We start from the raw sequence: 71,709 nt of genomic DNA, 5'->3' as shown, positions 1-71,709 counted from the left end.
TGCTTGCCTCCCAGCTGTCTTATCTAAAGAGAACCCCTCCTTCCAATGCAGTGAGCTCTTACACAGAACCACTCCAGGGTTTGTTAAAGACAAAGTACAGCACCCCATAGGGGGCACTGAGGTAACATTTTTCGGTTATAGAAATTATGGCAGAGATCCCAAAATCCTTGCTCTTATCCCCACTGGCCCTAAAACTCTAATGATCCAAGGGCCCCAAGCCCTCTGCTGTCACATGGCAAACACCCCAAGCGGTTCAAGAGAACTGCAAATTTGTCAAAGAGAGCTTCCAAACTGAGAGAGACCGTCATACAGGTGACGTGGTAGCCCAGATAGTTCAACCAGAGAACTTCCAGAGACAAAGCCAACTATCAAATGACAACTGCCAACAAAGGTTCAGATGAATTCCAAGCTGCTTACAAAACACGTTTAAGCTTGTGCTGTCTTACACCTGTCCCCAAAAAAGCAAACAAACATAAACAAATAAGACCAGGAAATCAGAAGTTGGGGTGCACAGACCAGGGAGAAACTTTCTCCAAGGACTAGCTCTAAATACTCCAAATGCTCACTTTTCTGCACCTTATTCACCAATATTAGAAGTAAGTTTGGAGTTACAAAGAGGCCACCGCTCTGCCTGCAGTGTCTGGACAAGGGAAACTTCTCTCTTGATCAAGAAGATGTGACCAGAAGACCTCACACTGCCCTTGTTCTAGCTTAGGTGGTCACGGTGTCTTTAGCTCATTGGCTGGGTCCGTTTTATTCCATTGGACAGTCTTTTAAGAATGGACACCCAGGAAATGAAGGAAGGGGGAAGGGTCTCACTCCCCCAGGCCACCAGCTTCCTGGAATGCCATGAGGGAGGGGGTGCTTTGCATAAATTGGATATGGAGGAAGAGGATTAAAATGTTTCCTTGTCCCAAACTCAAGTTTTATAGTATTCGATAAAAGACTCATTTAATATTTCTTATACTAAATAGCGGTAAAGAATGTCTGCTGGTGGCCGGAGTGAAGAGGAAGGAAACTGTCTTCAGGATAAGATGACTTAGTAGCTCCTGGGCCTTCCACACCTTCATCTTTGTTCAGATCAACTTGCTGTGCATGGCAGATGCCCCTGAAAGTTCCTTCTGTCTCTCGTATTCACCGCATTGTTACTTGATCTGGAGTGACAGCCTGTGCTCCAGCAACCCAAGTTTGCCCACCTATCTTCCGTAAACCAATCCAAACAGCTGATTTAATAGAAGTTTAATAGAAATTAGAAAAAGGAGATTTATTCTGTGCGAATACATTGAGGAGAGGGACAAAGACACCCAGCCATTTCCCCCAGTCCGTATCCAGGGTTCTGTAGTGAGGTTAAGATGTAAGGAGAGGCCTAGCATTGTGCCTGTGTGAAGATCTTCCCCGCCTCCTATCAAAGATAGTTCAAGGGTACAGGTCATCATATCAGGGAGGTCAAGGTTTTGGGAGCCCGAGGCAGCTGGTAAGATCACTCCTCAGTCAAGAAGCAGAGACATGATGGGGGCTGGAGAGATGGCTCAGAGGTCAAGAACACTCACTGGCTGCTCTTCCAGAGGACCTGGGTTCAATTCCCATCATCCGAGTGGTGGTTCACAACCATCTGTCACTCCAGGGAATCCAACACTGTTTTCTGGCTTCTGCAGGTGCCGCACGCATGTGATGGGTACCCATACATGCAGACAACGCACCACCACACCTAGAGTAGTAAAACAAACCTGTAAAAACCAGAGAAGGATCAACGCAAGTTAATGCTCAGCTCACGCTTTGCTTAAAAATGTATCCATTATTATTATAGTGTGGGATTCGTGTGTGGAAGTTAAACATGCTTTCTGGAGTTGCTCCCTCTTATGTGCACTGTAGGGATTGAACTCAGGTTTTCAGGCTTGCAGGTGAGAATTATGGGGGGAAAACGAGCATTACCATCGAAAGGACAATCAATCCTCCTGTCTCTAGAGGGACTTAAGGTGGACTGGCCTTCATGTGTTGCAGGTCCCTCAGCCAATGAAACTGAATGTCTCTCCCTGGCCCAAAGAGCCCATTCTCTTGACTAGGAGGTAATTGTTAAGTTTCAGACCAGGGACAATGGCTGAGGTGCCTGTTTAACATATCAGAGCAGACCTGACCGCCAGGTTCTCCCAGAATCCTTTAGTCTCTACCTGTTACGGAGTATGGCTGGAGTACTACCCACTCCCCGTCCTAACTCTCCAGCCCAGTAGGCTGGGCTACCCTTCCCTGATAAACTCTTATAAAATACAGATATTTTAGATTTTGGTTACCTGTCCTTTTGTACTTTTGTACCTGGTTCCCCTTTCTTCATTCTCCCTTCCCTTCCCCCCTCCCATGTGGCTCAGTTCAGTCTGGTCACGTCCATCCTGGGTTCTCTCAGATGTCTGCCTCTGGCTGTGCTTTCCCACATGTCTATAGTAAACCTTCTCCACCATCCAGAATCATCATCATCTTCTTCTTCTTCTTCTTCTTCTTCTTCTTCTTCTTCTTCTTCTTCTTCTTCTTCTTCTTCTTCTTCTTCTTCTTCTTCTTCTTCTTCTTCTTCTTCTTCCTCTTCTTCTTCTTCTTCTCCTCCTCCTTCTCCTCCTCCTCCTCCTCCTCCTCCTCCTCCTCCCCTCCTCCTCCTCCTCCTCCTCCTCCTTCTTCTCCTTCTCCTTCTCCTTCTCCTTCTCCTTCTCCTTCTCCTTCTTCTTCTTCTTCTTCTTCTTCTTCTTCTTCTTCTTCTTCTTCTTCTTCTTCTTCTTCTCCTCCTCCTCCTCCTCCTCCTCCTCCTCCTCCTTCTTTTCTTCTTCATCTTCTTCTTCTTCTTCTTCTTCTTCTTCTTCTTCTTCTTCTTCTTCTTCTTCTTCTTCTTCTTCTTCTTCTTCTTCTTCCCTTCTTCCCTTCCTTTTCTCCTTCTCCCCCTCCCCCCTCCTCCTTTCCCACTCTTCCTTCTTCCATTCAGTAATAGCTTCTCCTTAAAGGGCCTTCAGTGCTGCTGTAACAACATTGACTCCAATAGTATTTTAAAGCTGTTCAAAATGCCCAGGTGCCTGCCACCATTGGCATTGCTTAACAGGTTAAAGTACTTGCTGCTAAGCCTGACACCAGATTTCTGTCTGGCTTGTATGATATCGGGATTGAGGAAAACAGGGAAACTAAGGCCAGTCTCTATACCAAAGAGAGAAAGAAACTACAAAAGACATCATAGAATAACAGAAGAGTTCGGAGAAACAGAAAAAGTAATGAGCTGAAACATGGAAACTGTGTGCTCTGCTCCCCGCTGAGGGTGGGAAAGCCAAAGGCTCTTCCTCCATGCTCCTGTAACCGAGGAGGCTGTTAGCCTGGAGCAGAGGGACAGGCTTCCTCAGATTCCACAGCTTCCTCTCTGCCATGCAGTTTTGTATCTGCAGGTCGAGGGTGCTAAGGTTCAGGTCCAGTGGCTTCTCCTTTCAGGGCTTCCCTTCCGCAGGGGCTTAACTGCCCAGCATGGTTAGAGTTTTAGGTGTGTGGGTTGTCCAATGGTTGCTTTCAGTGCTGCTGCACCTGTTTCAGCAAACCACAACACACGCAGGAAACCATCTTGGCGCAGATGTTAGCCGCCCCACAGCTAAGGTCAGAGTCTCTGAAGTGGGAGTTAAGAAGTAACTCCTGGGGTTGCTAGAAGGGAAGCCTCAAAAGCAATTGTAACGCTGTTCTTAGCACTAGATAGTTCCAGGCTCAGCGCCTACTGGGACAGAATGAGATAGAAGAGCCTCCAACCTCAAGTGAGCATGCTTATACCTGTCAGGATCTAACATTAGAGAAGCCAGAAAGAACGGTGTCTATGTGCCTGTGTTGGTTTGGATGGCTCTGTCCACTGTTTTCCTTTCATCAGACCTGTATGTAACGTTCATTTTAAATACCAGCTTATACGTTTGATTTTTATCTTACATTTATTTAGCTACTCTTGTGTATTTTTTCACTGTGCATTTGTTCCTTTGTTTCTGAGATAGGGGCTCACCATGTAACTCTGGCTGGACCTCAAGAATCACAGAGATCCACTTGTCTCTGCCTCCTGAGTGCTGGAATTAAAGGCATTGTGAATTAACAACAACAACAACAACAACAATACTCTTCTTCTTTTCTTGCCTGCTTCCTATAATTTTTATACCTTTTCTGCCTGTTTTCCTGTTCAATCTAAGTTCTAGGTCCTTTCTCCTTTCCCTGTCTGCCTTTTATTTATTAGAATTAAAACTTTTATTACATTAAGCATTTGGTACATATGTGTGTACATTCATGGCAGAGTATGTTCTCTCCTTCCACAGTGTGGGTCCTGGAGCCTGAGCTCATGTCTTCAGTACTGGAGACAGGCACCTTTGCCCAACGAGTCAGCTTGCTGGCCCTTTATTCTAATTTGGGCCAAGCCTCTCTTTTTATCCTACCTTTCCCCACACGACCATTTACCATTGTGCTCCACAATGGCTCCAACACGAAATTTCCTGATGCCCCTTTTCTCTTTAATTTGTATATATATTTTGCCCCCTTGCTCTTCTTCATTGTAGTTCTGCGTGAGAGTGATTACCAAGAACCATGCAGCAGAGTCAGTATGAGGCTATCTTGAAATCTCCTTCACCCAGGAAGCTAGTCCATTGCCTTTTACCTCAGTCTCAGACAGATTCTTAGCACAAGGGTAGAAAGCAGCCACATACTTTGCCAAAATACCACAAGAATGGTCTCTACCTTAGTTGCTAATACTGTTTCCTTCTGAAACCTCTTGAGCTGGGCCCCTATAATCCTCATTTCTGTAAGCACTAATATCTTCCAGCTCCTACTAGAATGGCCCATTAATCCTCACTTACAGCATTCAACTGCCTTCCTAATCCATGATCTTAAAGTCTTCCACATTCCTCCAAAACCAGCCTGATCATGCCTGTCACAGTAATATCTCGGCCTTTTGTACCAACTTCTGTCTTGATCTACAGCCATACAGCTTTGGGAGTTGAGGCATCAAGACAGCACTGAGAACTGAGTGAGTCTTTCAGAAATTCTATGCTGCCCCCAGTGATACATCTTCTCTAACAAAGCCACACCTCCCAATCTTCCCAAGCAGTTCCACCAACTGGGCACCAAGTAGGGGAACATTCTCATCCAAACAGTCATAGATAGCCAATAGGAATGATGTTTCGAGGTTAATAAGAACTTGATTTCTCTATTTCTTATGGTTCAGGTATGTGGCATCTTCAGCAATAGGGTCTTACCATCACGCTCTGGAGCAATGGCAATGACATATAATATTTGGAGAACTATGGAACTCTCTGCACAGCAACTTGAAAAGAGCGGACAAATACAAGACAGTGGGGTTTTTATCTAGTAGCCTCTGGTATCTGGGAGGCATCTTCCTCTTTACAGGGTAGCTCCATATAACCCTCCACTATATATGTGTAAGTAAATATTTTAGAGAGTCTACAGTAGTAAGCTTCCACATGGTGCTTTTTAAAATAGTGTTACTTAGTCTTTCCTAATTCTCCTTTCTCTACCCTGCCCTCCCATCCCCACCCCATTTAACGCTCTGTTCTCTTATTCAACTTTTCTCCTTCAAACCACTTCAGACCACTCTCTCCTTTCCATTGAGTTTGCCCACCCATTGGCCGTTTACTGGCTTCCTGCCTTTTATGGGTACTCCACTTTAGACACATATCTAAAGATTCAAAGACAGCATCTACCTGTGAGAGAGGTGTGGCATTTGTCTTTCTGGGTCTAGGTTTCCTCTGTCAGAATGGTCATTTTCAGATTTATCCATTTCCCTGCAAATTTCGTTTTTCTTGATGGCTGTGTAATATTTCATTTTATATCGGCAACTACATTTGCATTATCCATCCATTGATGAACATGGAGGTTGTTTCAGTTCCTTGGCTAATATATATATACACACACACACACAATATATATATGTATTATATGTATATATATATACTATATAGAATATATATGTATTATATGTATATAATATATGTGTATTATATGAATATATACTATATATTATATGCATGTGTATATATACATATACATACATACATACATACATACATACATACATACATACATACATACATACATAAATATATATATATATATATATATATATATATATAAATCAGTAATGAACACGAATAGACAAGTATCTCCTCAGTAGGTTATGGGATATATTCCTTTGGAACTCTGCTCAGGAGTGGTGTGCCTGGGTTATGTAGATTTATTTCTAGCTTTTCCAGGAACCCCACAGTGGTCTCATCGGTTTGAACTCCCACCGGCAATGGATACATGTTTCCCTTTCCCTATATCCATGATCCACATTAGCGGTCTTGTTTGGTTGTGTTTTTGGTTTCTTTTTGGATTTTTGAGACAGGGTTTCTCTGTATAACAACCTTGGTTGTCCTGGAACTCACTCTGTAGGCCATGCTGGCCTCAAATTCACAGAGACTCACCTGCCTCTGCCTCCTGAGTGCTGGGATTAAAGACATGTACCACCACTCCCAGCTTTTTTTGTCTTAGCCATTATGATTATCTCAAAGTAGTTTTAATGTGCAATTTCCTGATAACTATGAAGATTGAAAATTAGATTTTTTTGGCCATATTTATTTCCATTTTTTTTTCTTTTGAGACTCTCCTTAGTTCCAATGTCCCAATTTGTAATTAGGTTATCTGTCTCCTTGGTGATTAGGTATTTTTGGGTTCTTTGCATATTCTTAGACAGTAATCCTCTGTCAGATGCACAGATGGTAAAATTGTTTTTCCCATTCTGTGGGCTGTCTATTCACTTGAACGACAGTGTCCATGGCTAATCAGAAACCCTTTAACTTCATGAGCTTCCCTTTGTAAATTGTCAGTCTTCATGTCTGCGTTACCAGCATCTGGCTCAGAAAGTGCTTCCCTGTGTCTGTAAATTGAAGCATAGAATCAGGGCACCAAGGTTTATGCAGGGGGAGACACGTAGATCTGGTTAAATGTTTCCATGAGTAGTTACATTGGAGCAGCATTGTTGAATGTGCTGTTTTCTTTCTCCAATATTTATGTTTTGTCTTTTTGTCAAAATTCGGGTGGTTGTGGGAAAATGGGATAGTATCTGTGTTCTCAATTTAGTTTTATTATGGATGAATGCTGGAGGTTTTCAAAGGCTCTTTCTGCATCGAATGAGATAATTATGTGATCTCTGTCCTTGAGTCTATGTGGTAGATTACATTTATTGATTTATATGTATTGGACTACTCTGCATCCCTGAGAAGCTGTCTTGGTCATGGTGGACGCTCTTTCTGATGTGTTGTGGAATTTGGCATACAAGAATTTGGTGGAGAATTTTAATGTCAATGTGTACCAAGGAGGTTGGCCTGCAGTTTTGCTGTTGAGTCTTTTTTTGCTTTTGGCATCAGAACAATGTTATTTTCTAAAGATGATTTGGAAATATTCCTTCCTTTTCTATTTTATGAAATAATTTGAGGAGTATTAGTGTTAGTTCTTCTTTGAAAGAATTCTGTGCTGAATCTATCTGGCCCTGGACTTCAACTAGTTGGAGGATTTTTAATTAGTGCCTATATCTCAGTGGTTTTTAATGTGTGTTTTAAAATTATTTTCTCCATTTTGGTTTAAGTATTATATATTATTTGTGTTTATACTTCATTATTTCTTATAGATTTTTAAAGTTTAGGGAATATAAAATTTTCAAATATGTCCTTATGATTCTCTGAATAACCAACCCCCAGTGTATGTTGTAATGTATCCATCTTGATTTCCAAATTTCATGAATCTAGATCCTCTTTTTTGTTGGTTAATTTAGTTATGGGTTTGTTAATTCTATTAATTTTTAAGATTATTAATCTTTAAAAGAGCCAATTCTTTGTCTCATTGTTGTTTCTTATATTTTTATTTTTAGTTTATTAATTCCAGCCCTGGTTTTGATTATATTTTCCACCTGTTGTTTTGGGGTGTTGTTCTTGTTTGTCCAAACCATTCAGGTATACCATCAAGTTATTAATTTGAGGTCCAATCAAACCAATTAGAAATTGAGCATGGAACTAAGCAGAAAGTTCTCTCTCTCTCTCTCTCTCTCTCTCTCTCTCTCTCTCTCTCTCTCTCAGAGAAATATTTAGTGGTCAACCTTCTTAGCTATCAGGAAATTGCACATTAAAACTACTTTGAGATTTCATCTTATGATAGTCATAATGGCTAAGACAAAAAAAAAAAAAAAAAAAAAAAAAAAACTGGGCATGGTGGCACATGCCTAAAAATTAATTAATTAATTTTGGATGCAGGCACTTAGCTCTGTAAATTTTTCTCTTAGGCCGGCCTTCATTTTGCTTCATAGATTTTGGTACAGTGTGTTTTTATTTTTGTTCAACTCTAGAAATGTTAAATTTTTTTCTTGTTTTTTTTTTCTTGATCCAATTTCCATTCTGTCACATGCTGTTTTGTCTCTATGAGCTTTGTACTTTCTGTGGTAGTAGGAAAACATAAGGGATGTAGCTAGTAGTCAGTTGACTTTAGGGAGGCACTGACTGCCTATCTCTCTTTAGGTGAGGATAACTGGAGTTAGAGTACAGCTTGCTTTCCATAATGACTATTTAAGGCCATACTAGTATTAGGGGTTAGGGGACTAGGAGGGTCAAGCCAGACTTGTCCCTTTTGAAAGTCTGTAGACTACAGCTGTTTGTACTTACTTGAACCAAGAAAAAAAAAAAAACCTCTCAAAAGAGAACCTCATTTTTAGGGGCAGATCACCCCAGCTTACATAACAGGTTGTCATCAGGTTAAAAAAAGCAGAATAGATAATTGTAGAAGCTATATCTCTACTACCTACCTACTTACCTACTTATCTATTTATCTATCTATCTATCTATCTATCTATCTATCTATCTATCTATCTATCTATCTATCCTACCTATCTATCTACCTATCTATCTATCTATCTATCTATCTATCTATCTATCTATCTATCTATCTATCTATCTATCCTACCTACCTATCTATCTATCTATCTATCTATCTATCTATCTATCTATCTATCATCTATCATCTCTATCATCTATTTATGTATCTATCTACCTATCTGTTTATCTATCATCTACATATGCATGTATGTATGTATGTACGTACCTACTCACCTACCTACCTGTCTAGGGAATCATTTTTTTTTTAGGTTGTAAAGTCTATCTGTATTTTAGAGAAGTCACATGGACCCAGGTGTGTTGAGGGAGCAGGGATGATGGCTAGTGAGAACACCCTGCTGTGCCCCAGTGATGTACACCTTTGAGGGGCAAACTTCATTCATGAATATTCCAGGCTCCACCAGGCTTCAGGCACTGCCATGAGCAAGACTGGAAAATACTGGCTTTTGCCTTGCTGTTCTCAACTAGATGCACATGTTTCCAACATGGCAGCTTCTATACATGTCCGCCGAAGGCACTGTTGGATAACTCCATGGTCTTATCAGAGGATGTGGGCTGTAGATCCTCTATGTGAAGCGGTTTTAGTAAATCTATTTTTTAAAAAGGGGAAATTTTTGTTTTTAATTTTTTCTGAAGATGCATCTGACTACTGGCTGTCTTATAGATTATTTTCCCCATATATGTATTATATGTGTATATAAGAGAGAGAATTTCATCATCACCAAAGATCCATTTGGAATTTTGCTTTTTCTGCTTTTCGGTAAACAAATCCCATTGCTTCCTTGTACGCCAAGAAGTTACAACTCCCTTTCTATCATTATCTGAACATATTTTTTTTTCACATACACAATATGTTTCCTCTGTGTGTTGGGGCTTGTTGGACAACTTGGTCCTACTCTACAGCGCTGGCCGCTTTCCATATTTGAGGACACGGTCCTGGGTCGTGTTCCCTCCCTGCCCCCAACCCCATCCAGTTCTGTTCTGCTTTGGTTGTTGTGAGATGGCTGCAAGAGTTGCTATTACTAGGAAGGGGGCCCTTCATCTTCTGCTCAGTGCCTCATACTTAGTTTTTAAAAAGTGCAGTTGGATTTGAACTCAGCAGTTGTCTTCTTAAAGGGAGGCATTGAGTAGAACTAGAAAATATCTGTAGTTTCTGCCTCCCCCTTTGTCCACTCTTTTAAGGAAGTGTTTTCCAGGAACAAGAAGTGAGAGATACTGTCCACCTTCAGATGGGGTGGGCGTGAAGTTTAACTTGAAATGTATCTTAAGAAAAAAGGGAAAAAAAGGACTTTATAAAAATAAAATCTCAGTTTCTTCTACAATACTTCCCCTGTGGCTCACACTGCCTGCTTTTGCTTCCTTCCTTATACTAGGGAAGGTTTTGAGTGTTTCCACTTTGGGGGTGGTTTGAAAGTGTTGCTGTGCTTGTGTGTCTTGAGTTTTCATCTCAGTGAATACATGGCTTAGGGTCAATGAACAAATGACTTAAGATCAATGAGCGAATGGGTTAGGGCCAACGAATGAATGACTTATGAATGAGAGAATGGCTTAGGGTTTTTGTAGAAATTGTGATGTCATGAACTATTCAATTTAATAGGGTTTCATTTTGCTAAACTATATGGAAGTGTCACTTTATAAAGAACTTCATCCAGTTACTATTACAGAAGAAAAATATATAATATATATACCTTTTGCTCTTTGTAAAATTATTTAACTGCTTGTGAGTTAAGAACTGAAGAAAATTCAACCCTTTTAAAAATCATCTCTTTTATTTTTGAGATTATAATGTAATCATATAATTTCTCACTTCTCTTTCCTTTTCTCCAAACCCTCCCATACATTACTCCTTATTCTCTTTCAAATTCATGGCCTCTTTATTTCCCACTATTGCTGCACACATATATGTCTAGAAAAATTATCTACAGGACAGCTGGTAGTCAGTTACATCTTTGGAAAAGAAGTGAGAACATGTATTTCCTTCATTTTTTAAAAAAACATATTTACTAAAACAGTTTCATACCCAGAGGACCTACAGCCCCATACCTTCTGATGAACTCATTCAACAGCACCTGCCCGGGGCATGTCTAGAAGTCGCCATTCTGGAAATCACACAGCTCCAAGGTAAAAGCTGAAGAGAAAAATATTCATTCATAAATACATAGCGTCAACCTGCGCCAGTGTTTTCAAGGCTGACCATTTGGTATTGGATGACCAGTTGGTGTGCTCTTCCCTGTGGAAGATGGTTTCTCCCATTCTATGTATTCCTCAGTTGCCCATAGTTCTCTGTGTATGGTGAAGACTGTGGGACTCCGCTCTCTCCCCACATCTACATTAGCTTAGGTACTGTTGTACATGTTCAACACATGCTAAGGCTGCCATCTTGATGGGATTTTAGGCTGTCATGGATCTAACATCTCAGTCTCACTGCCCTCTCTCCTGCAATATTCCCTGAGACTTAGCTGCAGAGCTGTTTGCTTTGTAGATAGATCCTTTGAGGCTCTACAACTCTGCCTTTCCATTGGTTGTGGTTATCTCTAATGGTCTCTGTTGCACAAAGAAGTTTCGCTGATGAAGGGGGGGGACTAACTTATCTGTGGGTATAAGGACAAATATTTAGGATGCAGCTTAGGAATTATGATGGTTTGGTAACATGGCAGTTGTAAACTCACTTCCAAGAGCCATGATTTCGCCAGCCCTGGGGAGTTGGCTAGGTTTCCAACCAGGCATAATTTCTCCCTTGTTGAGTGGCTCAACCTTTTAAAATTCAAAATGTAGGCAATAGATGCCCAGAATCCATTTAAAACGCCTCTTTCCTTCCCATTTTTTGTTTATGAACCACTTTTATTGGAGGTAGGGAGTTAGGAGGAGGTTAAGAAAGGTGGCTGCTTGGGTGTGTGGCTTTTGGATCTCAGTGACTACCTGAGGGAGAATTCGTGTTCTTTGTAGCACATTTGTCTGTTGGAGACCAGGGACACGCAGAATTGCTGCCTGTCATCTTTTGACATTTTAAAGTTTAAATGTGCCATTTTGATGATTCAGTTGACTTTTCGATACTTATTTAGAGAATTTGATTTGTCTTCACCACAGATTCGCATGTCTGATAAGAATGTGAGAGAAATTAGTACCCTCTTCCTGGATTTAAAAGTATGCACACTGAAAAGCCCGCATTGAAACTGGATTTAGGTTTCTTGCCTTTCCCGTCTTTACAGAGTTACCGTCCTTCTCCTCCATTAGAGCTTAGCTTGTGTCCTCTCTGCTTTCACCGCAGAGACTTCAATGCAGGTAACAGAAGGGAGAAAAAGAAGTTGAATCTGCAAGCTGTGATGGTGTACTCATTTAGTCCCAGCATTTGGAAGGCAGAGGCAGGAGGATTTCTGTGAGTTCAAGGCTAGCTTAGTCCATAGAAAGTTCCAGGCCAGCCTGGGTTATACAGTGAGTCACACACACACACAAAAGTTAAGTCTTTGATAGAGGGAAGGTCATTAGCACTGTACGGTCCCCACATTCAGAAGTACAAGGTAGCAGTAGTCACTGGTCCCTGGCTGGGGGAGAAGAGGCGTCACCATCCTCTCCCAGATGTTTGTTTCACCTCCTGCTGTTCCTGCAAAAGCCATGAGCAGTAGCTGCTGTGAGCCGGCTCTGTCTGTCTGACTCTGACTGAGCCACAGTGAGGTTATGAATTGCTGTGTGTCATACATGGAAGAGCTGGGAGGCAGACATTCCGTCTGTGATTGCCCATAACCCGAGAGGAACGTGGCAGACACTGCCGGCTCTTTAAGATCAGCCTGATGTCACAAGTGCTTTCCTTCCCTTCCAGCTCTGCTTTGTGTCCTCAACAGGGCCTGAGAAATGTCCATTTGTTCTTAGTTTGCTGGATACAGTTCAGTGCACATAAAGAAACTCCTTTAATTCTGTAGTACATTTGCATGTCAACCAGTAAGGTGGGAGGAAGGGAAAGATTAGGGAATCCCGACTTTCAAAAGGCAAGACAGCTGCCTCTTTTTTTTTTAATTATAATTTTTTACTGGATAGTCTCTGTATTTACACTTTAAATGTTATCCCTCTTTCCCCCACTCCTATCCTCCCTCTCTCTCCCCTTGATTTCATAAAGGTGCTCCCTCTCCCAACCACCCACTCCCACCCCAGCACCTTGGCATTCCCCTACACTGGGAAAATGAGCCTTCACTGGACCAAAGGCCTCTCTTTCCATTGATGCCAGACAATGCTCTCCTCTGCTACATATGCACCTGGAGCCATGGGTCTCTCCATGTGTGCTCATTGGTTGGTGTTTTAGTCTCTGGGAGCTCTGGAGGGTTTGGTTGGTTGATATTGTTGTTCTTCCTATGGGCTTACAAACCCTGTCAGCTCCTTCAGTCCTTTCTCTAGCTCCTCCATCGGGGTCCTTGTGCTCAGTCTGATGGTTAGCTGCAAGCTTCCTCCTCTGTATCAGTGTGACCCTGGCAGAGCCTGTAAGGAGACATCCATATCAGGTTCCTGTCAGTAAGCACTTCTTGGCATCAGCAATAGTGCCTGGGTTTGATGGACAGCCCGCCTCTTAAAGGAGCAAACAATGGTTTGTAGTGGAGTTTGGAAATTGGAAATAGTGTAAAATTTGAAGCCCCATATAACCCTAAAACCATGTCCAGTGAAGTTTCACATGCTGAACTAGCTTCATATATGCAGAAAGAAGCTCTGTTTATTTTTAAAAATTTAATTATGTGTGTTTGTGTGTGTGTGTGTGTGTGTGTGCATATGAACATGCTATTATAGTCCAGGTAAGAAAGGTACAGTCTACCATGCATATAAGGGCCATCAGAGTCCTTTATTTAAGCCAGAGCAAGTGCAGGCTCTTCCTTCAAAGAAACTCTCAGCATGATGCTCAGGGACAGTGTTTCTAGCAGCAATGAGAACAATGACATCACTGTTGGGTGTAGCTCAGGAGACCTGCTAACACGTGTCTGGCTATACTTTCAGCAAATGTTGTATCTGAACCTTAGCCAGGGTCACAGAAGGTCCTGAATGTGCTGCCAAGGCAGGCAAGGCTGTCCAGGGAGGTCAGAGCTGAAAACTGTCTGAGCTGACACAAAGTGGAGTTAGGGGGAAGATCTGGACAAGATGGGATCACCTCAGTCTCTTCGGCAAAGGTATCAGATCTCCTGGAGCTGGGCTTGTTGGTCGGGGATAACATCCAATGGGGGTGCTGGGACTTGAACTTGAGTCCTCTTAACTGCTGAGCCCTCTCTCTGGCCCTGAAAGTTGCTTATGAAGTTGGTCCTTAAGCACAGCGTTTTTCAGACCTCCTGTCCCTTCAGATCAAGCCATATCATTACTTTGAATATGGATTTGCTATATGGTACTTATGGCATTAGAAGGAGGGAATGAGTGTTAGTGTGTCTTTGAAATTGGGGTTTTCTCTAGGCCAGGATCCGCTCACCACTGTGTGGCATAGGAGGAATGCTGGGAAAAGACTGAGTAGCTTGTGAAGGATGTGTGCTGGCTGGTTTTATGTCAGCCTCACACAAGCTAGAGTCATTCTGGAAGAAGGAGCCTCAGTGAGAAAAAGCCCCACTGGGAAGAGTATCTCTCTCGCTGTGATGAGGTGTGAGCAGCCCAGTACACTGTCTGACAGTAGTGTTTCTGGAAAAGGTGAACTGGAAGGGGCAAGGGTTCTTTCCTTTCTTTCCATCTTTCTCTCTTTCCGTCCTTGGATTAGTTTAGTCCAATGTAGTAGGGTATTAAAAAGAAGAAAACAAAGCTTATGCAGGGAGAGGGACAGATGTAGAGGGTGCCAGAGGAATAAAGGGGCAAATGGCTGGTGGTTGTGACTGCATATGTGTATGAAATTCTCAAAGAATAAAAAAAAATAGAAAAAGTAACTTAATCAAATGAAGTCTTACTTTATAAACATTGCATGGTCCTCCAATTCAGATCAAGTATGTCTCGTAAAATACATTATTATATGTAATTAAGTAACTAATTGTTGTGTGTGTGTGTGTGTGTGTGTGTGTGAGAGAGAGAGAGAGAGAGAGAGAGAGAGAGCCCGTGTGTAATGTATGTGGACATGCACATGTGGTTCCCAGGAATTAAACCTTGTGAATCTTACTTTGTGGTTGAAAGCAAAAAAAACCTGGGAAACCTGAAAGTCTTTCATGGAAAACTTAACCACAGATTGAAAGATTATATGTGATAAAAGAGAATAGTGCGCGCGCGCACATGCTCACACACACACACACACACACACACACACACACACACACACAGAGCCAAACTTGTTAGAACCTCTCCTTCATCCTGGCCTCTGGATATTGAATCTTACTGTGTTTCCATGACAAGTTGTGTTTTCGTGACAAGTGCCTATATTTGCTGGGTTGTCTGGGTGACCCTGTTTCTTCTTTAAGTTGTATTTCTTCAAAAGAAATAGTATTAATTATAGGTAGGAAGAAAGTATTTTTTTAAAGACTTATTTATTTATTATACATAAGTACACTGTAGCTGTCTTCAGATACACCAGAAGAGGGCATCAGATCTCATTACAGATGGTTGTGAGCCACCATATGGTTGCTGGGATTTGAACTCAGGACCTCTGGAAGTGCAGTCAGTGCTCTTAACCACTGAGCCATCTCTCCAGCCCAGAAAGAATTTAGTCAACATTTTATATGGTGAAGATTCACTAATTAGGTATGAGATTAATTAGGTATGAGTTTTCTGCACCTTTACTTTTGGATCTTAAGTTGCAGTGGACAAAAAACACACCTGGAAGCCCTAGAAACATTAGGGTGGCTCTATGCAGAGCATTTGTATTGGGGATCCTGCTTGAGATGAAGAATGTTCTATAAATTAAAATGTTTAGTAATCTAGATGCGAACCCTAGAATCACTTAAAGTAAATGGGATAGAATTTAGGGGTCAGGTAACCTGGGGTTTAGCTTTAGGTGTGACCTCATATTAGATCTTTGGAGCATGTTTTCCTACTATTTTCGGTAGCATGTAAATCATTATGGAAAGTTGTTTCGGATAACTGAATTGGGGGGCGGGTCTCAGTCCCAATGGCAGTAGAATCACCTGGAGAGCTTTAAAAACCTACAACCACTTTTCTTCAGCTGCTGCCAAGGTGCCCGGTCCTTCCGAGGAAGCTAAGGCCGCATTGGCAGTCTACAACGTGGCTTCCGGCTTCTGTCTCTGAGCTCGCCTGCATCTGCTCCACCTCATCCTGCACGATGATGATGATGATGACGAGGTGACTGTCACGCAGGATAAGATCAATGCCCTCATTAAAGCAGCTGGTGGCAATGTTGAACCTTTCTGGCCTGGTTTGTTTGCAAAGGCTCTGGCCAACGTCAACATTGGGAGCCTCATCTGCAGTGTAGGGGCTGGTGGGCAGGGCAGGAGCTGCGCCTGCTGCCTGCCGGTGGTTCTGCTCCATCCACCGCTGCTGCCCAAGCTGAGGAGAAAGTGGAAGCAAAGAAGAAAGAATCCGAGGAGTGGGAAGATGACATGGGCTTTGGTCTTTTTGACTAAACTGCTTTTGTTAACATGTCCAATAAAGAGCTGAACCTGTAAAACAACAACAACAACAACAACAACAACAACAACAACAACAACAAAACCCCCACAACCAAACCTGCCGAAGCCGCCGAAGAATGCAAGCATCAGTGAGGTTCGTCTGGATAGCTTAGCGGAAGTGTAATTTATATTCTGCAAATCTTTCTTTAGAGGCTTGCAGAATTGTGCAGCCATCACCCCACACGAACTATAGAGTGTTTACGTAAACCCCTTTTGCAGTTGCTCCCTCTGTCTACTTCCAGCCCCAGGCAGCCAGTAAGCAATGTACAGATTTGCCTTTTCTAGGATCGCGAATTGGGATTTCTTTTGAAGCTCTCAGCTTATTTAAATAGGCAGCGGCGGTGCAGGACCACGGCGTGAAATTCATTGAGCAGTCCTAGTGGATACTAAGAACTGTATGTAATAAGGATACTGCACATGGTTTTATGTTTGGGGCCCCACCCTTCTGGATTCCTCATCAGTATGACTGAGATCATTAATTTGATAGTGATTAATTTGATAGAGCCAAAGATAGTTCTAGTTTGCCCTTATACATCTTAGTATCCTATTTAAAGTCACCTCCATTCTCTTTCAAGTGCCTCCAAAACATCTCAAGAATGTTTCCCTGGAGGCTGGAGAGAGAGTTGGCTCAGCGGTAAAGAGCACTTGCTGCTCTACCAGAAGGTAGGTCCCCAGGACCCATGTCACGTGGCTTTCAACTGCCTGCAATTCTAGCTTCATGGGTCTAACACTATCTCTAGGCTCTGAAGGCCCCAGCACACTCGTGCAAGCACACACACACACACACACACACACACACACACACACACACACTGTGATTTTGCACCTTGCTTCTCCTGGGTGTCCAAGTGCAGGTACACACTGGGCTGGATGGATGAAGTGGAGCCCAGTACAGGTGAGATCTGCAGGATCTCCATCCGGCTGAGAGCTCTCTTTCAAGGGCCATAAAGAATTGCATTGGGAGGTGGTGCTGGAGAGATGGTTGCTCTTCCAGAGGACCTGGGTTCAATTCCTAACACCCACTTGGCAGCTCACAACTGTCTGTAGCTCCAGTTGCAGGGAATCTGACATCCTTACACAGACAAACAAAGCAACACACCAAAGCACATGAAAACACAAAGGATTATTGAAAAAAAAATTAAATCTTAAAAAAAAAAGGATTGTTTTGGAATCTTGAAGTGAATTAGATTGGATCTATAGATTGCTTTTTTTACTATGGCCATTTTTACTATGTTAATCTTACCAATCTATGAGCATGGTTGTTGGACTTAGGTGTCAGTTTTCAACTGGAAAACAGCCAGAGGCCACCTCTGGTTCCTTGGCTTCTGTGCTATCTACAACATGGCTGCTAGAATCTTCAGGCCAGCAAGAAGGAGCCAATGTCTCAAAACCAATGTTTCATTCTTACATGGCATGGTTGCGCACATGTAGTCACACGTTCATGCACCTTTTGTCGTATTCTTCATTTAGTTAGAGGCTGTTCACAGCTCCTGCTCACACCTAAGAGGAGGTCATAAAAGGATGGAAAGAGCCAGAGGCCTGGATCACAAGAAACCACTTTATCCTTCAATCGTTCCCATTGCAAATGCACTGCCGTTGGAAGTCAAGAGGAGCTGCTAATTTCCTTAGGCTTATAACCCATTCTATCAACATTTCCCTACTCAAGACCAAGAAGACAAATGCTTTATCTTTGCTTTCTAGCATTCATAAGAGCAAACGCAGTCAATTTCAGTTGGGCTAAAATGTTATAAGCTAGCTGCAGTTTGGTTTATAACTTCCCTTCGGCTCATCTCCTGCATTTAATGAAGCTGGTAGTTTCTATTTAAATAAATAAATAAATAAATAAATAAATAAATAAATAAATAAATCTCTACATCTCATTAAATCTGCTGCTGTGAGTTCTAAATTCCATAATGCTTTTGCATGCTCTTTGGTCCACAAAAAAAACTATTCGCAACATTTTTTAAAAACAACTTTGTAAAGCAAAATTATAACACTAGACAAAGGAATCAGATTTTTTGTCCTTCCTTCCTTCTTTTCTTCCTTCCTTCCTTCTTTCCTTCCTTCCTTCCTTCCTTCCTTCCTTCCTTCCTTCCTTCTTGCCTGCCTGCCTTGCTGCCTTCTTTTCATTCTTCCTGTGTATGACAAAGTTCTCACTCCAACTCCAGGTGTTTGGAACTCACCATGTAGAGCAGGCTGGATCTGTACTTGAAATGATGTCAACCCTTCTTTGCTTTTAAAAGTCCTGATGTTGACAGTGTGTACAGTTATGAATCTTCCAGCGTGCTTGCTCTCCATACCATGGCTCTTTTCTTCTGCAGCCTTCTGCTTTCTGAGCTGTGGACAGAGGTTGCTATGTTTTCCCTTCCTGGCTGCCATTCCCAAACACAGACATGTGAGGATTCCCTCATGATTGAAGTTATTCATTCTTCCTGTGCTTCATGAGTTTAGTAGATTGGTTTCTTGGGACTATGGTGTGAATCTATAGGAGGCAGAGAAGAAAGTGAAAGCTGAATTCACAGTTTTAAAATGCTTTGTCTCACATTCATGAACAGGTCCCCACCTGAGGCTAAGGTTCTAGACTGCTGATAGGCAGTTCTTGTCATAGTCACTTGCCTAAAGACCCATTTACATTTGGTTAAATTCTCTCTCTCTCTCTCTCTCTCTCTCTCTCTCTCTCTCTCTCTCTCTCTCTCTCTCCTCCCTCCTTCCCTCCAAGGATCATGTTTAATACTTTACCTTCTCTAAATTTGCAAATTGATATCTATCTCCTAAATCGTGCCTTAGATCTTATTCCTAAGATTTTAGGTTTCCCAAACACACTATTTTTGCCATGTTTCTGTTACTCACAGGAAAGCATCCTACCCATTCACAGGAAGATACCCAGTACCTGGATGAAAAGCATGTCTGGGAAATTGTATCTATAAGTCACCCACTTTCATCTTGTTTGTTTCCAATATGACTAATTAAGCCACCATTGCATGGTAAATATTTGTTTGCCGAGTACTATGCTTCTCGCCCGCAAGTGAGGGGTCCCAAAGCTTAATCTTTGTTTTAGTCCATTTTGCCTCTGCTGATGTGTATATAAAAAAGAAAAAGATGATGTCCTGGGGAAATAAGATGAAGAGAGAAATGAAGAGAGTATGTATGTGGGGGTATGGCCCATGGAGGTGTGGCGAGGCATTGGGGAAAGGGAGACCTGTGTTGGGAATCCCCTCTCCCTGAGGGACCAAGCACACGACGATATAGTATAGAATAGAGTTTATTCATGGGGAGGGTTAAGAGGGTGGGAGAGAGAGAGAGAGAGAGAGAGAGAGAGAGAGAGAGAGAGAGAGAGAGAGAAGAGGAGTAGAGAAGTAGAGGCCGGCCATAAGCACATGGAGAGAGAGGGGTAAGGGAGGGGCAAGGGAGAAAGAGCAAGAGACCAAGAGGCCAAGAGAGCAAGAGAGATAGAGGAGAGGGCAAGCAGTCCCTTTTATAGTGCCCGGTAACTGGGGCAGAGCATATCTAGCTATTGCTAGGCAACTGTGGAGTGGGGTTTACAGAATTCCAACATCTGCTGTTTGAGCAGGCAACCTGCTGAATCTGGATCTTCAGTTGGTTCCCAGGCAGCTTCTTGGTCCTCTCCCAAGCTCAGTCTCTCACTGTAGAATAGGATGGGTAGTGCCAGTCTCTCTGGGTTGTTACTGAAGACTAAAGCAATGCATATGTGAATGGATGCAATGCCAATCAATTCTGATGATGTTCCATAGTCCTGAATCTGGGTAGGGGTGGTCCTTGTATTTAGAATTCCAGGAAGATGTCTTTAACTTATTTAAAACCCCTGGTTATCTGCTGAGTGAAGGGCATCCTCCTAGACTTTTATCTCAGCTCTCATGACACCGATTTTTCTGTCTTCAAGAAGCTTTGCTGATGTCTAGACAGTAACTACTGATGTTTGTAATGAGGCGAATAATGCTTCTGGGGATGGCTGGGGCCACTGGGAGAAAAGGAATGTGGAATGTGTAAGGAGAAGGAATGTCTACACCAGCTGACCCTGCTCTGTCTGAGTTTGGGTTGAGATGTGTGTGGAAGACTCAGAGCCGAAGTATACCCTAGAGGGGACCCAGCCTTGCAATCTCCCTAACAGGGGAGAGACAGGCTCAGGAGGACAAGAGGCCACTCAAGGCTACACCTGGGGTTACACCCAGGACAATATGTTGTACACTTTTGCCTCCCAGGTTAGCCTCTTGTTCTTTTAATTTTATTTCATCCACCTGTGCCTTGTCTCTTCTCTCCCTCTTCCTCCCTCCTTTTCCCTTTCCCTCTCTCTCTCTTCCTCTCTCTCCCTCCCTCTCCCTCTCCCTCTCCCTCTCCCTCTCCCTCCCCCTTTCTTGGCACTGGCAATCCTATTCTAACTGTCAGGCCATTGGGCTATCCTAGGCTCCTTTTAGTCTGCTACTATGTAGGCAGAATTCTCTTGTTTGATGTGTCCGTTCCTTTTCCCTTTCTTTGTTATTGCTTTTTGTTTTTTGAGACAGATTAAAGATAAATTGCTAAGGCTGGCCAGGGACTCATGATACCTCCTGTCTTAGCTTCCTCATAGCTGGGATTACAGGCATGTACCACTACACTGGGTTCCTTGCTGAATTTCTTGATTGACAGAGACTATGAATTTAGCTGCCTCCAACCCAGCAATGGGAATGGGGCATGAAACAGCTGAAAGGAAGTTTTAGAGGCCAGAGGTGGACGGGGAAGTTCAGAACCCGGAGAGCACCCAGAGACAATCAGCAGAAATGGCGGTGATGGGGAGAAAGAGTGCAGAAGGAAGAAGAAAGGAGGTGGGGTGTTTATCTTGAAGAAGAAATGGCTGAGGTGGCTTTGAAAGAGAAGCCAACCATAGAGCATCCTCCAGTGGACAGAATGAAAAATTAGTTAACAGCAAGATCTGGGCTGCAGAGGTTTTTAAACTGAGTTGTCCATTAGCAATAGCTGGCTGGCTTGCTTGCTTTTGCTTTTTAAAAAATCAGGTTGCAGTATACAGTTCCATCGGATTCTTTGGGAGTGCACACATCAGCAGTGCATTTAGCCTTTCTCAGGAGATTCTGATGAATGGAAGGACAACGGGTGATAATCAGACAGTTTTGAGTTGCTGAGGATTATGTTGCTTAGAGAATGGTCCACTAGCCTTCTAATAACTGTAGTGAAATACCCGAGACAAACAACTGGAAAGGCAGAAAACGTTAATATGACTCACAGTTTCAGGGACTCCAGTGCATGGTCCTCTAGCCCTGTTGCTTTGAGCCTGTGTTGAAGCAGCCGCAAAGTAGAATAATTTGCTTTGTGGTGCAACTTGCTTGCCTCTGTCAGCCAGAAAGCAAAGAGAAAGGAACAGAGGACCATAAAAGCTCCTTCATTGGGCCTCTAGTGACCCAACTCCTTTGGACTGGGCCTAATTACCTCTAAATAATGCCAGAGTGGCAACCAAGCTGTTAACACATGGGGTTTGGAGGACACCCAAGATCCAAACTGTAGCAGTCACCAAGTAGCTTGTGGTGTTAGTGCACGGTTGAGTCTTGGGGTCCTTCAGAGGCAGGTTTTGAGGTGCTGACAGTCTTTGGGGCCAGTGGTTTTCAGCCTGGGTTGTGTACTGAGAGAATTTATGCGGCCTTAAAAGGGTATTGTCCTGAGTGTCACCTTGGAGATGCTGAATAAAATCCTTGAGTTGTGGTCCGAACTGAAAAGTCATATACTGATTGCATATAATGTGTATAGATGGACACAATATTTTTCAGGCTCTCTGGGTGAGTCTGATGCTCCATTACACGGCATACCACCCCAAGGAAAAGCCACAGTCTGATGTTTTCCTGCGTGACCTAGCCTTTGGTGTCCTCTGAAAGGGACCACAAGTGACAACACTAGCACATTGGTCTCTACTTTACTGGTGTGGTAGAAATGCATGTTTGCCTTCATCCTCCATTCCCAGAACAAACATGAACATGTTAACTCAAGGGCAAAGCCTTATGCCCATCTACTAGTAGGCATGTATTGAGCATCTACTGTGTGTTTAGTTTCTATTGTGTCCTTTAGGGATACAGAGCAAGATTTTTTTTTTTTAAAGAGTTCACAAGCCAAGCTCACCACAGGTATTTACAGCTGCTAGGGGAAGGAGAATCATCTCTAGGAATGAGCTTCCTGATAGGTTATTGTGGTGGTTTGAATATTCTTGGCTCACAGAAAGTGATACTATTAAGAGTCATGTCCTTGTTGAAATGGCCTTTGTTATGGTAAGTGTGTCACTGTGGGAGTGGGCTGTGTCAGTCTTCTGTTTACCTTCAGAACAAGATGTAGAACTCCCAGGTCCTACAGTGCTATGCCTGCCTGGATGTTCCCATGCTTCCCACCATGATGGTAATGGATTGAACCTCAAACTGTAAACCAGCCCCAGTTAAATGTTGTCCTCTATAAGAGTTGCCTTGATCATGGCATCTCTTTACAGCATATGTAAACCCTAAGCAAAATAGAAGTTGGTACCAAGGGCTAGGCTATTGTTGTGATAGGCCTGACCATGCTTTTGTTTGGAAGAATGTGGATTTTGGGACTTTGGACTTAGAAAGTAGTGGAATGCTTTAAGTGGATTTAATGAATAATAGTAGAAATATGGAAGACATTGGTGCTGAGGGTGACTTGAACGGTGCAGACCTGCCCCAAGATGTTTCAGTGGAGAAGAATTTTAGTATGTGGCTTAGAGACTGTTCTTGTGATACTTTGATGAAGAATGTGGTTACCTTTTGCCCTTGTCTACCTGACAGTAAGGTAAAGAGATTTTGATTAATTGCTTTGACACAGGAAGTCTCAAAATGGCCTGGTATAAATTCTGTTGTGTGGTTACTAAAGTTCACTCTCATGAAGGGTATTCTCATGAAAAGGAGCGAGCTTAGAAAGGAAAAACACAAAATGTATGATTCAAGTAATAAAGGGTACCTGGAAGTGACATGGAGTTGAATCCTGTGTTCAAAAAGATAAACAGATTAGGTGAGCAGTGATCTCTAGGCAAGATCCCACCCAGCTAAACTTATTGTTTATGCTTTTGCAGTTGAACAAGAAATATTTTTGTTATGATAGGTTAATAGGTGTTATTACCTAGTCACTGTTTTCATTTGGACTTTTAATCTGAAATCAACTACAATCCAGAAATGGAGGACAAAGACTTTTGATCCAGAGGAATAGTGGCCATGGAAAGTTTAGGTCCAGGCATGATAACACACACCTTTAATTCCAGGAGACAAAGGCAAGCAGATCTCCGAGTTCAAGGCCATCTAGGGATAGATCATGTTCTAGGTGAAGAAAAGTTTAAATCCAGGTGTGGTGGTACACACCTTTAATCCCAGCATTCCAGAGATGCAGACATGCAGACCTCAGGAGTTCAAGGTCAATCTACAGAGCAAGTTCAGGGACAGCCAAGCTTAGGCAGTGAAGGAGTTGGAAAACAGAAAGCAGGTGATAATGTAAAAGGACAAGGGGGGCATGTTCCAGCCCCAGCAAGCAGCAGAACTTGGCAGCTTGAGCCATATGGCTCTGGCTTTAGAGTCAAGAATAAGAAGGCTACTGGGACAATTGATGCTGGTCAGCTGGAGCTAAGACATTAGCAGTGATTAAGAAGAGACCAGCATCATTGAGCTGACATCTTCTGGGAAGTGTTTTCTGAGAGCAGAAAGAAGCAGAAGAGACAGACTTTTGTCTTAGTTAAGGTTTCCATTGCTGTAAAGAGACACTATGACCAAGGCAACTCTGATAAAGGACAATATTTAATTTAGGCCGGCTTATTGGTTCTGAGGTTCAGTTTGTTATCATCATGATGGGAAGCATGGCAGCATCCAGGAAGGCATGGTACTGGAGGAGCTGAGAGTTCTATGTCTTGTTCCAAAGTCTGCTGCCACACTTCATACCATGTTGGTGTCTCTGTCTCTTTACAGCAGTGGAAACCTTAACTAAGACAGAAGTCCAGCTTCTTTCTGCACTCAGGAAACACATCTCCAAAATTTCTCCTTAATGATTCTGGTTTCTTCCTAATTACTGCTAATTTCTTAGCTCTAGCTAACCACCATCAATTGCCCTAGATTCTAGTCCAGCCTAAATTATTGGACCATTTTTTCTCACAATTCTTCCATAAAACCAAGTGGCTAGAAACCAAAATTTGCCACAAGGCAGGCAAAGTAAAGGGACAGGCAAAGCCACGTGATAGGGTCAGCATCACTAGATAGGGTGGAGTTTGTAGGATCTAGGGAGGCTTTCCAGAAAACAGAAACAGGGCTTCTTCCAGACTTCTAGTGAACACTTTGTGATGTGATTCTGAAAACTAAAATCACTTGGTTTTGTGAAAGAATTATGAGGAAATGGTCTGGTAATGTTAGGCTGGACTAGAATGTTGTTGTTTCAATGAAGGAGTAAGGGCCGAAGGTGAGCTTAGCCTGAGCAGAGAGAGGAGCAGGAGGGGAGCACCTGCATCCACAGCCTCTGAAATCATAGGTTCTTTCTCCCCCCAGAGGTCATGAGGGCTTTTCTGAGGGTGTCATGACATGAGAGAATGGAAGCTCCCAGCAGCTGGGCACTAGACTAACTCGGTTAAGGCAAGTTCCAAAAGTTGGCCAGACATACCTGTGTCTGGTGTTCTACTGAACACAAGTCATTTTACATTTGGGATCAAGATACAAACAAGGTCATTCTATGACCACGAGTGAACAGTAACAAAATATGAATATCGTCTTAAACATTGCCTGTGTATGTCTGTACACAGACACAGACATGTGCAGACACACTAATACAGACTCTCACACACACAGATATCCACACACAGACATACACAGACACACAGAGGCAGACATACACAGACACACATATAGACATGCACACAGACACTGACATGTACACACACAGAAACACATATACAGAAATACACATAGACATGCACACAGACACTGATATGTCCACACACAGACAGACACACACATATAGACACACACCCACATACACATATAAGCACACACACAGAGACACAGACACACAGACATACACACACAGACACCACAGACACAAACATACACAGACACACATGCACACAGACATGCATAGATACACACATACACAAAGATGTGGACACACACACACACACACACACACACACACACAGACATGATGATGGTTACTTCTTCCTAATCACGTTTTCGTTTTTCTTCATTCTTCCTCCCATAAGATCCATTAAGAAACCCCAGTTACAACCACCCCTGCTTCTCAACAGCGTTCACTAGAGTAAAGCCCTCATCTCCTCAAACACAACAAGGTGCATTCAGACTGGGTTGTGTGCAGACACATGTTCATGTGCCAGAGACCAGCAGTGAGACCTGTAGGTGAACAGGCTGTGTGCTTCAGTCATTTGCACCACGAAGGATGAACAGACCAAGGCATCAGTATCTGAATGGTCGCTGCGGTGGTGTTTTAAAGTGCGAGGATAAAAGGCTGTTCAGTGGTTGGTGCTGCCTTTTAAATATTGTCACTCTGTCCTGGTTCCTATTTAATGCTCATGAGTGCCAGGGGACAGGGGCTATGCAACGGCCTCACTAACTTTAACCAGCTCCCAGTTTCCTCCTGCGGGTGGCTGTGAAACTTTGCAAGCCGTCAAGTGCTCCGAGAGCCAGGTAAAAATCAGAAACCAGGTACTACCGGAAAATCAGAAAATACTCTTCTGGAGGCAAGAGGAAATGTACGCTTTCCTCTTCCACTAGGAAAGGTGGGATGCTAGGAGGAGATTGCAGAAGACATGGTCAGCAAAGGTATTTCTAATGAGATCTAAACTTTTAAATTTCATTCATTCATTCATTCATTCATTCATTCATTCATTCATTCATCCATCCATTCATTCATTGTCTCTGTCTCTGATCTCTCTGTGCATGTGTCTGTGTGTGTGTGTGTGTGTGTGTGTGTGTGTGCATATGCGTGTCTATGTGTGTGTGCATGTGCATGCATGCACCAGAATAGAGGTGTGGAGGTCAGAGAGCAGCTCATGGGAGTCATTTCTCCCCTTCCACCATGTGTCTTCCTGGGACTGAATTGGGGTAGTTAAGCTTGGCAGCAAGTTCCTTTACTCTAAGCCATCTCGCCCTCCAATGGGGATTTTAAACTGTTCTTTAAGTCCTAGTGAAATTATCAGCAAAGGAAACATTTTAATTTCCTCCTCCTCTCCTCCTCCTCTTTCTCCTTCTTCTTCTTTAAAAACAACTTACTTTTTGTTTACATGAATGTATATGTACATGTGATGAAGGAAGTCCTGAGGAGGCCAGAAGAAGGTATCCCTTGAACGGAAGTACCCTTGAACTGGGTACTCAACCTCAGACTCTGGAACCCTGGAAGAGCAATGAGTGTTCTTAACCATCAAACCTTCTCTCCAGGGCCAGGGGCATATTTTCTTGGCATTTTATGTACTCCTCTCTTCCTCAAAGTAAACACAAGGCTTAAAATTTGTCCCCCCTTTCCCTTCGAGTTTTAAAGAGTAGGGTAGTTATAAACAATGTTCATTAAACCCACAGACCCAAGTTCACCTGGCTGTCGCCACTCATTAGTTAAGTGACCTTGAGTGTGTGACTCAATTCCTTGCCTCAGTAAATCATTGTCTAGCTTGGTCCTGACAGTAATTGCTGTGTAAAGGGATAAAGTGGGATGCTCATGTCATGTGACACAGATCATGTCACTTGACACAGTGCCCTGCACATCAGATGCATTCTGTGAACAGTTAGTAGCGACAATTCATGGTAGTACTATATTTTTCATAAATTTTGATTCTTTGAGACCTTGTGTTGATAGAATGTAAGCTAACCCTATCTGTAAGCAGACATAGAAGAATCATGAAAAACTTCAGTGGTACCTGTGAGTTCTGTGGCTAATATCCCAGAATTTTTTCACTCCGGTCACACACTGGGACTGCTATAGCCAAGGAATGAAACTATCTTAACTCACATCCTTTAAATTTTAAACTAACCTGAGATTTAAAAGATATATATATATATATATATATATATATATATATATATATGCACGTCTGATATAAGTATCTTATATAATCATCATACAACTATCAAATATTGGTAAAGTGTTATTAAGCTAATGACCTAATGCAAATTCACTGTTTTTTATGTTGAGGAACCTTTCTAGTCCCAGGTCCTAGCTACACTCCAATTCAAGCTCCCAGGATGCATTTAGCTTTTGTTTTTCTCCAGTCTCCTCTATATTCTAAACTTGCCATGTATCTTTTCATGTCTGCCATGATCTGAACATTGTATTAGTTACTTGGCTACGCGCTGCAGCAAAATACAAAAGTAACCTAAGGGAAGGTTTATTTTTGACCCAGTTTGAGGAGACAGCCCGTCATGCGGGAAGGTCAAGGTGGCAGGAGCTGGGGGGCAGCTGATCTTGTTGGTTCCCCGCCCCCCATCCCCCAGTGAGCCCAGGCAGTTTCTCACAGGGATACTCCTGTAGTCGAGAGTCAATGACATCGATCACCACAGACATGATGGAATAAAGAACAGTTGTTTGCTGAGCGTCCTTTGCTGGGGGCTGTGTTCTGCTCTCTCAGGATCAAATAGGATTATCGGCAAAAGTGGCTGTGTATTCTGCCTGCATGAGTGGCTCCTCATACACGTTTCAGGGTGTGAATGGCGCCGGTACGTCCTATGACTAGGCGCTGCACTTGGCCTCTAAGCTATTCTTCCTCTCCTTTCTACCATGACATTGACATCTTCCCTTTGTAGTGAATAAATATTTGGGGGGAAGATGCTTAGAAACCATGAAAATTCTGGTCTTCTGCCACCTTTTATTCAAAGATTTAACTGGTACAGTGGTTATTAAAGTTGTCTGTCCAGTGGTGGTTTCCTATTGCTGTCTTTCCTTCGACATTTGCTAACTGGAATTCTGCTTTAGGGAAAAGGTGTCTTTTGTCTCCCATTCACCTTACATTACCACAAACATGAGTGAATTTTACTCTATGGTCACAATCTGCCTTTACCAGTATTTATTTTGTTTCTCAGATTGTTACCTTCCCTGCGAGCTGTCACCAGGTATTGCTCAAGCAAATGGACTTGTTCCTTCCTTCCCATTAGTGTCGTATTTAAAAAGGGCTCATGAGGAAAGCATTTTTGGCACCTCTGAACAGTTGATGGTGGAGTAATATTCATATTAATATTATCCCAGGACACCAAGGGTATGGCCAAGGCAGGAATCTGGCTTCTGTGCTACGCCCTGTAAGGACTGGTATCAACACATTGTCATCTGTAGTTCTAGGCAGGCTCTCAAGAATAAGGCTATAAGGAAGTACATCCATATCTTAAGTTCGGGGCAGGGCCTTTTAGAATGCGATATAGGGAAGTACATTTATATTTGATGCTCCAGGCAGTATCCTTAGGACTACAGCTCAGGGCAGGGTGGATTTCAGAATGTAGGCACAACAGTATCCATTTTTGTCTCTGACCTTTTCACCTGACCTCCAGTAAGATGTTTACAGGATCCTTGAGTGTTCACTTGTTTGATCTCTGTCTCAGAACTGATGTTACCTTTTTGCATGTAATTAAAGTGATTTTAAAAGAGACAAATTAAACCAAGTTTTGCTTCGGCCATGAGGCTTAGGCCTCAAGTCCGGCCGAAGTCATGCTGCAACTTTAACTAACTTGTCTTTTTTCTTTCAATCCTCACTCTGGCTCCGGGAGGACCTGTGGGTGTCCAAGCTGGTCTCAGACAGGCTCAGGTTGCCCATTTGTGAGCAGGAAAGGGTCTGATGCTCCCTCTGTGCACTTTCCTGATGAATGGCTGTCATTCAGAGGTGGAAACAGGCAATGCTTCTCTGAAGTTTCTTCTGTTCCTGTTCTGTTCCTAGTGGGGACAAAAAACACCTCGTAGCATGCTTCACGACACACTGACATTTAAATATGTCCAGAATCAACTTGGTGCCAGCCACAACCCACGCTTTTTCATGAGCTCATTTTGCTTTGTCCAATTCTGCTTACTGTTCCATTATTCTTGCTCGCAGTCCCTAGAGATGCCTCTAATCCTCCTGCTGAGTGAGAACTTGTAAACAGTCACTCTCACCGTGCTCGATTCGTGGTCTTGTCCCCGGATACCCAAGGGTTGGGAAAGCCAGGGCTGTCCCCTATGAGTGCTGTGACACTCCAGAACAGGCCATCTGAAGACTGTCACCGGTAGTTCTACCAATGGCTCTCAAACTACCTCTCCATCACTTGGCAGAGCAGGGAAAAATAACACAGCCTGGAAATGAAGGGCCCTGGGCGATCACACGAGTTTGGGAAGGAATAAAAGAGCAACCAGAAAGGCAGGGTAGCAGCAGCTATGGGAAAACCGAAGAATCAACATTCCCTTATGTCACAGCAGTTCCAGAGCAACAGAAGATGACGCTGAGACTGCTCTGATCTCCGGGAGTGTTTACTGCAGACAAAATCGCATTGTCGCATGTGTGAGGTCTTAGAGACACAGGCGACACTGAGGAAGGCTATGTGGTACCCAGACTTTTTAGGGGATTGATTTGGGTCTCAAATAAATCTCCAGCTACCTGTTAATTTGAGAGCACTAATTTCAGCATTCATACTTAGTAGGTCGCTTAGTAGGCTGCTAGTAGGTACCACTTGGCATAAGGCTAGGAAGTCAATCACATTGCTTTGTGCTTTTAGCAGGATTTTGCAGCCTCTCTTTGAGAACCCTTTTAGTCTTTTTCTTTATACCATGAGACAGATGGATGGCTAGGAAGGAATATGAAAAGGGGCCACTGAAGCACAAGAATAATTTCTAGGGGCTGGAGAGATGGCTCAGTGGTTAAGAACTCTAGTTGCCCTTCCAGAGGGCCTGGGTTCGAGTTCTAGCATTCTCACTAGTGGGCCCACATCTGCTTGGAAGTCCAGCTTCAGGGGATCTGACACCTTCTCCTGCTCTCCAAGGGCACCCACATGGATGTACACATACACAAACAGTTATACATAAATAAAAGTAGAAAATACAATCTGTTATTAAAAAAACAGTCTCCATGAAGCTTATTGTGAATAATTCTTTAACAGCATTGCTTTCATTGGTGAAGTTGCTACATCATCAGACCCATTCTCTCCTGAAATCTCACACCGTTTCCCAAGGTATGCAACATTGTCTCCATTTTATAGTTATGAGAATGAAAATCCCAGAAACTGAATGCTTCGCTCAAAACTCCAGGCTCTAAAGAGACAGATGCAGTGCTTGGCCCCTGTGCTGCCTGGCACTAAAGCTTATGCAGTTTCTCCTGCACTGCCCAGCAGCAGGTGGTGGGCCCAAGACTGCACTCTAGTCTTGGGACTCACAGCTGAAGGAACAGCCGGCTACCTCTGTGGGCCATCCCTGCCTGGAAAGAAAGTCCTGTGACTAGCCGTCTGCCTCGAATTGCCAAATCTTCCCTGATGACTTCGTTTTAAACTTTGGCATTTCATTGATTGCAGCTTAAAAAAAAGAGTTCTTGCACATTGTCAAAGAACACTGGAGTTTCAAAAAGAAGAGATAATTCTTCTTTACTACTGTTTCCTAACCCAGTTCTGAGTGCAACCGCTATTAACTCAGAAACCTTTTTTTTTCAGATGTTTCAACATTGTGTGTGCACATACATGCGTGTGTGTATGTGTGCACGTTGGACATTTTACTGACTTTTCACAGTTCAGTAGTTTTGATGTGTTACTGTTTTCCTAAATTATTGTTCCTTCCAGAATGCCGTTTGGAACCTGATAAGGTTGGTATACTTTTAAATTAATTCAAATAGCACCTCAGCAAATAAGCACTTACTAGAAGCTGATTCCCAGGAGCCCTGGGGTTGTGGGAAGACAGAGTAACTGGCTGATCCTTTTACAGAGATCCCAGAGTGTCAGAGGGAAGGGCAGACAAGCTACGGCAAGACAACATACTGTAGTAAGATCACAACTGCCAGGGCGTACACAGTCCCCAAGCCAGGGAATCACTCATGTGTAGATTGTCTGATGGCGGAGGGGAGGGAAGAACGTGGGAGGGGGAAGTCAGGAGGCGGAATGTGGGCCGGGTCAAGTTTAGGATTACAAGCACCACAGGGCGGTCCCCAGCCATGCTTTAAATAACCAGCCCCTTCCCTGGCCCCTTGGAGAATTCTGACAGGACCTCAGGCAGAAACTTCACCAAGGTTTGGACTATTCTCTGCTCTCTCTCTCTCTCTCTCTCTCTCTTTTTCCTATTTCTGGGCCTCAGAATGTAGGCTGGTGGGATCCATGTATTTACAACCATAGGGGTTTTGATGACCCCTGGACAGTGCTCTTGGTTGGCTCTTTGGGTGTACAGGTGCAAGCACTTTGTGCTGTCCTCCTGACATTCTGAAAGGGGCGGCTCATGACTTAAAGGCGACGGGAGGAGGGGTCCAGAATCCCAATTGGGGAGGAGAATCGTTGAGTTTCAGCATGAATGTAGAATTCATCTCCGCTCAAGCCTCACAGCTGAGGCGACGCCAGTGTTCCCACTGTCACAGACCAGCAAACTAAGGCTGCGTTACTCATTAACCTCAGGGGTCAGACATGGGTGCTAGGACCAGCTGTGGTCTGAACCCGGCTTGCCTGAACCCATTCTCTTTCCACTTCATGGGACTGAGGGGCAGAGGGCTACGGTTGAGCTGGGCGGGGGATGAGACCAAGTGGGATGGCTTTGCCTCCCAGGAAGATATCTCTGTAATAGTAAGGGAGGCCAGGATCAGCACGAAGCCAGGAAGACCAGTTTAATCAGGTGAGAAACAACGAAGTCCCCTCCCCCTTCTGATGTTTCACCTTGTCCATAGCTAATTTGGATCCCACTCCCCAACTTGTCAAATAATCAGGGGTGTCCTACACTTCTCGACCTTTTGGTTGACTTCTCCAGTCCCTAGGGTTGCAGGCAGAACCTAAGGGAAGCCTGTGGCTTGGAGGGGTTTCTGATGAGAAGGTTCCACAATCTAAACTTGCTTTGGGGGTTGGAGAAGGCCACCTGCTTCATTCTCTACAAAGAGGACACTCTAAACCAATCATGGTGCCTCAGGTACATAGTCTGAGCACATGGGAAGCTGCGGCAGGGAGTCACCTTGAGTTCATATTATAGATCAAGCTCTTGGACAAGCTGGTCCATGGACCTTGTCTCAAAACAAAGACCAAAACAAAGGGGCCACTGCATAAAATGAGTCACTAGAAACACAAACATTAAATGTGTCTATAAGCCACATTATCAAACACGGGCACATTGGCAGAACTGAAAGAGCATGAAGTACAGAGGGACTTCGAGTCTCCATACGGTTTACTACCCAGGTGATACCAGTGACTTTAACACAGCAGCTGGTGGCTGCAGGTATCATCTTCTCAACAAAGACAGGGTTGGTGTACTGATGAAACGAATATGTGTACAATGCTTAGTCCAGAGTAGCTGCGTTAAATTTAAATCACATTTGAATTTATCTCGTCTAAATATCTGTCTAGGATAGGGCGTTTCTGAGGTGGGACTTCCTTTTCATGCCATCGCCTTGACCTTTGTCATTAGAGACAAAGAGAGGAAGGGGACAAGGGAGGGAGGGAAGAAGGGAGGAGGTGGGAGAGGGGGAAGGTTAGGGAAGGAGGGAGGGAGAGAGACTTTTTCCCCCATGTATGTTGTTGATTCAGTAAGAAATGGAGGAGAGAGGAGTGAGCCAGACAGCTCAGTTCCCCTGGCCCACTTCCAGGTCCCTCCAACATCCCTCAGAAGACATTTCTTTGAACAAAACAAGACATAGATAAGGAAAACATCCGTATGACGCAGTCACTAAGAAAGAAACATCTTGGTGTATGTCTCAATCTTCCAGTGCCTGTAACCACTCTGTAAAGTGTCTGATCACTCTGTACATGTTAATCTCACCTATAGTAGGAACACCCTTTTGTTTCAGTGTATATCTTTCTGTAACAATTTTTAATGGTTGTATAGAAGATCAGAATATATCTACAATTACATACTAACTCGCCTTCCATTATTAGCATTTATGTTTTTTTCCATTTTTTTTTCTGTTATAAACAATCAACATCTTTAATATCAGATCTTTCCCCATGACCACAGTTACTTCTTTAGGGTAGGTAATTCTTGCCTGGGACATCAGTGGTCTTGAGATTATGTCAGCTGTCATCCGTTGGGTAGTCCCAACCTATACCAGCATCGAATGGCTTTTTAATGTGTCACAGTTGGTGTGAGAAGCAAAGGGGGAAGCGTAGAAAACCGAATATTATGTGAATTCAGAGAACATGGATCAGGGAAGCTAAATCAATGCTTTCTCTTAAGTGCGAAGGGAACAGGCAGTCTCAGGAGCACCTCCCCAGTTCTGCCAGTGAGGGGTGCTGAAGAGGAACAGGTCAGAAGCTGGGAAAGGAAGTTGCCCTTTTCCCAGTGAATTTATTCCCTAAGGAATTTTCTGAAGGGAGGAGGTGTTCCCTGTGGACTTCCCACCAATGATAGAGTACTCTGCTTGTCTTCCAGGTGGGATGGATAACAGGGTCTCAGGAACAACCAGTAATGGAGAGACTAAGCCAGTGTGTCCAGTCATGGAGAAAGTGGAGGAAGATGGGACCTTGGAACGGGAGCACTGGAACAACAAGATGGAGTTTGTGCTGTCAGTGGCGGGAGAAATCATTGGCTTAGGCAACGTCTGGAGGTTTCCCTATCTCTGCTACAAGAATGGGGGAGGTGAGAGCCACTGTGTCCCCCACCCCCAGTCTCTCCGGGAAGGGGAAGTCTTCTGTCTGCTTTACTTACTGGCCCTCTGGAAAGTTCTATCCATAGAATGCTGTAGTTGAACGACCCCGACAGGTCATTGGGGACAATGAAGGAGGCTGAGACTTAGATGACCTGTGTAGGTAGGTGCCTTAGGGCTTTCTCTCTTAGAAGCATGAGTCAAGGCTCAGATCCAGATGGATCAGGCCATGGGTTCTGCCACTGCTCTTAACTCTGTGATCTTGGTCAAGTTCCTGAAGCTCCCAGAGTCTCAATGGTTGTTCCTGTAAATCAAGATAGCAATACTTGTTTTTCAAGGTTCTTGTAAAGACTGACAATACCACCCATAAAATGTGTAATAAACAGGAGCCGCAGTGAGGTTGCTGCTGATACTGAATTCTTCTGGGATCTTGGGATTCTTCAGCTTTGGCCTTTTGTCACCCCCCACGACTGAACCAGTACCACGACATTCCCAGTGCCACCTGTTTCCTAACTCTTATTAGTATCATAATCTTTGACTTTATGACTTGGCTTTCCTTTAAAGTTTTGCCTCTGTCTCTGTCTCTGTCTCTGTCTCTGTCTCTCTCTCTCTCTCTGTGTGTGTGTGTGTATGCGCACACACACTCATACACATGCAGAAATACTAGCTTCTTATATTCCTTCCCAGTCTTCTGGGGGTAATTGCACTAACCCATATTTAGGGGACTTTCCACACCCCTGTAGGAAGCCTTGGACAGAGTCCCCAGATACTAAAGGGCTTAGATTTGACCTGTGGGTTAGGAAACCACTCTGTTCTGTTGATGGATAAAGCTTCCAGGGATTGGAGGTCATGGGTCTGTTTTTGTAACGAGGCTATATCCTGAGCTAGAGGAATGCAGAACCCGGAGCTAGGTCACCAGAGAAGATTCTGAGAGGAAGAAACACAAGCATACCTACCCACTTGCCGGGGAGCAGAGGCCTCTGAACGCATCAAGCTCTCAAAATGGTTTTGAAGGGATGAGGCACACAGTCCAAGTGTTTTTGCACAGAGGACATACTCAGCCCAGGCTGGAGTTCAGAGGGATTATGAGGGACCAAGAGAGAGAGGTGCCCTGCACTGATGGTGTCTTGTTCATGGGTTTGTGGATGTTGGAGATCAGGGTTGGAAGTTAACTTGTGTTTTTCCCCAGAGGAATGGGAATGAGGTAATATGTCCTTTCTCCCTAGGAATTCTGGCTAGTGGCCTGAAATCACAGGACTTTGCTCAGTCTGTATTGTGAGAGGAGAGAGATCTTCTGGTTTCTAACCTAGCCCTAGAGACTTCTATGCTCGTCGTAGAATGAGGGCCTTCCCTTTAGAACAGGAGGTGGAGAGTTGTGGATGGCCCAGGGCACAGACAGAAGAAGCAGGAGACTAAGGCACACACAGGGACGCGGGACCTGGTAACCAGCTTACCTTCTCACGTGGCAGGAAGATTAGGGAGCGAGATTTCCCCAAGCCTCTCTGGAATTGGGTAAAGGTTGAAGCAGTGATTTCCAAGCTTAGCTCAGAGCCTCTGGGGATGAACCGGCAGTAAAGGGGAGTGAAGGTGGAGCAGCGGGCGATGTTGGACTCACACAGCTTCCTGTGCCTGGCAACTTTGGGGTCTGAGCTTTTCCCCAGGACTTCGAGGCAATTTATCTAGAAATGCACACAGGAAAGCCCCAGGCCTTCAGTTGCTCCCGCGGGTGCCTGTGCATGGCCGCTGAGACTTCTTTCCCCTGGGCAGAGCCCCTGACTTCATGTGGAAGTTGAGATAATTTTAGGGGTCCTGAATCTGGTGTCACCACCACGGTTTCGGCCCTTGCTGTAGCTGAGGACTGGGGACTTGGTGTGCTACCTCCCTATTTGCCAATGAGCAACAGCAGCCTGGGGTGGGGGTGGGGGAGTAGGTGTGTCCTGAGGGACTTTGGAGCTAGAGGCTGATGCCCAGGTTTACTACTGGGTGAATTAAAGAAAAGCTCCATTCCCAAAGACTGATGAGGAACCCAGAGCACCCCCTCCCCCTTTCTTGCTGTGCTTTCTGCAGCTCATCCTACAGAAAGCTAGCTCCTCCAGAGCTGTGGGCTCCCAGCGCTTGCTTTTTACATATCCTTTCAGCCAATGGATAAATGGAGGCTTCCCACCAAGGGGATTCTTCCCCGCTGATTTGAGGAAGAAGGTTGCAGAAAACAGAGCACGTGGCTGATTTGACTCCTTTGCTCTTACTCCAGTGATTTTAGTAAAGCCCATTGCTCTCTGACTGGGACTTGGGCTCCTAGAGATGACAGGGGTGTTTTGAACAGGTTCTGGGAAGGATGCCGGGTGCTCCAGGGAGGTAGCATACTTAGTAATGCGCTTTATCAACCTGCTTCCTGACTCTACAGCTTCACACAGCCACTCCTGTGCTTGGGGCCTTGGAGGGGCAAGGGTGAGGGTAAGGTGAGATGTTAGATTACTGGTGCATTTGTGCGGTGACAGGGTGACAATGTCAAGCATGGGGCATCTCCTCAAAGCTTAGTGAGGTCTTCTTTGGTTTCAGCTTTCACACTTGACTGATCTAAGTCCAAGCAAGTTCCACAGCAGGGAGCAGCTGAGATGGAGGAAGGAAGGTCTGGGAAACCAGTCGAAGACTCAACTAACATTCAGGGGAGCTAAGAGAGTGCCAAAACCATCAGAACTTAGAAGCTATGAATTGGCATTCCCAGAGAGATGCTTAGGAGGGGTGCCCACCCCAGCCACCTAGACAAAACCCTTACTGTTATCACCGAGGACCTATGGCCCAGTGCTGGTGTCACCACCAAGGTTCCCCAGAGTTTCCAGGCTGTTACTTGGGTTGGCACGTAGGCAAGGGAGCTTTGACTCTATGCCACTCAACAACAAATACTGGGCACTCTGCACATTGTTCTAAGTGCATGGAATGCATTTGTAAATACACTAGACCCACGCCCTGTCCTCATGGGTCTTGAACTCTGGAGGAAGGAAACAGATAAGCAAGTGAATCGTTACCAAAATTATCGGAAGTTGCCAAGAACGATGGAAAAGAGCAAGAGACCTCCAGTAAAGTGTGGGTGTTGGTTTGTGGATGTTTTAAGTGGGGGGAGTGACCACAGTGGGCTTCATCGAGAACATTTGAGTAAAGGTTTACCAGGCGTGATGGGGGTGGTCCTGTGGTCACTGAGGTAAAAATGCCACAGGGGGGAGAAACAACAGTGCAATAGTCCTAAGCAAGAGCCCAACAGGAAGGGGGCTTATAAGCTCAGAGCAGGCTGCATAGCTAGAAGGTGCAACAATCAGAGCAGTCAAAGGGAAAGTTGTTGTCGATAAGACAAAACCCAACATCTATTCACCATAGAGGAGAGGAGAGGAGAGGAGAGAGAGGAGAGGAGAGGAGAGGAGAGGAGAGAGAGGAGAGGAGAGAGAGGAGAGGAGAGGAGAGGAGAGGAGAGGAGAGGGCACCAATAACGTCCCAAGAAAAGTCTCCACCTGAGTCCAGCTTGCTTGTTTACAGGGGCAGCGGTGACTCAGGCACCCGTATCACTAAAATGTCCTCCTCAGCATGGGCAAAGCTCCCTGTACTGCTCGAAGACAGCCCTACCAGAGACTTCCCTTTCTCAGTATTCTTTTGCTGTTTCACTGGCTTGGAGAGGAGCCTCATGGTTCTATAAATGTCTTGAACTTTCCAAATCTTGTGATCGTCTCTTCTCCCCGGAGGAGGGCATGTTGAGATTTGAAGCTACACAATACAGGTGCAGACCCCATATGGCCTTGCTGGCTACTGGGAAATGCTAGCTTTTATCTTTAGTCATGAAGAGTGAGGGGAGGGTTTTGAGCAGAAATGGCACAATCTTATACTTAGGATACTTTCTCTGGCTGTTGTGTTCAGAGCTGCCTACAGGGGACAGACCAGCTCTAAAGCTAAAAACTCTGCATCCATCCCTGATTCTTAGGATGGTTAGGATTGATTGTCTGTTTTACAGGTTCTGGGATTATCTAGGAAGCAAAGCTCCTGGACACCTGTTTGAGATTACTTAGATCCGGTCTGGGGCTGTCGAGGTGGCTGAGCATCAGGGAAAGGCACCGGGTGCGAAGCCTGGTGACTTGACTTGAGTTCAATCCCTCTGACCTCTACAAAGTTGTCCTCTGACCTCCGCGTGTGCACTGTGGTGCCAACATACCCCCCACCAGAAACATACACACAAAATAAATGTAATCCGAGTTTTAGATTAGATAGGCTTCAGAGCATGCCTTTAGGGATTATCTTGGCTAGTTTTAAATAGAATAATACATCCTAATGGAGGGGTGGTGCCACTTTTTGGGGTTGGGTCCTAGGCAGTATAAGAAGAAGAAAATATGTAATATGGACATTCATCCCTTTCCTCTTTCCAGCTGTGGATGCAAGGTAACCAGCTGCTTTAAGCTCCTGCTGGCTTGGCTTCCCCACCAGGATGGACTGTATTGAACTATGTGCCAGAATAAACCCTTCTTTACCTGTTACTTCAGTCAGGGAATTTTATCACAACAGTAGAAAAGTATCCAAGACTAGTTCCTTCCCTCAAAACTATTGACTCTACCCAGTTGTGTGATCAAAAGTTGTTTCAGGACACAGGCCTGGGCTGGAGAGATGGCTCAGTCGTTAAAGGCTAGGCTTACAACCAGGACACAGGCCTTCAGATGAGGCATCTCCAATTCTCTGGACCCAGGCTGCCAGCAGAATGAATTTCTCAACACCCAGCATACCTCAGTCTGGAGTCTCTGTGTAATAGAATTGGAATCTGAGCTCTTGACATAGTTCTTGTTGCTAACTCCCCGACTAAGCAGCCTGAGACTTCTAACCTGAAAAGAGTTGCTTTTCCTAAGACATAAAAGGCTGCAAGTTTTAAGAGAGAAAGAAAAAGTGATTGATTGAGTTTGGGAAATGCTGACCCAAGCAGTGTAATATGTGAGTTGGGAGTCTGTGTGAAAGATTTGGCTGGAAATACACACTTAGCTGTTACTAGCATTTTGAAGATATTTTTTTTTTAAAAAAGAAAGCCTTGTACAACTGTTTATATCTGTAATCTTTGGAGGCTGAGGCAGGAGGATGGCAAGCTGAAGGCTGGTCTGTGCCACAGGAACAAGGAGAGAGCAGCAGAGGCACAAAGCAAAAACTAAGGCATTTTGGAAAGGCAGCTGAAGATGTGTAAGAGCAAACAGCAGATGCTTTGAAGGGGCTGAGGGGGACGGGTGAGCAAAATTGCTGACCCACAGCAGGCAAGTCATGGGTGATCACAGTGGAGTACTAGACCAAACCCTGATGGGAGCGGGTTAAAGAAAACCAGGGAGATGGGCAGAGCGTTAGACACCATAAATACAGATGTTGCTGAAGACCAGCAAGGAGAGCACACCTCTGCTTTCAGCATCCTTCTTCCTGGAAGCAAGCCAGCCCAGCACCCGGAGAAGGACCATGCCCACACATCCAGCAACTGTGGCACCGGTCCCTGAGCTGGAGAAAACTTGCTGAGGTTGTAAGCTTAAACTATTTTTCCAGCCCTTCACCCTCAGCTCCCTGGAGAGAAAATCAAGATGGCTTTCTCCCGAGGCCTGTCCAGCCCAGGCCTCAGGCAAGGGCATAAAAAGACTCCGGTCATTTCAAGAGGTATGGTGGGGCAGGTGGAGGGGGTAGAAGAAGTGGTACCATTTCATTTGGCTAGGAGAATTTCAATTACTTGCTTATTAATCTCAGTTCTGATTGTCAATCTCTTTCATCGAAGATTTTTAAGTCCGAGTTGCTGGCAGCTGGAGTTTTACATCCACACAGTGTTCCCCTTCTCCAAGTTCGTTCTAAAAGTCCTCAGTCTTCACACACCCACGTCCTGGGTGCCTCCGACCTGAGCTCTCAGGAGGGATCTCTAACACCCAGGGCTGGAGTCCTCAGGTGAGGCCGCAGTATAGCACGCCAAAGACGGAGCCCTTGAAAGGGGAGTGCTGGAGGGTAGGCAGATACCAGCTGTAGGCAGAAGAGAGCAGACCAGGGAGACCAGTGGAAAGAGGGCCAGAGAAAACTGTTAGCCAGTGTGCCGTCTGCAGCTAGGAAAGAAGAAAGCAAATGAGAAGCAATTTCCCCTCATTTCCCAGTTTTTATGTTTTTAACAGTGCCACGATGTGCATCCACTGCACAGGACACAAGCTCCATCCACTGCGCACGACACATGGTCCATCCACTGCGCACGACACATGCTCCATCCACTGCACAGGACACAAGCTCCATCCACTGCACACGACACAAGCTCCATCCACTGCACAGGACACAAGCTCCATCCACTGCGCACGACACATGCTCCATCCACTGCGCACGACACATGGTCCATCCACTGCACACGACACAAGCTCCATCCACTGCACAGGACACAAGCTCCATCCACTGCGCACGACACATGCTCCATCCACTGCGCACGATACAAGCTCCATCCACTGCGCACGACACAAGCTCCATCCACTGCACACGACACATGGTCCATCCACTGCACACGACACAAGCTCCATCCACTGCACACGACACATGGTCCATCCACTGCGCACGACACATTCCACTAAGACATGTTCCATAACACCTTAGCACTCATGAGACTTTTTTTATTCCCCTAAAGAGTTTGTGTCTACTTTCATATCACACACAGGCATGTGTATATAAATACGTATACACACATGTATGTGCCTATGTATAAAATCTAATACAAATGAGAGAAAAGCAACATATATTCTTCTGAGCCTAGCTTAATTCACTTAATGTGGGTATCTCCAATTATGTTGCAAACTACAGAATTATGTTCTTGTTTACAGCTGAAAAAATTTCCATCACACACACACACACACACACACACACACACACACACACACACACACACACGTGTGTGTGTATGTGTGTGTGTATGTATATGTATATATATATATGTATATGCTTGTTCTGTAATTTAGGTCTGAGCAGTGCTACAGTAACATTGATGTGCAAGGGTCTCTGTGACGTACTTACTTGGTGTCTTTTGGTTAACACTCAGGAGAAGTAGATCTTAGTCAAGTGGAGGAGCTACCATAATAGACAGCTCTTTGGAGGGATCTCCGTACTGATTTCCACCATGACTGAACTAGTTTAAATTCCCACTAGCAGCGTGTAAGGTTCCTCTCGTCCTCATCCTCGGTGGCATTTATTTGTTTCCTTGGTGACTGTCATTCTGACTGGGGTGAGGCAGGATCTCAGTGCGCTTTTGATTTGCATTCCCTTGACCACTAGTGAAGTTGAGCATACTTTTGTGGGTTCATTGTTTATTGCGTTTCCTCTCCCGAGAACTCACTGCTCACATCATTATAAGTCATTGATTAGGTTGTTTGATTTTTTGTTGTTTAGTTCTTTGTATTTCCTAATATTAACCCCCCGTCAGATGTATTGCTAGCAAGTACTTTTCTCCCATTCTGTTTCCTTTACTGGACAGTCACTTTTTAATTCTGTGAGGGGCCATTGTCAATTGTTGGCTTCCTTACCTGGGTTCTTGCCTATGCCTACACCTTTCATTGTGTCCCCTCTTTTTTTCTCTAAAAGTTTCTCAGTTTCAGGTCTTACATTAAGACCTTCGATCTGTTTGGAGTTGGGATTTGAGCAGGGAGAGACAGAGGTAACTTCATTCTTCTGCATGTGGATATCCATCTCCAGTTGTTGAAAAGAACATTTGTTCCTACAATGTGTGCTTTTAGCATATTTGTCAAAAAACATGTGATTGTAGCCACATGGGTTTACAACCAGTACCATATTCTCCCTGCCTTGGTGCCAGAGCCACACTGTTCTGATAACCAAGGCTCTGTAATACAGCTTGAAATCAGCCATGGTGCTACATCTAGCATTGTTTCTCTGCCAGGGATGGCCTGGTCTCTCTCAGGTCTTTGGTCAGAAGTGGTTTTACTTAGAGAAATAGTTATTTTGGAAACATATGGCAATCTTGTTAATGAATTACTCCATGTCCACTTTGGTCTGGCTGGCGTTCATTATAGCGTTAATCTTTTTCATGTGCACGCTGACTTCTGTTGCTAACGTACAATATCGTTCTTTGTGTCTTCAAAAAGTAGCTGGAGCATCACAGGTGAGACAGCGAAGAGACTGCTTTCTCCGAGAGGGATGGCTAGCTGCAAGACTCTTTTTGCAGTCCCTCCTACCCCACAGGAAGTGGGCAGCACATTTTGGAATTTTGAGGATGACTTACATGAGTGAAATGAGGGTGTGGGTAACTTTCTTCTCCCACGTCTCTTCCTGTTTCTATAGGGTCTCACTGTGTAGCCCAGGTTAGCATCCTGCTTATAATCTGTCTTCCTCAGCCTCCCAGGTGCTGATATTAGAAGCAAGGGTCTCTATGCTAGGTCCTGACCCATCATTTATTCACGAAGAACTGAAGGGGCAATGGTCCTCAGGACTCTCTCAGCTGTGCTCAGGTCTCTCTTGGTCAGCCTCCGATCACTGGCTGCTTTTAAGCTTCTCCTGGAAAGTGCGGACTTTGCTCATGTGCTGAGGGGCAGAGCTGACCATGGGCCTGCAGTTAAACATTGGCTTGGTCTGTTGGGAAAGAGCAGGCAGCCTAGATACGAAAGCTTGAACTGGGCTTTCAAGTTTCTGAAATGACCAGGGCTTTCCCTATAACCCTTCACAGGGTGAACTATTTGCAGTCTTTATTCTTTGGCCTTCAGGGCAATTGAGTATTATTTTAGTTTAGTGCCTGAACTGTGGCTATAAACTAAAGATCTGTTCCCATTAACTTCCAAATGACTGCCCTATTTAGGATGTATAAATTGCAGCCTCTTGACACATAGCCACACAAGTACCTCTACTGTCTGTCTAATGAACATACATTCACCTGCAAAAACTTTCTCCTAGATCCTGGTAACCCCTTCTCTTGGCCCCTGCTGCTATGTTCCTGTACAATCCCAAAGTTCTACTCTGCCACTGTGAATTCATCTGCTTAAAAATAATTATGTAAGGGGAATCATGAGCTATGTATCTTCCACACCCTGGCTTCTTTCATACAGAATAATTGGTTTGAGATTCAGTCATAGTTGAGATTCAGCCTTTTCAGTAGTTCATTCCTCATTCTTAAAGCTCTAGGGAGCCCAGGAGACAGGCCAGAGAGCTTGTTTTTCAGGCTGAGGTCCTGTCTTTGAGCCCACAAAAAAAAAAAAAAAAAAAAAAAAAAAAACCAACAAAAACAAAAAAACAAAACAAAACAAAAAAACGGCCATGTTGATGGAAGCTAGTGATTTCAGTGCCAGCCAGGCAGATGAATTCCTGAGGCCAGCCTACTTGGTGAGTTTCAGGCCAGTGAGGGACTCTGTCTCAAAAGAAAAAAAAGTATATGTGTGAGGCTGTTTTTTGGTTTCCTCACACACATGCACACACATACACGTGTACACACATGCATGTTCACACATGTACATGTGCACACACATGTACATGTGCACACACATACTCATGTACACAAAACATGCACATCTCCTTCAATTAAAACTAACTTCAACAGACCTTAAAATTTGTTTTTTTTTTTTTTTCCTTTTTGGTATTTCGTCTGGTTTTGTATCACAAAATGCAGGCTTCATAGGTGGAGTTTGGCAGTTTCCTTCTTTGTCAATGTTGTGTAAGATGTGGTGGCGAACACCTTTAATTCCAGCACTCTGGAGGCAGAGGCACACCTTCAAGGCCAGACTGGTCAACAGAGCAAGTTCCAGGACAGCCAGGGCTACACAGAGAAACCCTGTCTTGAGCCTCCCACTCCCCCCACAATAGAAGCTCATGTAGAACTGGTACGATTTCTTGCTTAGGCACCGAGAGAATTTACCAACGAAGCCATTAGATCTATAGGTTGCCTTATGGGAAAGATTTTTAATAAAAAAATCAATTTCTTTAGTAGTTAAGGGCGGCTTACATAGTCTTTCTTGAGCAGGCTACAGGAGCATGTGCTTTTTGAGGAATTTGCCCACTTTTTTTATGTTTCTGTAGTTATCAGGACACAGTTGTTCATGTATTTTGTTAGCATCTTTTTCATAGTTGTAGAATTTGTGCTGACGTACTTCCTATTTCTTATATTGGTAACTTTAAAAACCCTGACTTATTTATTTTTTTATTCTCTCTGTGTGTGTGTGTATGCACATGTGTGTGTGTGTGTGTTACGTGTTTCATGTGCAATGTGTGTACATCCATGCATGTGTATGTATGCTGTAGTGGGCATGTTCCTGTCAGAGAAGATAACCTTTGGGAATAGGTGCTTGCTGTCCATGTGGTTGAGGCAGAGTCCTGTGTTTCTGCTGCTGCATTGTTTATTCCAGGCTGGTTGTCCTGAGAGCTACTAAGTGGTTCCATTCCTGCCTCCAACCTCACTGTAGAAGAGATTAGGTTACACCAGTACACCGCTGAATCTAGCAGTTTGAATGTGGGCTCCAGGTACTGAAGTTTGGTTCCTTGGCTTGTGCAATTAGTACTTTTACCCACTGAGCCAGTGCCCCAGCCCTGTGTTGGTAATTTTTGTCATCTGGAAGTCTACTGATTTCATTGTCTCAAGAAGGCAGCTTTTGGTTTGCTTGATTTTCTCTTATGCTTTCTTGTCTTCCACTTTGATTTAATTTGGGCTTTGTGACTCTTATTTCTCATTTATTAAGGTTTTATTGATTAATATTCTGTTTTCTTGTTATGATAATAGACATTTAGTGCCATCGGAGCAGAAACTCCAGCTATTGCTTTAACAGAACACACAGATTTGAGTATGTTGTAGCTCATCTCATTCTACTTAGGGAACTTTCTAATTTTTCTTGTGGCTACCTATTTGATCTATAGATTATTTAGAAGAATTAAAAAAAAACTCAAATATGTAGGGGTTTTTCTAATGTTTTCCTTTTATTGATTTTTAATTTAATCAGGAATATATCTGCCTAAATCAGTTTTTTATTATTAAGATTCTTTTTTGGACTAGTGCATGGCTCATCGTGGTAAGCATACTATAGATGCTAGAAAATAATGTATACTCTTCTGTTGTTAGGCTGCTCTATAAATGTTATAAATGGAGCTGGTATTTGGTTTTCAAATATTTTACATCCTTATTGATTTTCAGTTTGTTCTTTAAATGGTTGAGAGAATATTAAACATATTGACTTTAACAAGAAATCCATATACTTTTCTTTGTGGGATTATTAGTTTTGCTTCATGTATCTTAAAGCTCTATTTTACAGTGAATATGAAGTCAGGATATTATGTCCTCTTGATGAATTGACCCCTTTATTATTTTGAAATTATCTTTACCCTTGAATATATTCTTTGCCCTAAAGTTTAATTTGTGTGATGTTACAATAGATATTCTTTTGTAAGCTTTTCTTTGACTTTTTAAGACATTGAAAGCCATTGAAAATTAATTAGCATAAAACAATAAACACTCCTAAGGCATGACGGTGTGTGCCTATAATCATAACACTGTGATTCTAAGATTCTGAGGTAGGAAGACCGTGAGTTTTGGGAAAGCCTGGGCTACATGCTGAGACCCTGTCTCAAACCAAATCAAACCAAATTCCTACTTTCTTTCAATAAGTACTAACATGAAATAATATTTTTCTGTTTTTACTTATAATCTCTTCATTTTTATCCCTAAAAACTCAAGTATACTTCATTTAGGCAGCATATACTTGAATCTTAGTTTCTTTTAAAGCCAACCTAAAAGCCCGGGACCCTTAATATTATTTAGAGCATTTACGTTTAATACAACTAATCATAAGGTAGGTTAAAATATAACTTCTTGATCCTTATTTTATACCAGTCCTATTATATTAGGTCCTCGTTCCTCCTTTCTTCATTTGCCTTGTGTTGTAGTAATTAGATATTTTAAGTATTATTCCACTATTTGCATTGTTCCTTTGATGGCTTACTAATGGTAGCTTTTTATTGTGTTAGTTTAGACTTTGTAGTCTTTCTCTTTAATTCTTCAAAGTTTATTTTCAAAGGATATTGCACTACTTTATGTATAACTGTCTTAGGATTCCCCCATTTTTCCTAATGAGTATTGTATTTTTGCTGTAAATTTTATTTTTCCATTTGTTACGAATCTTTTACATTCTTTCTTTTAAATTTTGTGTGTTTTTGAGACAGATTTTCTCTGTGTAGTCTTGACTGTCCTGAAGCTCACTCTGTAGACCAGGAGAGTCTCCAACTCATAGACATCCACCTGCCTCTGCCTCTGGAGTGCTAGGATTAAAGGCATGTGCCATAATGCCTGGCTGCACTGTAAATTTTAATAAGTCAGTTGTATTTTTTAATTTTATCATTATTCCTTGACAATTTTTTTAATGCATAAGAACTTTTTATTTTGGTTTCTATGGAAATCATTAATTAATACTTGGTCAGTACCAGAAACAAGAATTTTTTATGTACTACATGGTGTATAATTTTTTTATCTTTTTAAAAAATTATTTAATTTTATAACATACTTTATAGCTCACAAAATATGTTACATAATAATATATAATGAATACACAATTTTTTTTCTTTTTCTTTTTTCCTTTTTTCTAAGAAGGACTAAGGCTTCCACATTTTGGCCTTTCTTTTTTGTTTGAGCTTCATATGGCCTGTAAGTTGTTTCTTGGGTATTCAGAGCTTTCTGGGGCTAGTATCCAATTATCAGTGACTGCATATCATGTGTGTCCTTTTGTGACTCGACTTCACTCAGGATGATATTCTCTAGTTCCATCCATTTGCCTAGGAATTTCGTAAAGTCATTGTTTATTCCTTGACAATTTAATGTACATAAACCGTGGTCTTTTTTAAAACTCCATCACTACCCTCTCTCATTTCTCTCCCTCTCCCACTGAAACTGTCTGCACCCCACCTCTGCTCGCAGCAAGGCCCGCCCTACTCTGATGTCTTCTCTTTTGGGTTTGACTCACTTAATTGTAATTGTCTTTATGAACATGGACATGAACATTGGAACATGAGTAACTTATCAGGGCTACAGTACTGAAGAAAATGACGATCACTCCCAATAATCAAAAAACTGTTCATAGACCTTCAGGAAGGGGTGGGGCCTCACAAACTTTTTTCCTATGCATGATGGGATATCGACAGCCCCAATCCTGTACAGGTCTTGTGGAGTTAATCACAGCTGCAGTGAGCTCATGAGTTCCATGATTGTGTCATGTCCAGAAGGCGCTGATTTTCAGTCCCTCTCCCCAGCCCCAGGCTCTTACATTCTTTCTGCCCCTCTTCCGTGATGTTTCCTCAGCCTTTGGTGGTATAGGGCTTTTTATACATGTCTCATTCAGGAACGAGCACTCAACACTCACTTATCCCCACCTCTTTGACCAGTTTTGAGTCTCTGCCCATTGCAGAGAAGCTCCTCTCATGAAGAATGAGAGGCATGCTAATCAATCTATATTAATAGACACATGAATATTTGGGAGGCAGTTAAGTCAATTGTATTTATTTATTTATTTTGAGCAAGATGAGGAGACAGGGTTTTAATAGGTAGCCCTTTTTGGACTATTCACTATGTAGAACAGGTTGACCTTGAACTCAAAGATCTACCTGGCTCTGTTTCCTGAGTGTTGGGACTAAAGAGGTGCGCCACCACGATGCCCAGCCGAGTTGTATTTTTAGGAGTTTAATAAGGAGTGCTGTGAATTAAAAATTATGAAAAGGGAGTTTAATAAGGAGAAAACAATTCCTTGTTTTGTTTTCAAGACAGGGTTTCTCTGTGTATCTCTGGCTTCCTGTAATTTACTGTGTAGAAGAGGCTGGCCTCAAACTCACAGATCCACCTGCCTCTGCCTCTTGAGTGCTAGGACCAAAGGCATGTGCCGTCACTGCCTGGCTTGAGAAAGCAATTCTTACGTTTGCCAATGAAGTTACTCTTTCTGGAGTATATTGCTATGTGGCTTTATCATTCCCCCTGCAAGAAGAATCTCTTTAACTTTTCTTGTAGTGTATATCTTGAATTCATGAAATTTTATTCTCAAAGGATACCATACTACTTTTACATACGTATCTTAAAATCCTATATTTTTCCTCTGATATTGTGTCCTCTTGATGAACTGACCCTCTTTGTTATGATGAAATCATCTTTACTCTTGAAAGTATTCTTTGCACCGGAATCTGATTTGTGGAATGTTAAGGTAGGAGTTCGCTTGAAAGTTTTCCTCTGAGTTTTCCAGAGGTCGATAGCCATTAAAATCAACTAGTATAAATGAATAAACAGTCCTCAAGAACGGCAATGTGTGCCTGCAATCACAGCCCTGTGATCTTGCTGCTAATGGAGTCGCTCTTTTCACCATCGTTTTCTAGGCATGGAAGTCCAGATTGACAGCTTGTTCTCCTCATTACTATAGCAGATTTGCTGCCCTCTGGATTGCTTGCCTTGTATCTAAGGATTAACATGATGTTACCCTTGTCTTTACTCTTCTGTATGTCTGCGTCATACCCTCCTCTGCTAAATTTAAGGTCCTCAGGCCCTTCAGTCCCCCTAAGTTTTTGGATAGTTTATGTAACACTATTGTGTTGTGCCTTGGTTTGGGTTTCTTCACCTATTTTCATCAGGTGGCACTGGAGCTATCTCCGGTGAGGGCTGACTGATCTCCAGTGATGAGGAATACACACACCATTCACCATCAGGGGAGTCTCCAGTGCTTTGGTTTGAGGAATGCATATGTTATTCACCATCAGGAGAGTCTCCAATGCTTTGGTTTGAGGAATACATACACTATTCACCATCAGGAGAGTCTCTAATACTTTGTTATGAGGAATACACACACTATTCAGCATCAGGAGAGCCTCCAATGCTTTGGTATGAGGAATACATATGCTATTCACCATCAGGAGAGCCTCCGATACTTTGGTATGGTGAGTGGGATCAGACACTGCATAAGCATCATTCTTTTTACTCTTTTGAAATGGTTCTTTCCAGTGGAGGGCCAAACCACTCCGAGTACACAGTACTCATTTGAATGGGTCTTTCTGTCACCTTAGGTCATTTCCTCTCTCCTGATTCTGGTGGAAAGTTCTATGGTCTCTGTCTTTGTGGCCTCCCTTTCTTGGTTACTCTTTACTGTGAATTTTCCTGTCAACTTGGGCAGTGGCTGGAGGTCCATGTAAAGAAAATACCAGCATGTCTGATACCTATAATCTTTCCTTAGCCAGTGATTATGGAGAAAGAATCAGAATAATTACCAAAGCAGTTGACTTTAGCTTTGATAAAAGGCCTTGTTTATAATCCCAGCACTTGGAAGACTGTAGAGGGGGATTCTGACCTTGAGAACAGCCTGAACTATATGGCAAAACTTGTCTTTAATAAAAAGTCTGAAATTAGGATAAAAATTTCTTTGAAAAGAATGAAGAATTATGGTCTGTGTTGGGAATTCCTGTTATTTATCATCCAATGGTCTTCCTGCTGTTTCCACAAGCCACATGTCACTTAGGCAGTAATCGATGTTCAGCGGGGAGTAGACCAGGCAGGCACTCATCAAACTTCACAGTGAAGGAGAAGCGTGGACCCTTACAGCTCCCACATAATTTGGTGCCTCTTGAACCCCGCTGTGGTAACAGATAACTACACAGTGTCACCTGCAGCTTGAATGGCTCCTGCCTCTGAGATTCTGACCCACAAAGTAGGGCGGCACTGAGAAGGGGTTGATGTGGACCATGAAGAGATGTCTAGGTAATATGCATCCAATTTTCTACCCACAGGTGCCTTCTTTATCCCCTACCTCATCTTCCTTTTTACCTGTGGCATTCCTGTCTTCTTCTTGGAGACAGCACTTGGCCAGTACACCAACCAGGGAGGCATCACAGCCTGGAGGAAAATCTGTCCCATCTTTGAGGGTGAGTAACCAACTTGGTGTCCAATCCCAAGGTCATGAACTAGGGCTTGTAACCCTTATTTAGGGTGACCAAGTAGTGAACAACAGTTCAGAGATTAAAACAGGGCTGTGAGTTTCCGTATTTACCTCCATTTCCTCTGTGAGCTGCAGACTAAGGTAGTTTCTCTGTCCGTGAAATGGAAGGAAAGAAAAGAATTGAGCGAGGCAAAGGCTTTAGACTAAATGGGCAGAGTGCGGCCCTATCTTACTGCATGTGCTTTAAATAGGCAACCGTGATTTTGTTTCACCAAAACATATGTAATCAATTAGAAAACATTTTAAGTGAGAATTTTATTATATTTTTTAAAAATGTTTTTTTAAAAAATCATGTTTATGAGCACTGGTGTTTTACCCACACCTATGTTTAAGTGAGGATGTTGGATTTCCCCTAGAACTGGAGTCATGGGCAGTTGTGAATGAACATGTGGGTGCTGGGAACTGAACCTGGAAGAGCAGGGCTGAGCCATCTCTCTAGCCCCTTAACAGAGTTTTTAATGAAAAGGGCATTTCATCAGTTTTTCTGTTGCCTTGACATAACTTTAAAGTTTAGACTGCTTTATTTCTATCTTCTCTCTTTATAGATAAGATTCTAATTCATGCTTTTATTTAGAGATAAGTAGGGGCTTACTTTATAAGTTATAAGATCGTATTGGGACGTCCCATGGGCCTTCATCCAGTTTTCCCCAATAGTGGTTTTGTTTAATAACTACAAGATATAATAGCACAACCCAGAGATTGACATGGGGAATCATTCACAGAACTTACTAGAGTTTCTGTGCCTTTTCTCCACCTCCTATTCATTGTGTGTGGTTCTAACTTCCCCACAGGTGGATCTGTTTGACTAACCACCACCATTACCACCACCAAGAGCCCCATGGTGGCCAAACCATGCCAATCCCCATCATATGGCCAACACTGACCTTTCCTGCCTCCGTTCTGGCAAACCCTATTCTCTTTTTTATTTCTGTCATTCCGAGGACACCACTTAATGTCAGTCTGCAGCATTTCTGTGGCTTCTCAGTGTGGTCTCCTCTGCATCCAGCCACCCATCCAGGCTGCCTTGTGTATTAGGAATTCATGTCTTCGCCTCAGTGGGTGGGTAGCATTCCACAACGCTGATACATTTACTTATCAAGCAGTATTTGGGTTGCTTCTGGTTGGCAGGGGGATTTATTTCTCCATTTATCCTCTCTGTGGTGCTTATAACACACTGCTAAGCAGCAGCCATGATTTAGGGGCTGCTTTTCGGCTTGTTTTGTTTTCCACTTTCTGCATGGTGATCATTTGATGGTTTGTAAACTTTCGTCAAGTGAATATATCATAATTTAGACCTTCTTCGCATGAGGCGTTGTGCTCATTTTCAATTACTTATAAAACTTTCATATTCTGCTAGCACCTCTGTCTATTTCGATAGCTCCCTCCTGCTTGGAAGTTATTTGTTTAGGGACAAACTCCTGGAGAGTAGGGTATTAGATCAAATAAATTCCAAGTTGGTGACTCCCCCCTCCTCTCTCTCTCTCTCTCTCTCTCTCTCTCTCTCTCTCTCTCTCTCTCCAGACAGGGTTTCTCTGTGTAGCTCTGGCCATCCTGGAACTTACTTTGTAGACCAAGCTGGCCTCAAACTCACAGGGATTTGCCCATCTCTGCCTCCCAAGTGCCAGGCAAGTTGAACATTCTTGAGCTGGTTCATTATAGATTGTCCTGTGGAAGTGGTCAACTGACTGACAATGCCACAAGACATCTTTCTCTTTTAAAGTTTTTGGAAAATTCTCTTCTTTTTAAAAACAAACCATTTTCCCGCATTTCCTGTGGTGCTCAGAATTGAACCCGGAACCTTATACATGTCTTACCACTGAACTAGATCCATAGTCCTACAGAATGTCCTAATGTCTAGGCAAGTGTAGAGACTACTGAGTTACAACATTTGTAAAATCAATCAATCAATCAATCAATCAATCAATCAGTCAGACAAACAAAACTTCACTGGTGTGGGTCAAACTTCTGTAATGCTAGCACTGGGGATGTCGAAGCAGGAGACTGGGAATGAAAGACCAACCTGGGTTATCCAGCAAGTCTAAGGGCCCCCTTGACTATCTGAGATCCTATCTTTAAAAATGTCACCAAAGTTGTAGTTACAAAATGGTATTTTACTTGTGTTATCTCACACTTGGGAAGCTGTTAGAGATGGTGACTATTTTAAAGGTGTTTATTCAGTATTTGTATTTTTTTTCTATGTGAATTGCCTGTCTTTGCTTTTGTGGTTTTGTGTTTATGTGCCTGTGTGTGTGCTGTGTGCCTATGTGTGTGTGTGTGCCTGTGTGTGTAGTAGCAGAGGTCAACTTCAGGTGTTTTTCCTCAGGAGTTGTCCACTCTTTTTTTTTTTTTTTTTTTTTGAGATAAAGTATCTCCGTGGCCTAGAACTTTTCAAATAGGCCAGTCGGGTTGTCCAGGGAGTCCATGAAAAGCACATACTACCACATCTGGATTTTTTTTTTTAAACATGGATTCTGAGGATGAAATGAAGATCAGGTCCTCCTGCTGCAAGTTTACCAACCCGGCCCTACCTTCATCCCTCCTCTTTTATTTTTGTTTCAGAGACATGTCAGTTTAGTTCTGGAGAAATAAACTATCGCCATGGTAGAGAGTTAGTCTCACCTAGTTTTGAGATAGGGCCTCACTATGTGGACCAGGTTGTATTTGAACTTGTGGCAATCTAACTACCTCTGGCCTCCTGAGTGCTGAGATTATAGGTATGTGCTATCATGCCTAGCTCTGATCTTAGTTATTGAAAAGATAACTCAGAACCTGATAAATATCAAAGTTCAGGCTTATCAGAGAAGAGAAAAGTGCTGGGCCAGCCTAGGAGACCACCGAGCTTAGCAACTCTACTCCTTTGACCGGGAGGCTAGGCCTAACACTTCTTGCTATGGACCCTGAAAGTGCAAGCAAGACCGTTCCTGCACAGGCATGGGTGGTGTGTGAGAATTTTTGCACTGTCTTGGCCCAAAGCTTCAGTCCCCTCCCCAGGCATCGGCTACGCCTCACAGATGATCGTCAGCCTCCTCAATGTCTACTACATCGTTGTCCTGGCCTGGGCTCTCTTCTACCTCTTCAGCAGCTTCACCAGTGACCTCCCCTGGGGAAGTTGCAGCCATGAGTGGAATACAGGTAAGATCATTGCTGAAAAGCCCACTTCCTTCTACCTTGTTATGTTAACCAGGAGGGAGATTGCACCGTATCCCAGGTGTCTAATCCCTAGTTCACATTTTAAACTAGGAATCAGCCAAATAGATCATAAAAAAAAAAAAAAAAAAAAAAAAAAAAAAAAAGAGGAAGGGACTGAAGTGGAATTCTGTGATATAAGACATGTTTGGTGTGAAGGCCCTGCTTCCTCAGTCAACACTCCTTCAAAATGTGAGATGTCACCAGCCTCTCGAACGAAATGTCATGGGCTTAAAAAGAACCCATATACCATGTGCACTTTGCACACAGAACCGCCTTCTTCTGTGTTCAGTTACTTGCTTATTTCTGTCTAGCACATGGCCTGTTTGATATGTCTGCTTACTTACTTGTTTTTTCCACATCTGATATTGCTTTATGGTTTTTCAAATTATCTGGGCTCAACTTGGCAGTGAGCTGTTTTGCCCATTATCAGTGAAACTTACGGTAGCGATTAACTTCTGTGTTTACAGAGCCACATGAGCAGCCTAGGACAATAGAACTATCGAGTCTGATGGATTGAGAACTGTTATAACAGCAAAGCTGTCTGGAGTGGGACCTCTCGGTAGCCCAGCCTATGAGGAGCACCCGACACATGGCCAGGGTCTGAGGTGTCTGAGGAGCAGAACTGTGGAATTTTACCATTCCGCACCAGATGGGCTTGTGGCTCCCCTGCAGGGTACCACAAAGGAAGAACACGCTGGTCACTGTTCTGCTTTGCTTCTTATTGCTGCACACCATAGTCACTGTCCAAGCATCTTGTCGTCCTTGCCCATAAGACTGTATGACGTGCCGGTGGCAAGGACTAATGAGTGCTTGGGCAGAGGCATCGCTTGGCTCCGAATGGCAGTTAGAGTCCTTGACTTGCCAAGTTCGGATTGGCTTTTTTTTTTTTTTTTTTATGCCTTCTGGATCTGGTGTCTGCCTGTTTTTCCTAGCTCCCCATGACAATCAGTGGCCTGATGCTTTACACTGCCTTCTCGGGTGAGCCCTTGCCCATCCCAGGTTACCACCTGCATTCCACCATCTTTGTCAAATGAAAAGGCAGATCTTGGAGGCATGCTTCCCAACTATGCAAGAGTGCAATGGGCTCTTCTCAGATGGCCTGGTGGCCTTGCACTGACCCTGGGCCCTCATGGGCACTTTTCTTCTTGGTGCTTTCTGATGTTCTAATTAGCTGGAAAGGCAGTGTGGCAGAAAGGGTGCTTTCTCCTAGCACAAGTTGGCTGCCTACCTTAGAAGATTTCAAGAAAATGTTCATGGCCTGGGAATATAGCTCAACCTTTAGGTTCCTGTGACTGCATGAAAGCAAAGAGCCCTATTCTCCTGGAGCTGCCACTGAGCAGCAAAAGGCACACTGTCTTAGGTTCACTATTGCTGTGATGAAACACCATGACCAAAAGCAACTTGGGGAGGGAAGGGTTGTTTTCCATACCATTGTTTATCACTGAAGGAAGTCAGGACAGGAACTCACACAGGGTGGGAACCTGGAGGCAGGAGCTGATACAGAGGCCATGGCGGGGTGCTGCCTCACTGGCTTGCCCCTCATGACTTTCTGTCTGCCTTCTTTTAGAACTCAGAACAAAGGATGGTACCACCCACAATGGGCTGGGCTGTCCCCCATCAATCACTAAGCAAGGGAATGCTCTGTAGGGTGACCTATAACCCAATCTTATGAAGGCATATTCTCAATTCAGGTTCCTTCCTTCTTCTCTAATAGACACACAGCTAGCCAGCACACACACTGGAAACAACGTAGACAGGGCTATAGAAAGAGGTAGTGTACTTTGTCAAGCTTGGTGGTGAATACTCTCTGAGCTATCTTGCTGTTCCCCAGTCTTTACATCCACCAATGTTATATTGTTGATAAAACATTAAAAAGACTTCTGTAAAAGTGTGCAGGTAACAAAGAGCCATCTATTGCCTCACATTTACAGTCTCATTATTTATAGTCTCACTATTCCATCATTTCCTCAGACTAATATCTATGCTCTAGAGATCAGGGACGTGATGCTTAGGGTGTTCCACACCCAAGTCCACACAGCCAGTACCTGGAGAATCAGCGTTCAAGCCAGCACTCTCTGACCTTGCCCCTGCATCATAGCCATGTTGCTATGTGACTTTCCTAAAAGATGTTCTCGCCATTCCTCCAAGGCTGGGGCTCTCCCTGGGCCAGTCCCCTAGGGATAGCGCATTTTTGGAAGCACCTGGCACAGAGACCCTCTTCTTGTGCTGTTGGGCCACACTTCAATGAGAATCTGTAGAAAAGGGGTGAGAAATCTACAGAGGGAGTGTGTGAGACGTGAGGTGGGCTGGCTGCTGCTTGAGAGATGTGGGGTTCGCAGGATTCTAGTCCAGGGCCTTCTAGACACCATATTCTGATCCTGTTCTTGTTGGCCATGAACAGTGTTGACTGATGAACTTTCTCTTTGTTCCTTCCCTGGGGTTTCCGGGTAGAAAACTGTGTGGAGTTCCAGAAGACCAACGGCTCCTTTAATGTGACATCTGAGAATGCCACCTCTCCTGTCATCGAGTTCTGGGAGTAAGTGAGGCCTTTCTCCTTCTGGATGTGGCTGCGTATTCTAAAGAAGAGCCTGGGCAGAGAATTCCCCTGGGCAGCTCCTATGTGATTTAGTTCTGTAGTACCTTTACTATGCTTAATGCATGATTGTTCTCCGATGAACTTTGTAATTCTTATATTAGAGAGTGCCCATATACACAGTGAGTGCCTATATACCTGACCACCCTCCCTGTGGCTGGCAGTGTTACAGCTCGTCTAGACCCGGTCCCCAAATGTCATTCACCCAAGGCTCGATCCCTGACATCAAGAATCCTCAGATGGATGAGAAGGTTTAGGTCTGCATCCCTCTCTCATGATCAGTGAACATTCCAAGCAAACTGAACTGGGCACAGTGTACGGTAGCCGCACCTTAAGTCTACCTCCGTATCTGTGCAAAGGAGAACACAGGTCTCAGTGCAAGGAGCTGACAAGCCTTGGATAAGAGCTTAGAGGTGTTGCTCTGTTGCTCATACAAATACCCCCAGAGTTAGGGCAGTTGCTTAGCATGTTCATGGCCTTGGGTTCTAACCCTTACACAGGAAAACACACACACACACACACACACACACACACACGAAAAACAAAGAGCAAAACCATAAAGTAAATACAAACACAGAAAAGAGAGAGGGGAAGGAAGGGAAGAAACCCAAGAGGGAGGTCAGGGTCTATCTGCTTTCTTAGGAGGCGAGTCCTGAAGCTCTCAGATGGCATCCAGCACCTGGGGTCCCTGCGCTGGGAGCTGGTCCTGTGCCTCCTGCTCGCCTGGATCATCTGCTACTTCTGCATCTGGAAGGGGGTCAAGTCCACGGGCAAGGTCAGTGCTGGCGAGCTCCCAGGACAATGTGCCTTTCACAGGGGCTGCCACCCTTCCGTTAGCCTAGTGGAGACAGGAGGGAACGACATGGCAGTTTATGTGGCTTCCTTCCTTGTTCCTGTGTCTCTCATGGGTTCCATTTGTGTACTCTTGGGTGGTAAATGGAAGCAGAGAGGGAGGAGGGGTAGCACTAGAAGAACTCTAGTTTGTAATCTACAGTGTTCGTGAGCATCTTGCAAATTCAACAGAGCTACGGGTCCCCATTTTATAAAACAGTTCAGTGGATAGAGATTGCTGTTAGACCACACAGTGATTCTCAGCCAGTTTAGGAGTTTTGGCCTCTTTATATCCTAGAGAGTATAAAGTGGAGTCTGTGCATGCATGTTTGAGTGTGTGTGTGTGTGTGTATGTGTGTGTGTATACACACATATACACATCTTGAGCTCTTCTGGACTCCTGCCTTGGAAGCCTCTCTTTACCTTGGAGGTCTTCTTTACTAATCTGACTGCCCATGGAGGAAAGATCACATCGCACAGACATTTGCAAACCAGACGCTGTTGTTTGTAGCTCTAAGCGCTTGTGTGGGCAAATGCTTGCGTTCATCTGACCACTGCACAAATACTGAATAGAGTGTAGGGTGGAGAGGTGAGTCGTGGCCAGAGGATTGGAGAGATGGAGCTGAACAGCTGTGAGGCGGAGAAAAGAGCAGGCGGGGAACTCCCTTGGCCTCTTCTGGGGGGCGGCGAGAGCTCCTGTGTCAGCCCCATTCCTCTGCTAGGAAATTCCAGCATGAACCTTGCTTCCCCACTCTCTTCCTGTTTCTCCTGGGCCTTGGGCAGGTGGTGTACTTTACAGCCACCTTCCCCTACCTCATGCTGGTGGTCCTGTTGATTCGAGGAGTGACGCTGCCCGGAGCGGCCCAAGGAATTCAGTTTTACCTGTACCCCAACATCACACGTCTGTGGGATCCCCAGGTGAGCAGCTACTTCAGGGCCACCAGAGGGCTCTGGGGGTGCTTGAGCTATATGAAGTATCCCTGATTCTGGATGGTCCCCAGGGCATCTGTGGTGGTGGTGGTCAGTGTAGCAGGTGCGGGACTATTCCCTTCTGCAGAAACAGCCAGCAATTGGTTATGGTCATATGGAGTCTACCCCTGCTCTTTCTTGTCTACAGCTACCCCAGGGAACCCAGAAGACTCGGGACCCTGGCAATAACAACCCGTTTGGGACTAAGCATATATACTGCAGGCCACACCCTTTTCTCTCATTCTCAAATTCCATGCTTCTTTCTGAGCTTCCTTCCTTGGTTCTCCCCTCTCAGCCTGCCACCCCATTTGCTCTGTGGTGCCCCCTCTCTGGCCTAGTGACCCAACCCTCCAGCCTCAGCTTCCTGCTCCTCCCATAACAGTTGGGCTGGTATCTAATTTCCTGTCAGTTGTCTCTTTTCCTTCAGCTTCCCCATCTCCTCTGCGGTCTACAGTGCTGACAGCCTCACTGTGTCCAGGGAGGAGCGCTGGAGGGTTGTTACTTTACAGTGCGGGAACACAAAGCAGCCTGTGAAGCCCTTGCTTCTGGCAAGTAGACACGGAGAGTGGTCAAGTGGCCTGGGCACAGAGACGGCTGCCTAGTGTCACATGTCACCCACGCTTCTCTGGCTCAGAAGGGATACTGTGTATTAGTCAGTGATACTCCCCTTGGTCTAGAGACTCTCTGTACTGGTGCAAGGAACTCCCGGGAGAATTGAGGGCAAGTGGCTCCCAATACCTAGAAGACTGTTGGATGGCCTTCCAAGTGGTTAAAAAATAACAAGGGACAAGCCCTGTCTGCGAAGTAGCTGGAAGATAGAAAGGCAAGGGATGGGCCCAGGGCCCCTGAGTTCCTCCTTTTAAGGCAAGAGTTCCCCTTTGGGTGGAATTTGGGTTGACCAGAGTTCCCAAGTTTTTAGCCTCACCTGAAGGGATGGCAAGTCTTCTTAGGACAGCCAGGACAGCCTCGGTTAGACTCTCCTCACGAACTCCAGCAGCCTCGAGTCTTCCTGTGAGATATGAACCTTTCTTCCTCCTGTCTAGGTTCTCAGAAACCACAGAGGTGCAGGGTACTGCCATACTGCCACACACGCATTTGGACGTGGTCTGGCTACAGAGCCAACCTATAGGACCAGAGCTGTTGATGTTTCTACTGTGCAGATGTCATACTGTAGCCCTAGGCTGCACACAAGTGATGTTTCTGTTCCACAATTCAGAAGCCCCTTGTCTTTACCTGGAACCAGATGGTTGTGACGGATAGTGGACTATAAGCAGGCCTCTCTGGGGCAGCTGTGTAGGCAGGCCAAGGAAAGTCAGGCTTGGATCTGCCTTGTAAAAGGGACCTTTTAAAGTTGGAGAACAGCAGAGCCATGAATCCGTGGGAAAATCTCACTTTTATTTGTAGGTAGGACTGAGAGCAGGAAAGCAAGGCCAGGCAGGTAAACTGAGGGACCAAAGGAGCCCAGTATTGGTGGCTTTGTCCTAATCAGCTATTTATATATCCCTGGCACTCTTAGGAGGCTTCCATGTCTTATTTTTAGCTAATCCCCACAGCATATTAATGAGATACTTCTATTTTTATAGATAGAGAAACTGAGGCCTAGAGATCCTTAAGATTTTGTGGTTTTGGAGATGACGACGGCAGGGCTCCATACAAGCCAGGCAAGTTCTCTTACCTCTGGGCTTTAAGGCTATTTCTATTCACGTCTGCAACTGGAAGCAGGTCTGGATGCTGACAAACCCGGAAAACTTTCTGACCTCTTCTGGAGGTCCCTGTCTGTCCACCTTGGCTTCTTGTGCAAGTCATTCGCCAAAAGCTGTATTGAGCCAGGCCCATTCTAGATGCAGCGTTTGCTCTATGTTTCCAGAAGATATGAGTGTGGTCCAGGCAACCTTCAGCTCCAGGGGCTAATGAAGCCGTGACTTGATTGCCTCAGAGAGGAAGGCTTATTGAACACCCAGCTTCTGTTGCCATGGTGCAGTCTGCAGGCTGCTGTAGGCTACACAGGGAACTTCCCTGTTCTATAGGCTCTGTGGCTGCAGTTTCAAGGGTAGCTCAGTGGAAGGTAGGTCTTGTCATCAGTGAGCTGAGTATTGTAGGGTGGGACATCCTGCTAGGCCCTAATTGAATGTAGTTGGCACTCCTTGGGGAGTGTGATAATTCCAACTGGCACTTGAGAAAGGTACAGAATCCCCACTAGGTAACACAAAGACTAAAGGCATCTCTCCCGCCAAGAACAGAGGCAGAGAGCCAGGGGAGACTGCTGGGTTCCTCTCTCATTTCCGCCTCTCTGCCAGGCTTGCTGTGTGCTGGCTGTGTTCCTGCCTTTCCCAGGCTCCTGGGTTCATGCTGAGAACTGGCTCTTAGGAACACTGCACCTGCTTTGCTCAGAGTGTCTCTCCCTCACCCTAACCTCTTATTCTACTGAACTTTGGCTGAGAATAAGGGCAGGGAGTGGGGGTAGATCATCTGAAGAGCCCCGTGGAAACTTTTAGCCCCCATGTTGTAATTCTTATAAAGTGGGGTGCTGTGGCCATAGATTAGAGCTAGTTCTTTATCGTGGTGCTATCTACTGTGAGAGTAAGCAAAAGCTGCTCATCTGTGTGATGTGCTTATATCTTGTCAGGCCTGACATGACTGAATCGTTTTAATCATCAAATGCATCCTGAGTCAGGTATTGGCCTCATTTTATAGATGGAGATGTGAAAGCTTAGAAAATCGAAGAGGCTTGTCAAGAAGTAGAAGCTAGTATGTGAGAAGGGTAGCTTTGGTCTTGAATACTCATTTGGAGTCTGATGCCTTACCCTTCATCTTTGATATGTCCAGAAAAAAATATATGTAAAGACAAGGACTCATGTAGCTTACAAATATATGTATATATATGTAAATTATATATACATACATAATTAAAAGACAGGGACTCATGCAGTCCAAGCTGGCCTGGTACTTGCTTTATAGTTAAGAATGACCTTGAATTCTTGTTCTTTCTTTCTCTTCTTCCCAAGTGCTGGGATTACAAGGCATGTACCATCAGGGCCATCAGAAATTATTTGAGTTCTAAGGACTACTTTTGTGTTACTCTAGGATAGGAACTTAACATTTATATATGCATTAGGCATTTCACATACGTTATTTTATTTTTTATTGTATGGATTTTCCTTGTGAAATGACTGGAGGTGGGGCTAGAGCCCTAATTTGTTTGATCAGGGTTGTTCTGTTGTAGACCACTGTCTTTCTCAGAAGAGCAGGCATTTATCCACAAATATGGAGGATGAAGACATCAGCCTTGGATCTACTGAGGTCCCTCAGTTCCTTCTCCCTCAAAGGCCTCTTTTAACCCAAATCCCACCAAGTGTTTTTCATACTCCTTTTTTTTCTGGGTCAATCTCCTGGCCCAGGGGGAGACACATCAGAGTTTTGTTCTGAAACCCAGGGTGCCTGGAATGATCTGGGAGTGGGTTGCCTGTGGTGAGAAACAGAACAGCTTGCTCTGTGTGTTCATGAAGCCCTCCCCCCCAACCCCGGACTCCAGCAGGCTTGATGAGGCTGCAGCTGCACAAAGTGAGGCCTGCCAAGCTCACAGCTAGAGGGCTCCCGTCAAAGGCCACATCTGACCCTTGAGCTAGGAATGCTGGCCCTCCTGTGGCAGTTTCTCTGTTCTCATTAACCTCTTTCCTGACATGGTCCTTTCTGCTTCCCTGTCCCCAACCCCTGCTAGGTAAGGCAAACAGCCAAGCCATGGTTTCTCTGAAGAGTTAGTCCCAAATCCAGGATCACAAATATGCGTGGTCACAGGATGGAGCCACTGCTTGCCTAAGAGCTATCCCGGTGTCTCTGTAAATACGCAGGGCTGCTCTTGTAATACAGGGTCAACGCACTGTGAGGCATGGGGCAAAAGTGCAAGGCTAGTGAGGCTTGCAGGCGGTTCAGTCATGGCCTGCATGGTCTATTTGGAGAAAGCAGCTGGCATCATGATAGCTGTCCCATTAACTCAGCCCTCTCACCGCCAGGACAGGGATACCCTCTCTGTCCTGGCTCAATGTCTCTTGATTCAACGTTCTGCCCTTTAAGTGGCCCGCACCCCATGGACAATAAGGATAGAGCAATATGAATGTAGAGAGAATATCTTGTGTATTGTATGGATCCATCACCTGTCAATCTAAAAAATCCTCATGGTCTATAGGAAAGGGTAGAATAGAAGGTGGGGCATTCGGGAGGCAGAAAGGATTCTGGGACAGAGCTGGGCAACGGCGATTCACCCAGGAAGATGTGAAGAAATGGACACTTAATACCTAAGCACAGGTAACCAGCCATGTGGCAGAATGTGGTTAAAATAAATGGATCATAGTAAGTTAGGATCTAGTTAGAGAAAACCCTAACTATGTGGCTAAGTATTTGGAAATACATTTTGAGTCTAAGTCTTATTCCTGGGAGTATGGGGCTGGAAGAAAGAACCAGGACCTAACTTCTACATATGAGAGGCCACTGTGCTTCCCAAAGATACCTGCAACAGGTTTTGGAGCGCAGAGTACATGGAACACCATAAAGGAATAGCCACACATGGGTGACACCACTTTGGATTCCAAAAATACCCTCACCTGTCCTTGTGGTCTTCTTCTCAACTGTGCCTCTATTTGTCCAGCTGTTTATAAAGGCTCATTTCCTTTGTCCCATTGCAATTTCCTCCTGGGTTATCTGTTGTCTTCTACCTCCTATGCTGCTGTCTGGTTAGCTCTGGTACTTCCCCATCCTCTGCGGTTTCTCATACTGCTGCTGGCTTTTTCCTGGAAGAGGTTCTCAGTGAGCAGAGAGGACAGAAGGCTTCAGATTCTCTCCTGTCCTCTGCCATCTTTCTGTTTGGTCCCCATGCCTGTGGAGACAGAACTGTGATGAGAGGAGGGGGTCTGCTTCTGCTGTCTCTTCTCAAGGACTATGTGAGAGTGATCCTGTAGCTGACTCTTAGTGTCACCAGGGAGCTTTGGAAAAGGTATGAGTTCGGGATTCTCCTCCAGCCTTTGAGATTCAGTTTCAGCTGTGGATGTTGCCCGAGGACCTGGAGTCATTCTGAGATGTCACCAGTATCCCCAGGATGTAGAGGAAGATGGGTACTTGACTAGGATTGAGAGTGATCAGGGAGAGTGGAAGGTGGGGTGAGGCTAGAGCAGGGAGTTTGAGGGCATGCTTATGCTTAAGGAATTAGGGATGGGCAGGAAGAGGCTAAAGAGCCTTGTGTGGGGCCAGAGGAGGCACTGGAGGTTGTTATCCATGGGAGGAAATGTGGGAGGTAAGAGTGTTGTAGCCTCCAGAGCCCATCTCCCGTAACCCTGCAAACAGTTTATCCCTGAGCCTTGGTGTTTTTTTCTCACTGGGCTATTATTCTAGCTGTTAGATCTAAACCACAACATGCAAGGCCGGGTCAGCCAGCTGAGAAAACAGTGGCCGCCACTCTGAGGTTAGGATGGGGAAAGTTTTTGTTTTCCATTTCATCCTCTGGACCCCCGTGAGAGGAGGACAATTCTCCCTGCCTTTAAGACGCAGAGTACTGTGGGACAAAGCTACATGCTTGAAATGGCTTTGGTATTATGGACCATATTCCTCCAAATGCCTTCACCATGGTCCACACCGCCAGGAAACTAATAGGACATGAAGCAGAGCTAAGCGCTTTGCAGCCATGATTGAAAAACTGATACCAGTCTCTAGGTTTAGAGCATCCTCTCCTCCTCTCCTCCAAGCTGCTGTTAGTTTTCTTTGAATGCCCAGCATCTGTTCCATCTTGAGGCATCCCTTAACCCACTTAGGGAATTGAGGTGGAGAGCGTAGGTGAGCAATGGAGACAGGTCTGACACTGCCATTAGCCAGGGCTTGAAGCATGCCTGTTATCCCATGGAGACTCACATAGCCTTTTGTATGGCTCAGCTTCCCCCTTTCCCTTGTATAGGTGTGGATGGATGCGGGCACCCAGATCTTCTTCTCCTTTGCCATCTGTCTGGGGTGCCTCACGGCCCTGGGAAGCTACAACAATTACCACAACAATTGCTACAGGTGACTCTCCTGCCTCTTGCTAAGCTAGACCAGGGTGGACCACACTAGCTCATGCACCTGATCCATCTGCATCCTACCTTAGTACCCCAGGGGTATGGAAAAGTCATATAGGATGGGCAGAAGGTTGCTTTTTAAAAGGTAGGATGGTTGTGATTGGCTGGAAGACCATATGGGGTTCCCAACCTTCCCTGGCTTATTAAGAGATTCATAGATGCAAGAAAGCTATTCCAACACTCTGGGAAGTAATTACCAATGTCGTGTAACGATGACTCTGTCATGGTGACTCTATCTGGCAAATGATGTGCCCTTACACGTCCTCACCTCATTGCTCCAGCCTACCCCCAGACACCTTCTTCATTTTATAACTCCCCCCACCCTTCTCACCTGTTTCATGCTCAAGACTTTAAGTCAGTTTTAATGTTATCTAAAATACAGCCCAAGATTCTATTGCGAATTTCAAGACCAAATCGAGATGTCTAAGAATTACTTGCCATTTGTGATTATCTACATCCAAACCACCTGGGTTCACATCAGAGTGACCGTGTCACCAGAAGTACAGTATCAGTATAGGTGATGGAGTGCCTGGAGTGTTTATGGATCCTCTTCTACACAGCATCCTTCCTTCAGGACCACCATGGTCATCCCACATACGAACTAGTCAGGGGTTAAATGGGATAGAAGAGGGGTGTACTTTGAACAGTCTAAATTCTGTCAGGGAACCTTACCCTTGGCCTCTGCAACTATAGGAGAGGCTGTGTTCTTGGCCATTCTTTTCTGACCTGCCGGATGCCTCCTTCTCCCACCCATACCCCACAGGGACTGCATCGCCCTGTGCATCCTCAACAGCAGCACCAGCTTCATAGCAGGGTTTGCCATCTTCTCCATCCTGGGTTTCATGTCTCAGGAGCAGGGCGTGCCCATCTCTGAGGTTGCTGAATCAGGTGAGTGATCAGGGGAGGTTGAGGACAGGTGTACTTTTGACAACCAGGATCCAGAGCTAACCCCTCCCCCCAAAAGCTTCCAGTTTTGGAGTGTTTCAGATTTCCAGACTAGGGAAACCTAACTGTACGGGTCTGTACAGTAAAGGGCATTGAGACAGTATCTGGCACAGGCTATGTGGAGATTTCCTGCCCATACCATGTGGTGTGAACTGTGTGAAACTGATACTAATTCTCTCCCACTCTTCTAGTGTGGGGACTGTGTCCAAGGTCACGGGGTACCCTTGGCTGTTCAGAGAAAGCTGCCTATGGCTTAACCAGGCTTTGGCAGGAGAAGTCACTCTTCAGAAGTCAGCTGAAGAACAGTTAGTTATTTAATAGTAAATGTGTCAATGGATTCTAAAAGTGATTCTAGTTCGCTCATGGTGGGTGGGGACAAAAAAGGCTTCTGGGTAGCCATGAATTGCTGGTCCAGACCAAATGCAGCCCTCAAGGAGAATCCTTTACTACAATTGCTAGCACAATTGTCCTCCCCTGCTGTGGTTTGCAGCAGGCACTCCCACCCCCCTGCCACTTATTCTTCCTTTAGTGAAGCTTCTTGGATTTGTTTGGCCTGCTACTCCTGGACCTCATTCTTAGCTTGAGACTCTTGGCTTGAGGAAGTAGACTTGGGTGTCTGGAGCCCTTGTTAGATCCAGATTTTTTCATTGCTTGGATCTCTAGGTTCTCTTCGTGCCAGCGGTGTCTTGGAAACTGGAAACCAAGTAGAAGTTTGGGTGGCTTGTGTTAGGATGCGTGGGAGATGATAATTTTTGGGGGCAGTTTCTTGCAGCTCTGTTATCCCATGGCCCCATCCTGGGAGGCCCTGGGCTTGCAGAGGCCTGGAGCTGGCTCAGGCTCAGGGCTGTGTTTCTCTGCTCTCTCTCTAGGCCCTGGCCTGGCATTCATCGCCTACCCTCGAGCTGTGGTGATGTTACCCTTCTCACCATTGTGGGCCTGCTGTTTCTTCTTCATGGTTGTTCTCCTGGGACTAGATAGCCAGGTATCAGAGGCGGTTTCTCCAGGTCCGAGGGATGAATGGTTCCAGAGGGTGATGGTTGGGTTTCTATCCCCACGAGACCTTGAATTGTTGGGGACTGGGTGAATGTCAGAGGTGGGTGCGTTTCCAGGGACCCAGCGGAGCTTCCAGGATGGGTCAGCTCATACCCACCATATAAGGATAACTGCTCTTGGGGGCTGGAGAGGGAGGCTGCTGGCTGGAAGGAAGCTGGAGCTGGCTGGCAGGCTGTGGGAGTTCTCTTTCCCCCACTTTCTCTTACTGTCTCATTCAGTTTGTGTGTGTAGAAAGCCTGGTGACAGCACTGGTGGACATGTATCCCCGGGTGTTCCGCAAGAAGAACCGGAGGGAGGTCCTCATCCTGATCGTGTCTGTTGTCTCCTTCTTCATTGGGCTCATTATGCTTACAGAGGTGAGGGTCTGGGAGGCTTGATGGGGGATGAACTAGCAGCCAAACAGATAATGGCACTGGGAAGAGCCACAAGACAGGCCCAGGGAACTAGGGCTCCCTCTCTACAACTCTGGTGAGATTCTGTGCTTTCCCAGGGATAGCCTCAAAGGGAAAATGGCACCCTGGGGACAAGACACAGAACCTAACACTTTGAGGCACCCTGTGGTGACTGTCCTGATTTCCACCCTCCTTTTTTCTTTTTTTTTAAAAAGATTTATTTATTATATATGAGTACACCATAGCTATCTTTGGACACACCAGAAGAGGGCATCAGATCCCATTACAGATGGTTGTGAGCCACCATGTGGTTGCTGGGAATTGAACTCAACCTCTGGAAGAGCAGTCAGTGCTTTTAACCACTGAGCCATCTCTCTTTAAAATGCTATATTCACGGTCTGGAGCTCTTGGGTCTGACCTTAAACAGTCTCAGAGACAACACTAACAAGACCAGCTAGCTCTCAGATGTTCTCCATCTTCTATATAAAAACAATGATTAAAAACACTCGAACAAAACCAAACCAAACCAAACCAAAACAACAACAACAACAACAACAAAAAACAAAACCCAACTCCCATCACCCCTCCTCCCCACAAAAACCCAGCCTAAGGTTTTCTGCCTTAGTCGGCTCAGGACTTCAGAGCCTAAAGCTTTCTTATCTTACATTACTGTCCGTGAGCCTCACCACCTCTGCCCTGCTGTGAGGTTGCAGGGCTATAGGGGTCATAGGGTCAGAGGGGTCAGAGGGGCTGGCCCTTCTGCTTCCTCCCAATAGCCATCTCCCACGCAGGGCGGCATGTACGTGTTCCAGCTGTTCGACTACTACGCAGCCAGTGGCATGTGTCTACTCTTCGTGGCCATCTTTGAGTCCCTCTGTGTGGCTTGGGTTTACGGTGAGTGACTTCCGCCCTGGGCCCAGAGCCTAGCACACTCTTCCATGCCAGGACTCTCAGACCAAAGCGAGACATCTGCTGCCCACACGTACCTTTCTTGCCACCGAGATACCTAGTGCACATAAAGAGCCCGCCTCCTGTTCTGTCTGGATGCTTTTAACAGCCTTGGTGTCCCCCTGCCTTGCTGTCATGTGTGCCAATGAATCCTAGCTGACTGCTTTCTCCCAGCCATGGTGTCTCTTGCCCGTTTGTCCAGGCCCATCCTAGTCTGTTTGGCCTCATCCTGAACTCTCACAGCCTGAAGCACGTCTTCTATCCTTTTTCCTTCTCCCTGACAGGAGCCAGCCGCTTCTATGACAACATTGAAGATATGATTGGGTACAAGCCATGGCCTCTTATCAAATATTGTTGGCTCTTTTTCACGCCAGCTGTGTGCCTGGTAACGGAACTCTCAAGGGGTAAAAGAACGATGCTGGGTGGAGGGGATTGCGGTTGCAGTGGAGGGGAGGCCCATAGCTCCATAGGCCTTGGACATCACCTTAGGTATTCATTCATTCTCTCACTAGATAAGATAGGAAGATAAACTCCTCCTTTCCCTCCCACAGAGGGACTAGCCCAGGCTCAGGTCACTGTGAGGTGAGTTGAGCAAGAGCACAGTGTGAGGCTGATGTCCTAGACAGGACTGGCACATGATGCCAGGCTGCTCAGAATCATGCCTGTGAGCACCAAAGACGGTCCACAGAGAGCTTGACACACTTGCCTTCTCAGCATCTCTCGGGAGAAATGTCAGCTTTACACCCACTTTACAGACAAAGAGGCTTAAGAGGTGAAATGCTCGCAGTGGCTAGGATGTTTTAGAGTCGGGACTCTTGGTGTGGGAGATGGCGCACAATTAAGTCCCGACTAGAGCAACTGAGGAGAGGGATCCAAAAGCCCTCTCTGCAGTGACAGAGGATGTACACTGGACATGCTACCCAGGAATGGATTTTGAGCAGAATGTGGGCAGAGCTTGGAGACTGACTGACCTAGATAAGCACCACTCCCTGCTGGGAGAACAAACCAGACCAGGCAGCTGTTGGGGGTGGAATGGCCGATGGCACAGGGCTCCAACACCAACCTCTCCCTCTTCCGTTTTACCGCAGGCGACCTTCTTGTTCTCCCTGATCAAATACACGCCAGTGACCTACAATAAGAAGTACACGTACCCATGGTGGGGGGATGCCCTGGGGTGGCTCCTAGCTCTGTCCTCCATGATCTGCATCCCTGCCTGGAGCATCTACAAGCTTAGGAGTCTCAAGGGCCCACTTAGAGAGGTAGGAGTCAAGCAATGGGGGACGGGAATCTCATTGATGGCAGGTGGGCTGCTTTTGACGGGGGGCAAAGGGACTACCCAGCCTGTTGTGGGTACCAGGGATCCAGAGGAAGAGTCTTAAAAACCCAAACTGTGACTGTGGGGTTGGCAGCTGGAAGCAGGTCACATCAGAGAAGTCAGTCAGACAGACAGACATTTGTAAAGAGGAACATTGGCAGCCACCCATCCCCTACAATGACGACTGTCCTTTCAGAGACTTCGCCAGCTCGTGCGCCCAGCTGAAGACCTTCCCCAGAAGAACCAACCAGAGCCCACTGCTCCAACCATGCCGATGACATCCCTCCTCAGTCTCACAGAACTGGAGTCTAACTGCTAGGACCAGGGCCTGTGACAGACACACCTGTGAGCCTGGCTGTGGGAACAGCTACAGATCCAGAGGGCAGAGCCACCCCTCTGTGCTGGGGCAGAAAGACAAAAGGGGGTATTTGAGACCCACCTTCTGAGTTGGGCACCTCCTATCTTGATGTCCCTATTCCGAGGTGGTCCACACGTTGTGACACGCCCGAATCAGCAACACCCCTTTGAGGCAGCTTGGGAAGCCCAGGGAGGGCTGGGGAGGTGAAAACCTGGCTTTTCACTGGGTTCTCATCCTTCCATTAAATGTCATTAAATCCAGGTTCCTCCCACAACTGCTTGCCCACATGCCTGGTTTCTGTCCTCTGTTCATACCTTGTCCCCTCTTCCTTGTGAAATTGTGGCTCTAGGGTCCTGCCTCCCCCTAGTTCTCCTTTATTACCAAGTTTTTTATGAATCACATAGCAGGTAAGGCTGCTGTGGTGCAGTTGGAAAGGCAGATGATGGGGTCAGGCCGCTGCCCTCCGTCCCACATTTGGATCGAAGGAAGCCGGTCCCCTCTCTCCACGCTTCCCTAGAGTGTCGAGTGTGCTCCTGTATGGTCCCCACCCCCCACTTTCCACCGCTGTTCCACACTCCCCTCTCCGATCCTCATCATAAGATTAAGAAAGGAAGATGGACGGAAGGACCAAGGGGACCAGGCCTTGGGTACAAGAAGGAAGAAGACAGACTGGCAGCAGTTTTCCTGTTCACATGGCCCTTGCTGTATCCCTGCTTGTCAACACTGTGTGCATCATGGGCTGATGCAGTGGGGGGAGCTGATGCAGGGTGAGGGGTTGCCAGCCAGACTCTACCAGCAGGACTCCTCAGTCTCAGCTAGCAATAGGTTCAGACACCGGGAACTGTCACTCCCAGATGGAACCACAAGGGGGTGGCATTGCCATGTCTTCAGTCCTACATGTCAGGTCTGAGCTTCAGCGATGAACTAACCCTAGCTTTTAAGAGACTCAGGCAGGAGGCAGGCAAAGCCCTAGGATGTTGCCTGGAGGTCAAAGTAGGGCCCCAAGCATGCCTTAGCAGCCAGCCTCTAAGGGGATGGGGAGAAACTCCAGTTGCTTTTGTATGCTGTCGGGCATGGCTGAAATGTGCCTCTCTCCCCATCCAGGGTAAGGTCTACAGGAGTCCCTGCAGGTTCACCCGGGTCCTGTGCCACTGCCTAACTTGACTAAGTGTCCTATAACTCTGACCTGTTTATGCTCCGCCCCCCCGGGGGGTGTCTTTTTAGCTTGTGACAAGTCAGTTTCAAGGGCAATATTTCGAAATCTTTGCCAGTTTTCCAGTTTCTGTCATGTTGGAAGAGTCTGTAGAAATCAGGGACAGTGGTCCTCCTGACTCTGGGGATGCCTTGACTCTGTCTCCTAGGTTACAGACTCCATGGATACAGACTTGGTCACGGTCCTGTTCATTTAATGTGCCCAAACCTAGGATTCTACACACCTCACATCCTCATCCACCTGACTGTTTCTACAACACGTCTGGCTACAGGGTTACGCTGTACTCACTACAAACATGGGCAGAATTGAACCGCTTCTTTTATTTCTCAGTACAGGGCCTCACTATTAGTGTTGGGTTGGCCTGGAGCTTGCCTTGTAGAGCAAGCAAGCCACCTGCCTCTGCCTCCCTAGTGCTGGGATTAAAGGTGCGTGCCACACTGTCTGAGTCAGTTTCCTTGACAAATAAACAAGGGACTTTGAGAGGGAGTCACTGGGGGGTGGAGGGAACCTGGGCAGGCAATTCTGAGTGTATGCTATCTGCCTCTCTGTCTACTCATTTGGTCAGAGTTTTATAAATATGCTGAGGAAATGAGGTGGCTCAGGGATGGCCATGTGAGCCCCACTCCTAAGAGTCACAAATGGTGGCATCTACGGTGTGACAACCATGTGTTTATGATTCTCTGACTTGTGCCTACTTCATGGACTATCTTGGTAGAAACTCCTTGGAATTCACACTCACTTTTCAGATGTGGTTAACACCATATGCCCTGCCCACACAGGCCTATTACAGGGATCAAATGAAGTCAGAGACCCAAGTGTTCTTTTAGTCCGGTTTTGGGGACAAGCATGGGAGATAAATGCTGGTTGACAGGTGAAGATGATTTGAGAAATGTGGCTGGTGTGGCCAGAGTCCGCCAACACTGTTTCATTTTTGCTCTGTTTTGTTTGGAGACAGGATCCCACTCTTAGCTCAGGTTGCCCTGGAACTCACTGTGTAGCTCAGGTTGGCCTGAACTCACAGAGATCCTCTTGTCCCAACTTCCCAAGTGTGAAGATTATAATTATGACTGGCCAAGCCCAGTGATAGTCAGATCTGGGAGCTACGGTACTTGAGTTTGGCTTTGGCTGAGGAAGGGGCAGAGGTGAGGTGAAGGAAGGGTTGAGGAGAACTGTGTCCCTATTGGAGGGGCAGAGACTGGATCCTGCAGTTCCATAAAGAAGATAGCAAGGCAGGAAGGGGAGGCCACATAGAGAGGTCAGGTTGGCAGGCAAGCATTAGAGGAGATAATCTCTGAGTGCAGAAGGCAGAAGCTTAGAAACTACTGGTTCCCGAGAAGATGCCCATGCCATCGGAGAGGCACTAACCTCGAGCCCGCTAGGCTGCCTGGAGACCTCAAGTGCCCAAGGCTCAGATTCAGGCATGTCTTACAGCCCTGGCCATCCTTAGGCCGTGTGCACAGGTCACCTGGGCAACCTCCTCAGTAGAGGCTTACAGTTTTCTTTGGATCTCAACTCTCACATTCAGTAATGGGCAAACTAAACCCCTGACCCCCCGGTTTTCTCCTCTGAACTAGGCTAAAACTATTCCTTACCCCACAGCATCACCAGACTCCAGCAGAAACAGGCACCCAG

General features: G+C 45.0%; 1 protein-coding gene and 1 pseudogene across 2 annotated transcripts; both read left to right on the top strand.

Moving 5' to 3' along the window:
* Positions 1-15,776: 15,776 nt before the first annotated feature.
* On the top strand, positions 15,777-16,435 carry LOC308418860 (large ribosomal subunit protein P1-like; annotated as a pseudogene). Its single transcript has 2 exons — positions 15,777-15,827; positions 16,018-16,435. The product of its transcript is annotated as a large ribosomal subunit protein P1-like (transcript).
* Positions 16,436-31,667: 15,232 nt separating this feature from the next.
* On the top strand, positions 31,668-69,016 carry SLC6A13 (solute carrier family 6 member 13). The gene is made up of 15 exons (XM_080914533.1): positions 31,668-31,679; positions 34,010-34,216; positions 49,968-50,102; positions 53,168-53,308; positions 55,817-55,901; positions 56,601-56,733; positions 57,573-57,707; positions 63,697-63,800; positions 64,617-64,741; positions 65,668-65,780; positions 66,070-66,207; positions 67,035-67,137; positions 67,476-67,576; positions 68,280-68,450; positions 68,703-69,016. The coding sequence occupies exons 2-15, from the start codon at positions 34,015-34,017 to the stop codon at positions 68,823-68,825; spliced, it is 1,809 nt and encodes a 602-aa protein (XP_080770659.1). The 5' UTR covers positions 31,668-31,679; positions 34,010-34,014; the 3' UTR covers positions 68,826-69,016.
* Positions 69,017-71,709: the final 2,693 nt, after the last annotated feature.

Source organism: Micromys minutus (assembly GCF_963924665.1).
Source record: "Micromys minutus genome assembly, chromosome: 3".
Classification (NCBI taxonomy): Eukaryota; Metazoa; Chordata; class Mammalia; order Rodentia; family Muridae; genus Micromys; species Micromys minutus.
This window is presented reverse-complemented; position numbering and strand designations above follow the sequence as displayed.

Coding starts and splice junctions, on each gene's coding strand:
- SLC6A13 (XM_080914533.1), top strand. CDS start 34,015: ATGGATAACAGGGTCTCAGGAACAACCAGTAATGGAGAGACTAAGCCA. Junction 34,217..49,967: donor CTGCTACAAGAATGGGGGAG/GTGAGAGCCACT, acceptor TTCTACCCACAG/GTGCCTTCTTTATCCCCTAC. Junction 50,103..53,167: donor AATCTGTCCCATCTTTGAGG/GTGAGTAACCAA, acceptor TCCCCTCCCCAG/GCATCGGCTACGCCTCACAG.